General features: G+C 38.2%; 2 protein-coding genes and 3 pseudogenes across 2 annotated transcripts; 1 reads left to right on the top strand and 4 right to left on the bottom strand.

The window, feature by feature from the left end:
• Positions 1–2,113: 2,113 nt before the first annotated feature.
• LOC141343885 (chemokine XC receptor 1-like) lies at positions 2,114–3,190 on the bottom strand (annotated as a pseudogene).
• Positions 3,191–13,800: 10,610 nt separating this feature from the next.
• LOC141343883 (chemokine XC receptor 1-like) lies at positions 13,801–14,366 on the bottom strand (annotated as a pseudogene).
• Positions 14,367–23,011: 8,645 nt separating this feature from the next.
• LOC141343881 (chemokine XC receptor 1-like) lies at positions 23,012–24,088 on the bottom strand (annotated as a pseudogene).
• Positions 24,089–27,045: 2,957 nt separating this feature from the next.
• On the bottom strand, positions 27,046–29,246 carry xcr1b.1 (chemokine (C motif) receptor 1b, duplicate 1). Its single transcript, XM_073849624.1, has 2 exons — positions 29,150–29,246; positions 27,046–28,843 (listed from the first exon to the last, which is right to left on the bottom strand). The coding sequence occupies exon 2, from the start codon at positions 28,822–28,824 to the stop codon at positions 27,742–27,744; it is 1,083 nt and encodes a 360-aa protein (XP_073705725.1). The 5' UTR covers positions 28,825–28,843; positions 29,150–29,246; the 3' UTR covers positions 27,046–27,741.
• Positions 29,247–31,957: 2,711 nt separating this feature from the next.
• fyco1b (FYVE and coiled-coil domain autophagy adaptor 1b) lies at positions 31,958–58,853 on the top strand. Its single transcript, XM_073849239.1, has 18 exons — positions 31,958–32,023; positions 32,501–32,601; positions 33,920–34,026; positions 35,676–35,801; positions 38,129–38,235; positions 39,742–39,885; positions 40,074–40,167; positions 42,360–44,459; positions 44,537–44,629; positions 46,573–46,691; positions 46,824–46,991; positions 47,150–47,293; positions 48,761–48,933; positions 50,136–50,262; positions 50,595–50,690; positions 55,248–55,458; positions 55,942–56,051; positions 56,153–58,853. The coding sequence occupies exons 2-18, from the start codon at positions 32,550–32,552 to the stop codon at positions 56,229–56,231; spliced, it is 4,050 nt and encodes a 1,349-aa protein (XP_073705340.1). The 5' UTR covers positions 31,958–32,023; positions 32,501–32,549; the 3' UTR covers positions 56,232–58,853.
• The last annotated feature ends 13,236 nt before the right edge of the window (positions 58,854–72,089 follow it).

The raw sequence follows: 72,089 nt of genomic DNA, 5'->3' as shown, positions 1-72,089 counted from the left end.
GTCCAAATAAAGAAGGTATGGACTTATCTTTCATGGACAAGCGTTTAGCAAATCCTGTGTTGAACTCACCAAAATTTAGAGAAGCGGCCCTCCGTAGAATAATAAGCACACAACAGGGTTCGAATTGTATTGCTGTGGTATCGTGGAAAAAATACATTTTAAAGGAGTCATTGTCAGTATTTTGGTCTGTTTTGTTCAGTTTTTCCTAGTGTGCTTCCCCCTGTGTTTCCATTTATTTGGTTTGTTCCTTTGTGTCCATCTTTTGTTCAGTGTAAGTTGGTTTAGTCTTGCCCATATTTGTACTTCCCCTTGTTATCCTGTTATGTTGCCACTCCCCCTTTTCAGTATATTTATAGTCCTTTGTCCCTCACTCCCCTTGTCTGATGTTACTTCGTGGTTTTGTGTTCTTGGCTTTTGTTTGTTTGTTTTCAATAAATTACTGTTTTGTTTTACTCCTGGTTTCCTCGCATTTCCCTTGGCTCTTCATCCCTGCACGATTGTGACAGTCATATGATGCGATTTCATGTTTTCCATTGTCTTTGGATCTGTAAAGTTGCAAAGATTAAAGTCTCAAACCGAAAGACATGAGACTTTTATTCTTGCTGTAGTATTGTTGCAGCTGCCGCCATGTTGTGTTTTTCTGTGCGAAAGCGAAAGTACTTTGTTTGGTCTTTCAAATGATGTAAACATACTAACTAGCGAAAGTGTTTGTGGGCAGGTCAGACTGTTCGTATTTCACAGGTAGGTGAGGATTATGCTAATGTGTTACCTGATGTCATATATTGATAACCGGCAGAAGATCTGAAAATATGACGACTTGTTAAGGCTATTCAGAGTCAACTCTTTCTTTATAGAGCGAATATCTTTATTTTTATCATACACTATTTTGATGGACAACTTTGCAGACTGTTTACATTGAAGAATAGCTACTTTACAAACTGCAAAAAAAATTACCTTCTCTTTAATAACTCTCAACTGGAGAAATAATTAAAGACTGCATTGATAATTATTGCACATATTTTTCACATGCGCATTAATATTAAGATCATAACATTCAAATTTCTTATACTATTATACACGAAAATGCAATATTTTACAAAAAATACATTTTTCTGTTTTCTGACTGTTATCACTTACCTTTATGAAATTCTCATGAGAAAATGTTACTGTAATTGTTGATCGCAGACTGAGTGAGTGTTAAATCAAAAACTATGAAACTTTGTAGATAGGTTATAGTTCCTATTAGAGTATCAGTAAAGAGTACAACCCACCAATAAATGATAAGCAGATCCCCCATCCTCAAAAACAAAACCAATAGGCCCATGTTCTATTTTCTGTTCCTGTATAGCATAAATTAATTTGCAAGATCTGGAGAGCCCTTGCTCTTAATGAAAAAGGAATTGAATCATGAAGGTTGAATACAAATCACATTGAGTTGGCCTCTGCAGGTACGACAGTCTTTAAGGTAATTTTGCATTTAATGCCCTAGCTTTTTTTTGTTGTTGTTCATCAGAAACTCTTTATGTTCTTTTTGCTCAGCAGTGGTTTTCGTCTTGGAACTCTGCCATGCAGGCCATTATTGCCCAGTCTCTTTCTTAAGGTGGAGTCATAAACACTGACCTTAACTGAGACAAGAGAGGCCTGCAGTTCTTTAGATGTTGTTTTGGGGTCTTTTGTGACCTCTTGGATGAGTCGTTGCTACGCTCTTGGGGTAATTTTGGTCGGCCGGCCACTCCTGGGAAGGTTCACCACTGTTCCATGTTTTCGCCATTTGTGGATAATGGCTCTCACTGTGGTTCGCTGGAGTCCCAAAGCTTTTCCAGACTGATAGATCTCAGTTACTTTCTTTCTCATTTGTTCCTGAATGTCTTTGGATCTCAACATGATGTGTAGCTTTTGAGGATCTTTTGGTCTACTTCACTTTGTCAGGCAGGTCCTATTTAAGTGATTTCTTGATTGTGAACAGGGCATGTGGGTTTAGATTTTTTTTCCCATCATAAAAAAAAACCCTTCATTTAAAAACTGCAAATGTCTGCAAAAATAAAAATAAAAAAACAGGGAGGGGGCCAACACTTTTTCACACCACTGTATATTGTTCAAACCCTGCAGAGAGCTAATATATAGATATTTCTTAACCGTTGGAGTAAATAAGCCTGTTGTGTCAATTATGAGGCTCTGTGTTTTTCCTACAGAAAGTCTGTAACATTTTCCTCAGATGGTTTCTGAAGTTTTTCCCCATAAAAATATAAAACACAGGATTTAGGCAGCAGTGTGAGAAAGCCACCATCCGAGAGACGTACATGAAATAGTCTATAGATTCACTCAGCTCACAATTACTAAAAGGACCAATTCCCCATGAAATCAGAGAGTCCAGAAATATGGCCACATTGTACGGTCCCCATCCCAAGAGAAGAAACACACCAATGAAGAGAATGAGCTTCACTGCCTTTCTACGGGTGTGAGATGTTGGTCGAAGCAGCCGTCCCAAGATCACACTGTAGCAAAATGCAATGATCACAAAAGCGATAATGAAAAATACATTTTGCATGTATGTACTCATGACTTTCCAATTAATTTCACCATCAAAATCACAGAGCAGGGCTACATTAGTGTCATTGTCTTGGGCATTCATGAATATCTCTACAGAGTTGAATACAACTGAGTTGAACCTGGCTTGTGGGATGGCAGCACAAAGACTGATGATCCAGATGACAATTGATGTTGCGTAGCAGTGCAGGCTCTTCCTAGACACGACCACCGACATGGGATGAACCACGGCCATGTAGCGGTGGACGGTCAAAACCGTCAAGAAGATGATGCTGCTGTAATATCCCGTGTAGAACACAAAATTAACTGCTTTGCAAGCAGGATCTCCAAGAGTCCAGCCATACATGTAGTAGTAACCCCAGAAGGGCAGGCCAAAGGTGAAAATCAGATCAGAGAGAGTCAGATTTAACAGTAATGTGTTGGTGAGGGATTTCAGATTTTCATATTTAACAAGGACCCACAAGACCAATGTGTTTCCCACACAGCTGAACAGAACGACAATGATGAAAAAGACTGGAGTGACGGCATTCCCAAACTGGATAGCGTTTTTCTTGAAACAGATATCTCCAAAATTATAAGTTGTTTGATTATCGTAATCATAATAGTCAGTAGTATCAGGCATTTCATATGAATTTTCAGTCATCTTGCTGCATAAATGTACACTGAAAACAAATTGGAGAGAATTCTCACTTAGAAATTTGTAATAAATTTCACATATGATTACAAAAAAAAACTGGATTAGTGCAAGTAACTTAAATTTATCTGATCTGATCTTAATAACTCAAATATTAAATATGAATCAACTGGATAAATAATTAATGACTGCATTGATAATTATTGCACATATATTATTTTTACTTGCATTTCAGAAATATTGAGAGCGTAACATAAATGCAAATATATATTTTATACTATAATAAACAAAAATGCAATATTTCAGTGGAAGTTATCACTTACCTTTATGAAATTCTCATGAGAAAATGTTACTATATTTGTTGATCGCAGGCTGAGTGTTGAATCTAAAAAGAAATATAGGTTTTTGTCCTAATTAGAGTATCAGTAAAGAGTACAACCCACCAATAAATGATGCACAGATCCCCCATCATCAAAACCAAAACAAATAGGCCCATGTCCTATATTCTCTTCCTTTATAGCTTAAATTAATTTGCAAGATCTGGAGAGGCCTTGCCCTTAGTCAAAAAGGAATTGATTCATGAAAGATGAATACAAATCGCATTGAGTTGGCCTTTATATATTATTAAATATGGATTGGGTTGGGCTGCAGGTACGACACAGTCTTTAAGATCATTTTGCATGTAATGCTTGCGTTTTCTTTGTTCTTCAGGAACTTGTATTGCTTTAATCAGGGAGGCCGGATAGCTTGTCTGAGTAGCTGTAGCCAAGAGTAAGCAAAGACTCATGTGTCTGATATTCCACAGTGGTTCTTTATTATCAGCGTAGTTTGCAAAACCACTCGACTAACAAGTGCATTACTGAGCAGAAATAAACAGACTAAGAGCAACAGAAATATAAACAGGCTTTACACGCATACATGCAATGTTCACAGCTTGCGCTCCTTCTATCAACTCTCCCCTCTTCAATGAGGAAGTAAGAGAGCGTGTTCTTCTTTAAAGGAGCAGTACCTAATTCTACTTGTTACAAACTCCTTTTTTGAAGCGTGCAACTACAGAATTCACTCTTAAATTCACAAAGTTCAGTACATCCTTGCCTTTTGTATCTTCATTGACTTGATTTAAATATTATCTAGCAGTAATAGTGCAGTATTTAGTGCAAATTTGACCATAATTTAATAAGAGTCCAATTATTTGGGGAACGAAAAAAATTCATTATGAATAAATCTAATGTGCGGCTTGGCATTGCAACAACTTCTGAGAAGTTTAAAAACTATTTGGCAAATTGATGTTATATCAATTTGCAGCCGTGGCCTAATGGTTAGAGAGTTGGACTTGTAACCCAGAGTTTGCAGGTTCGAGTCTCAGGTCCGGCAGGGATTGTAGGTGGGGGGAGTGAATGTACAGCACTCTCTCCACCCTCAATACCACGGCTGAGTTGAGTCCCTTGAGCAAGGCACCGATCCCCCAACTGCTCCCCGGGCGCCGCAGCAATGGCTGCCCACTGCTCCGGGTGTGTGTTCACGGTGTGTGTGTGTTCACTACTGTGTGTGTGTGCTCTTGGATGGGTTAAATGCAGAGCATTTCTATATTTATTTTGCTGAATTGTAGCAATGCCAGTATTTAATAATTGTCAACAAATTGGCATTGCTACTTTTTTTTCATTTAAATATTTTTATAATTTAAATAGACATTTTAAACTACTCTTGCAAAAGGTATGAGTACAGACTTTAAATGACTCGTTTGTTCTAAAACTATATACAATACACATAAATGTGAAAATGTATTACATTTATTTAATTATTTAAAAAAAATCTCACTTTTTCACAGACAGGGCTTAGACTAAACTAGAATTAGGCTATAGTTTAAATAGGAAATTCAATTAGTAATTTTTATAAACATTACTGGTGTGCATCTTGAGACAAAAAAGGGCACTGACAAATTTCAGGATCAATCAGTGCAAGTGAAACAGCTCAGACTGACATTTTAGTCTGGGACTAGGCTTAAGCCTTGTCTGTAAAACCGGGGGAATGTGAAATGCATTGATGCCAAAATGTTTTGTTGATTGCATGCAGGAAGAAGCACTCAAAGCAATCTCAATTAACCAGATTTAACAGAGCAAAGATGCAGGCAGTTTTTATTGGATTTATTTATTTGCAAAACAAAACGTATAATATACTGGTATAATTTTAAGATCTAGTTTCTAGTAGGGTCTAGTAGGGTTTTTTATATTAGTCCTCACAAATGGTTAGTTCCCTATCAGTCGGTCTCTACGACGTCTCGTCGAGACCGACGAATTGGGATCTCGCCTAGAGAGACCAATCTACTTCGTGTGTATAAAAACGAGCCAATGAATATTGGCATGCATGATTGCAGCCAGCTGCGGCCGATCACAGCGTGAGCATATAACGCGCAGCAGGTGCATTGCATAGACAAGCTTTCGCTTCGGAGCTGGACCAGTCTACCTTCAAGACAAGTCATCGAAGCTGTTTTCTACAAACGTCTCTTTTCTTTTGTGTTGGTGGCACTGCGCTTCAGCGGCGGTGGTCTTCCGTGTCGAGTGGAGCACACAGCTGGTTTGCACCACCCACCTTCTGTGTTGCTGCGGCCATCTCCCCTGTGCGCTTCAGCACTAAAAGAGCAGATTTCCACTTAAAGAGTGAATTTCTAAAAGAGCTCCACGGGCGAACGTCTTTATAAAGACGAGGCATTTACATCATGCCTTTTTCCTCGTGTGTTTCTGGATGCGGCCGTTACCTGGCGCCGGGCGATGGCCATGATCACTGCCTCACGTGCCTGGGCACTCAACACGCTGAGGCAGCGTTCGTGGATGAGTCATGCCCCCATTGCGGGAGGATGACCATCGCGGAGCTGCGGACCAGACTCCGCTTCCTGCAAAGGGGCGGAGTTCCAGTCCCGCTGCCCAGATCAAACGTTCCTCCCGGCAAACGCCGGGCGGGCGTGACACCTGGAAATGATGGCTATGCTTGCCCGGGCCGCCGAGAGGGTAGGGCTTGAGTTGAATCCCCCATCACGTCCCGAACCCTCCCGGCTGGACGATTGGTATCTCGGGGTGGCTCGCGCTGGTTCTCAGCGTCCCACCCCAGTACCTTTCTTCCCGGAAGTGCATGAGGAACTCACTTCGACGTGGAAGGCACCTTTTACTGCCCGAAACTGTTCAAGTGGGACCTCCTCCCTCACCACCCTTGATGGCGGAGCAGCGCGGGGCTACACGGGGGTCCCGCCAGTGGAGCGTGCGGTCGCGATGCAACTGTGTCCGGGCGCCGCTTCCACTTGGCGGGGCGATAACCCGTCGCTCCCTTCCCGGGCCTGTAGGCACTCATCGGCTCTGATCGGTAGTGCCTATTCGGCCTGTGACGCCGCTGGCTCCACCTTGCACGCTATGGCGTTGCTACAGGTTCATCAGGCTCAGGCACTGAAGGACCTGTACGAGGGTGGTCACGACCCAGAAGTTCTCCGTGAACTTCGTATCGCCACGGACCTCACGCTACGTGCGACGAAGGTGACCGCGCAATCTCTGGGTCGTGCCATGTCCACCATGGTGGTCCAGGAACGCCATCTCTGGCTGTGTCTGGCAGATATGAGGGACTCTGAGAAGACCAGGTTCCTCGACGCTCCGGTGTCCCAGACCGGCCTCTTCGGCGACGCAGTGGAGAGCTTCGCCCAGCAGTTCTCCGCTGCCAAGAAGCAGACTGAGGCCATCAGTCACATCTGCTTCCGCCTCCGCTCCACAGCAGCCACCGCAGCAGCCTTCACAACGGCGCTGTGGAGCCGGTCGTCGAGCCGCCGCCCAGCCCGTCCAGGCCCCCAAAAAGACCACTGGGAAGCGCAAGAGCAAGAGACCCTGAGACGGGCGACCCAGAGATGGAGGAAGCTGCTCTTCGGGAGATGGTGAACGCACCACTCCCTCCCCCGGAGGAGGGCCGGGCGGAGAATCCTTTGTTTGTTTTTTTCCCGCCGCCGACCGAATTTCTCTATCTCTGGGTCCCCACGGGGGCCCACGGGGAGTGCGCGGGTCACCCCAGCGCCTAACCCGTTCCCCCCCTTCGCCAGTGAGCGACGATGGGCGGTTCGAGAGCACGGCAAGACGGACTACTCACGCACCATCGGCTCCTGCGCAGGTAAGCGTCTCGCACACACAACACACAGACGCTGTGACCCCGTCTCGAACCGGCAGCGAGACGCTCGGGCGGGGTCCCTGCACCCCTATCGCTGCTCCCCCGCGGGTACGTCGGTGGTCCCCCTGGTGCCACTTGTTCACTATCTGGGAGCCTGGAAAGAGCTTCCCAGCCCGTCTTGCTGGCTCCTCAGGACCATCAGACTCGGCTACGCGATTCAGTTCGCCCGGCGCCCTCCCAAGTTCAGAGGTGTTCATTTTACCTCAGTCAGGGCCGCAGATGCTCCCATCTTGCGTGCAGAAATCGCAACCTTACTGGCGAAGGAAGCGATTCAGCCGGTCCCTCCAGCCGATATGAGGTCGGGCTTCTACAGCCCCTACTTCATAGTACCCAAGAAAAGTGGCGGGTTACGACCGATCTTGGATCTGCGCGTCTTGAAACGGGCCCTTCACAGGCTACCATTCAAAATGCTCACTCAGAAGCACATCTTCAGATGTGTCCGTCCCCAAGATTGGTTTGCAGCGATCGACCTGAAGGACGCGTACTTTCATGTCTCAATCCTTCCGCGCCACAGACCCTTTCTGCGGTTCGCGTTCGAAGGCAGAGCATATCAGTATACAGTCCTGCCCTTCGGGCTGTCCCTCTCCCCCCGGGTCTTCACGAAAGTCGCGGAGGCAGCCCTCGTTCCCCTCAGAGAACAGGGCGTTCGCATTCTCAACTACCTCGACGACTGGCTCATCCTAGCACAGTCTCGGGACCGACTATGCCAACACAGGGACTTGGTGCTCTCACACCTCAGCCAGTTGGGTCTTCGGGTCAACTGGGAAAAGAGCAAACTCTCTCCAACGCAGAGGATCTCTTTTCTCGGTATGAAACTGGACTCGGTCAGCCAGACAGCACGCTTCACGCAGGAACGTGCTCAGTCAGTGTTGAACTGCCTAGATACGTTCAAGAGCAGGATGGCGGTCCCACTGAAACAATTTCAGAGGCTCCTGGGGCATATGGCAGCAGCAGCGGCAGTTACACCGCTGGGGCTGCTCCATATGAGACCGCTTCAGCACTGGCTTCATGGCCGAGTCCCGAGGAGAGCGTGGCTACGCGGTTCTTACCGGGTTCAGATAACACCGGCTTGCCGCCAGACCTTCATCCCGTGGTCAGACCTTTCATTCCTACGGGCTGGAGTACCCATGGAACAGGTCTCCAGGCATGCTGTGATACACACGGATGCCTCCACCACCGGTTGGGGAGCCACGTACGACGGACAGGCAGTTTCAGGGGTTTGGACGGGCCCCCAGCTAACCTGGCACATCAACTGCCTCGAGTTGCTTGCAGTACGTCTCGCCCTGCTCCGACTCAAGGGGCACCTACGTGGCAAACACGTGCTGGTCCGTACGGACAACATTGCGACCGTTGCGTACATCAACGGGCAAGGTGGTCTACGCTCCCGTCGCATGTCGCAACTCGCCCGTCATCTCCTCCTGTGGAGTCAAAAGCATCTGAGGTCGCTTCGTGCCATTCACATTCCGGGATCGCTCAACCGTGCGGCCGACGAGCTCTCACGAGCTGCGCTTCCCGGAGAGTGGAGACTCCACCCCCAGTCGGTCCAGCTGATTTGGAGACGCTTCGGCGAGGCTCAGGTAGACCTGTTCGCCTCCCAGGAGACGTCCCACTGCCAGCTCTTCTTCTCCCTGACCGAAGGAACACTCGGCACGGACGCGCTGGCTTGCAGCTGGCCGCGGGGCCTTCGCAAATATGCGTTCCCCCCAGTGAGCCTTCTTGCACAGACACTGTGCAAGATCAGGGAGGACGAGGAGCAGGTCCTTCTGGTAGCCCCTTATTGGCCCACTCGGACCTGGTTTCCCGAACTTATGCTCCTCGCGACAGCCCCTCCCTGGCAAATTCCTCTGAGGAAGGATCTTCTGACTCAGAGACGGGGCACCCTATGGCACCCACGTCCAGACCTCTGGAAACTACACGTCTGGTCCCTGGACGGGACGCGGAGGTTCTAAGTGACCTACCCCAAGGGGTAGTTGACACTATTACTTCGGCGCGAGCGCAGTCTACCAGACATGCCTACGCCCTAAAATGGAACCTGTTCGTTGATTGGTGTTCCTCCCATGGAGAGGACCCCCGAAGATGCCCGATCAGAGCCGTGCTTTCCTTCTTGCAGCAAGGGTTGGAGCGTAGGCTGTCCCCCTCAACCCTCAAAGTTTATGTGGCTGCTATTTCCGCTAACCATGACCTCATAGAGGGAAGGTCGGTAGGGAAGCACGACCTGGTCACCAGGTTTCTTAGGGGCGCCAGAAGGTTAAATCCTACTAGGCCCCCCTCTGTACCCTCTTGGGACCTGTCTCTAGTGCTTACAGCACTACAGCAGGCTCCCTTTGAGCCTTTGCAGACAGTAGAGCTGAAGTTTCTTTCAATGAAAACTCTGCTCCTGCTTGCACTGGCCTCCATCAAGAGGGTAGGAGACCTGTACGCATTTTCGGTCGACGAATCGTGCCTAGAGTTTGGCCCGGCGGATTCCCAGGTAACACTGAGGCCCTGGCCTGGTTATGTGCCCAAGGTTCCCACTACTCCCTTCAGGGACCAGGTGGTGAGCCTGCAAGCTCTGCCCTCGGAGGAGGCAGACCCAGCCCTGGCTTTGCTTTGTCCCGTCCGAGCACTAAGATGCTACGTTGACCGGACGCAAAGCTTCAGGACCTCAGACCAGCTCTTTGTGTGTCATGGAGGCAGGCAGAAGGGGAATGCCGTCTCCAAGCAGAGGATGGCCCACTGGATAGTGGATGCCATTACCCTGGCCTATCAGGTTCAGGGTGTGCCCTGCCCCCTCAGGCTGAGAGCACACTCAACTAGAAGTGTTGCATCCTCCTGGGCGTTGGCTCGTGGCGCCTCGCTAAATGACATTTGTAGAGCGGCGGGCTGGGCGACCCCTAACACGTTCACGAGGTTCTATAGACTTCGTGTAGACACAGTCTCCTCCTGTGTTCTCACCTCAAACGGGTAGAGGCGCAGAGAGGCCTCGGGTCGGCTTGCTATACTGCTCCAGAGTAACCCAAGAGTAGCTCTGTTGAGCTCCTCCGCTGAGCTGACAGCCGACGTAGCGGAACGTCAGGCGTCAGGCCCTCATTCGATGAATCCTTTAGAACCGGTAGAGGGCTAGGCTCTACGTAGAGACTTAACTGCATCTCTTACGATTCTCCACATTGCGCCCAAGAGGCTGTGTGTTTCCCCGGTAGATCCTCTACCAGTAAATGAGGGTTCAATCACCTCCAATCTTCCATATATCCTGAATTGAGTTATATGTGTATTGCTCCGAACCTCCTGTCAGAAGGACGTGAGCTCCGCATATTCCCAGTGCTACAGCTTCACTGAAATGGTGGTGCTATGTTATACGGTGACTGGCTCTTCTTGATGCGAGCCCCTGGCCAAAGCCAGTAACAGGACCCAGGAGGCCCTGCTCAGGACACTGGAAGGGACAGCAGCCACGGCGCTTTGTTAGGGATCCCAATTCGTCGGTCTCGACGAGACGTCGAAGAGACCGACTGATAGGGAACGTCTCGGTTACGTATTGTAACCCTCGTTCCCTGAAGGAGGGAACGGAGACCTCTCGTCCCGTCGCCGCGACTCCTGTACCACCGCTGAATGCCGGGCCTGTCCCAGCTCCTCAGCGAGACCTTGTCTATGCAATGCACCTGCTGCGCGTTATATGCTCACGCTGTGATCGGCCGCAGCTGGCTGCAATCATGCATGCCAATATTCATTGGCTCGTTTTTATACACACGAAGTAGATTGGTCTCTCTAGGCGAGATCCCAATTCTTCGGTCTCGACGAGATGTCTCCGTTCCCTCCTTCAGGGAACGAGGGTTACAATACGTAACCGAGACGTTCTCTCCCATGGTGACAGCACCACAACCTGACAGATGTTTCCTACCTGATGGTGGTTGTACATACTGAAAGGTATTTCTCACGCAATGTCCTTTTTTGCATATTTCACTCTACACTCTTGGGTACCAGACTGTCACTGGAGCAGTACTTTTTCAAAAGGTACTAAAATGAACTTACTGATTTAGGTAATGAACATTTAAGGCGAGACAGTGCAGGTGAATAGGGTAAAAAAATAACTAATTAACTAATAGTTATCATCTTACTTAATCAGTTGATTGATTATATTGATAATTGCAAATATTTTATGTGTAACAAGTTTTCTAAAATGTTAGGTTTAAATATGCAAATGAGGCATTATTTAATGAAATATGCGCTAATTTGCATACATTTCTAGTACAAAAATGTAAACACTGGGTCAAAATTCCTGTTTAATTTTTTTGACATATTACAGTCAAATGTTTTTACAGAGAAACTTTTTAGTATCTAATTTCCTCATGCCATTATACAGAAAAAAACTTAGAACATATATTTTTTTACCAATTTAGGTGGAATAAAATGGTGTATAAAATCAAGCAAATAATTTATGAACAAATCCCTATGTAAAAACCTTCAGAATATAGACAGGAATAAAAATGTAAAGTTTGGTGTGTGTAAGTGCTAAGAACAAAATTGCTATTGCTAAAATGCATATTTAACACACTGTTTTAAAGAACTAAGTCTATCATTTTGACAGCATTATGTGCATTATAGAGTCCCATAACAGTACTTTATTGTTCAGTATCACAACGATTGTTATTTTGTTTGCTAATGGCACAGATATACATGTACACACTACACCTTTAAGACATTGCATTATTATATTGCACACAGACAATTGATTAACATACTAAATGAAAGCAGAATTAATATAAGATAATCACCTGAGCAAACTTCACTGTCGTCTTTCCTGGACCTTTTGATGTTGTAGAACCAATAAAACGGAAACACATAAACAAATAGCCAGAAGATATACCAGACGACACACTGAATCAGCCAACCACATAAGACTACTATAGAGGCAAAGCTGTGGTGAACTCAACCATGGAACCAATTTAAGTGTAAGAAACTAGCAGCAAAGATGTAAAATGTTTTTGTTTTTTTTGTGACAGCAACACATGCTTCAGTAAAACAATCAATGCACATGTTTTATAATAACTGAAGTCTATATAATATCATATAATGACATTTTTGATTATTTTTCACTTTTACCAGCACATAGTGTGAATGTTTAGTTGATCAAAGTTGCTTGCAGGAAGTGCTCAAAGCAACCTCAATGAGAGCCTGAGGCCAGAGCAAACATGCATTTTCCATTGCATTTATTTAGTTGCAAAACAGAACCCTGGCATAATTTTAAGATCAGGGTAGAGTTATTAGGTTAGTCCTCACCAAATGGTTACTCCTCTCCCATGGTGATAGCACATCCTGACAGATGTTTCCTACCTCATGTTCCTCATGTAATGCACTACTTTTTCTCATGTAAAGTACTCTTTTTTTTTATATATATATATTTTACTCTACACTCCAAACTGTCACTGGGGTAGTATCCTTTCAAACGGTACTAATATAAACCATCAAGGTAATAGTATGTACTTTTGAAAGTGACAGCATTGCATATTTTTTATGAGAAGTTGGGGGTAGAGGCTTTGAAGGGGGAAGTTGAGACGCCTGACATAGAACAAGAACCACTGTACTGTATTATCAGGAAACTGCCAGCAATGTGGTTGGGTGCATTTTTTTTTAATCATTTGTGACTAAATTACATTAATACAAGAAGAAGAAATTGTATATTGTTTTTTTTTTTTTTTTTATTAAAGCTGTTAATCTAAAATCAATTAATCTAAATGGAAAAGTGCAAAAATGTACAAATATGCATAACAAGTTATTGTGTTGTTAAAATTTGAAGGGAGAGTTCACCCAAAAATGAAAATTGGATGTTTATCTGCTTACCCCAGGTCATCAAAGATGGTGACTTTGATTCTTCAGTAGAACACAAACAAAGATTTTTAACTCAAACTCTTGCATTCTGTCAGTCATATAATGGCAGTCAATGGGATCTACGGCTTTGAGAGTCAAAAAAACATAAACAGACAGAACCAAATAAAACCCTGCGACTTGTGACGATACATTGAGGTCTAAAAACAATCAGTCTGTGCAAGAAACTGAATAGTATTTATATAATTTTTACCACAATGTCCAACTGTTCTGAGTGTGTTCACAACAGCCGGCACATTTTTTACCGTAATGTCCAACTTTCCTGAGCATATTCACAACAGCTGCCGCATGACGAAGAGCAAGCAACCATAACTTTAGTCGATCAAGTTTAAAAGTTGAGAGTCAGTGAAAAGTCAACACTCCCGGATGAGTTTGCGCAAGCAAATGTAATCATTTCGTTTTTATTTTGTGATTGCAACAATCAGGATAAGCACAAGTAATTACCATTTTGAGTAGCCGTCACACCCACAATCCACCCACACTGTAAATAATGAGTGACGTATGCACGACAGATCGCTTCCAGACCACGTCGATGTGTCACGCGCTGGCTGTTGTGAACGCGCTCAGGACAGTTGGTCTATAGATTCACTCATCTTGCAATCATTAAAAGGAGAGATATTCCCCAAAATCAGAGAATCTATAAATATGGCCACGTTGTTCAGCCCCCATCCCAAGAAAAAAAATCCCCCTATGAAGAGAATGAGCTTCATTGTCTTTCTCTGAGTGTGAGATGTTGGTCGAAGCAGCCATCCAAAGATCACAGTGTAGCAAAAGGCAATGATGAAAAAAGTGATAATGAATAAGGAATTTTGCATATGTACTCATGAGTTTCCAATTAATTTCATCAAAATCACAGAGCAGGACCACATTAGTGCCATTTTTTGGGCATTCATGAATACATCAATGGAGTTGGGTACAACTGTTTCAAATCTGGCTTGTGGGATGACAGCACAAAGACTGATGATCCAGATGACAATTGATGCTTTGCAAGCAGGATCTCCAAGAGTGCAGCCATAGTAGGCCCAGAAGGGCATGCCAAAGATAAAAATCACATCAGAGAGAGCTAGCAAGTGTCTACGAACAATTTTCATTTTACAAGGACCCACAAGACCAATGTGTTTCCCACAAGTTATACAACGCAAGCAAATTGTGCCCACAGCTAAAGTTTAGCTGCTAAACTGTGAACACTTCAAATACATTTTGTAAACCAAAATATGTCTACATTATTATTAAACAAAGTAATTAGAACAACGGCAATCTACATTAATTGACACACTCTTAGAAATCAGTGGGTTCTCAGCGAATTATGAGAACTATTTCAGTAAGACAGTAATATAGTGGTTTACCCGGAAACCTAAAGCTGCACTAGGTATCACATATTAGCACAAAAAAACATAATATTTTGAGCACTCGGTTGAAAATGTACACATAATTTATTAATAATATTTACAGGTTGTGGTTCGTAGACACTTGTTGGTCCAAATAAAGAAGGACTTATCTTTCATGGACAAGCGTTTAGCAAATCCTATGTTGAATTCACCAAGATTAGAGAAGCGGTCCTCTGTAGAATAATAAGCACACAACAGGTTTCGAATTGTATTGCTGTGGTATCGTGGAAAAAAATACATTTTAAAGGAGTCATTGTCAGTATTGTGGTCTGTTTTGTTCAGTTTTTCCTAGTGTGTTTCCCCCTGTTTCCAGTTATTTGGTTTGTTCCTTTGTGTCCATCTTTTGTTCAGTGTGAGTTGGTTTAGTCTTGCCCATATTTGTACTTGCCCTTGTTATCCTCCTCTTTTTCAGTATATTTATAGTCCTTTGTCCCTCACTCCCCTTGTCCGATGTTACTTCGTGGTTTTGTGTTCTTGGCTTTTTGTTTGTTTATTTTCAATAAATTACTGTTTTGTTTTACTCCTGGTTTCCTCGCATTTCCCTTGGCTCTTCATCCCTGCACGATTGTGACAGTCATATGATGCGATTTCATGTTCCCTTCCGGAGGGAACTCTACGCTGCGTCCTGGTTCAGGACACTATGGGAACTGCCTTCGGCATGACCGGTTCTGAAACAAGGTATAGAACAACGACAGTGAACTTGACACTGGCCGGCGCCAGCCTGTGACATCATCAACAGGCGCCTGCTAGTATAAAAGCAGGTGCCTGAGAGCACAACACCATCTTTTTGTCTTCAGAGTCCTCTGTTCTAAACGAGTGAGTACAGCGATGCCTAGAGAAAGAAAACTGTTTAGGAAGTGTGCGGATCCGTGTCAGAGAAATCTGACACTTGATGACGCACACGACCTTTGTTTGGTGTGTTTAGGTGTAAGAGCACGCGCGCTCGGCTCTAGAAGAGCGGAGCGCGTTCATTGTGAGAGTTTTACTTTGAAGAAACTCCGTTCTCGTCTGGCCCTTTTCTCGAGGGAATCGGGCCATCCATCTGCCCCACGCTGCTCCGGTCCCGCCACAGCTGAGGCTGCTCGGCGGCTGAGATTGCAGGGCTCACAGGTGGAGCTGGCTGACGAGTTTGAGAGAGCGTTTAATCGCTCGCGCACGTCAGCCGGAGACGAGAATGCGCTGCTAGCGGATGATGTGTTGTCTCTCACATCCTCCGGTTCTGCAGCGAGTGCTCTTTTGGCTTCAAGCCAGGGCGAGCAGGAGGTTGAAATGGAACAAATATGAGCTCGTTTGAGCCCATACAGCCTCTCTGCCCCGCATGTGAGGAGTTGATGTCTGTTATGGACCGCGCGGCTGCCCGCTTGTATCTGCAGTGGAAGCCCGCGAGGGAAGAGGCCGCTCTCGGCAGACTAGACGAGCGGCTTCTTCCGGGCCATGACAAAGCCAACTCCTGTGAGCCTCCCATTCCTTCCTGATCTGCTTAAGAGATCGAGAGGGAATGGGACAGGCCATATTCAGCCCGCATTCACAGGCATCGGCATGTGAATCATGCTGATGTCGAGGGAATGCATGGGCGCGGATATGTGACGATGTCTCTCGCTGACGGTTGCGAACTATCTCTCTGAGCGAGGGACATCGACCCTGAAGGCTCCAAAGGCACATATGCGGCAGTGGCCGGTGCTCCTCTGCACACGATGGCAGTGTTGCAGAGGCGCACCAGGCTGATCTGCTGAAAGATCTGGACCGAGCCCCGGGGGTTTGCATCCCTTGCCGGTCCACGCCTCCACCTAAACACCGGGGGGAAACCAGGCCCGTCCTGGCCCAAGGGCCAGAGACGAGGCCAGGTCGCCAGTGTGGGGCTACCTGCCCCTCCCTTTTCCCCTTGACTCCGGGGCTGGGCCAACGATGAGACTGAGGCTCCATCTGTTGGCCCGGTATGTGAACAGTAAAGACACTTTAATAAAATATTCAAGCGTGTATGTGTATGTTTTCTTTTGTCTACCAGCTCCGCTTGGGTGTTTACTATTGCAGTTTCGAGCTCCTCTTGAGTTCTACTGCCACCAAGTGCCGAGTGTAGCCAGGTCTCCCCTCGTTTTATAAAAGAAAACAGTGTGTAGAGACCTCCACTCGTAGAAACCCCCTCGTGGGTTAAGCGTTGTCAGGTTTTGAAACCTCCGCTAGAGTGAGCTTGGTATAGACATGATCCAACATACATATACATACGAGAATAACCCTCTTGAGCGTTGTCAAGCTGCTTCTGGCGGAGTATCGCTCTGCCGAAGCCTCCGCTCACTCAAACCCTGCTAAGAGTAATACTCTTTTTGCATGAGTGTGGTCAGGTACCTTCCCTGTGTATTTTCATATACACATAAGTGAGACCTCCACTCCTAGGAGTTTGTGTGCTAGGGTGAATAGAGCGTCGCCAAGGCTCCCTCTCTGAGAGAGAGGTGTTTTACTGAAGCCTCCGCTCTCTTTAAAAAAAGCCCCGCTTTGAAGTAGGATTGAGTGTAGCAGGCCTACGAGGCCTCCTCTCTGTGAAATCCTCTGTAAAGAGAGACATACAAAAATAATACTTCTTAGCGCTGAATGTGGCAGGTCATTCTTAGACCTCCATTCATGAAGAGCTTTTTTACTGGGTCGAGTGTTGTTAGGCTTCCTCTATGTGAGGTGTTTCTGTTAAGCCTCCACTTCCCAGAAATACAGGCCGGGAGAACACAAGGTTAAGGCAGCTTGTGAACTCTTTCCGTGGACCTGTCACTACAAGCGTTGAGTGTAAAAGGAAGTAGGCCTCCCTTCCATGAGAGGGCGTGTATTCCAAGGCCTCCACTCGATAGAGCTTCCTCAGTTGAGCGGCGTCAGGCTTGTTATGTTCGAGAGCTTGTAAAGCCTCCCTCACTGAAAGCTCCGCTTCCGGGTTCTGCTATCACCCGGGTTAATACAGGTGTCTAAGTGATAGCACAGTGTAATAGGTCTCCCTCTGTCACAGCCAACAGTACTGAGACCTTCACTCTCACAGTTATAGCAGCTGGCAGGCCCATGAGTGCCTCGCTGACTATTTTTTGGGGGAGTGCAGTCTTCCACTCACCAAAAACTAGTGTTGTAGGCTTCTCTCCTTGGAGATGTAGTCTCGGAGCCTCCACTACACAGAGCTAGATGATAAATGAGATTTTTCATTATTGGCTCTGACTGTGAGTATCTGCCTTTTCTTGAGCGTCGAGTGTAGTCAGGCCTCCCCTCGCCTAGAGCGCTTTACCTGAGGCCTCCACTCTGAAGAGTTTCCCTAGGGAGAGCGTCGTAGGCCTCCTCTCGCTTAGAGAGTCTTTCTGCTGAAGCCTCCCCTCTCCAGAAGCTCCGCTTTCAGGCTCCGCTATCGCCTAGAGACTGCAAATCTGGTGATCCTCGCTATGCTTAGGACACCTACTCAAAACCACATTTGTGGTGTTTGCTCACGCAAGTCTTTGAGCATTCTCTGAAATCCACGTGAGTGGTAAGTGCACTATTCAGGCACTTCACTAAAATCCATACTCATGGTAAGGTCCCTCCCATAAAGGCAGGTTCCTTTCTCCCATGGACCACGCAGGGTTCCTCCGTGTCCACTCTCTGAGCTGGTTTTTCTCAAAAACCTTTTAGTTTTCCAGCTCCAATCCAGATAGCGCTGCTAGCAGGATTGAGTGTCGGGCCTCCTCAGGCCTCACTCTCCAGAAGAGCTCCAAAATGAAGGTATTTCTGTCGCACAGGCTAGTCAGCCTCACGGATGACCTTCAAGGCTAGAGTGTAGCTAGGTCATGAGACCTCCACTCTCAGAGTTCTTCCTTGCTAAGCACGGAGGTGTGTTAGGCTCCCTCTTTAGAAAGCCTCCACTCTCCAGACTCCACTCAGGCAGTACTGTCGTTTAGGCTGTTCAGCTTCGATGAACGCCTGCAGTGTTGAAGTGTAGTAGGTCTTGGGACCTCCACTCTTAGAGTCCTTCTGCTGCTCGCAGAACATTGCCAGCCTTACTCACAAAGTGTTGCCAGGCTTCCTTTCGGCGAAGCCTCCACTCCTCGGGAAATCTCCACTTAGACAGGCCTGCTGCACAGGCTATTCAGCCTCACAGGCCGTCGTCAGTGTCAAGTGTAGTTAGGTCATGAGACCTCCACTCTGTAGATTCCCTCTGAGCAGAAGCTCCACTCGGGTAGTTCGGGTTGCATAGGCTATGCAGCCTCACTGAATACCCCCAGTGTCGAGTATAGGCTTTTTCCTCCGGGCGTGAGTGTAGCCAGGTCTCCCCTCACTGAAGGGCTAGTGAGACCTCCACTCCTAAGAGCTGGTGGACTGAACGTTGTCAGGTTTCCTCTCTTTTTAGAGAGTCTTCTGTGAAGCCTCCGTTCTCCAGAGGCTCCGCCACCAGTACTTCTAGGCGTGAGTGTAGCCAGGTCTCCCCTCACGGCAGGGTTATTTGAGACCTCCACTCCTAAGAGCTAGTGGATGGAATGTTGTCAGGTTTCCTCTCTTTCAGAGAGTCTTTTATGAAGCCTCCATTCTCCAGAAGCTCCGCTTTCAGTACTTTCAAGCGTGAGTGTAGCCAGGTCTCCCCTCACTGGAGGGTTATTTTGAGACCTCCACTCCTAAAGAGCTAGTGGATTGAATGTGGTCAGGTTCCCTCTCTTTTCAGAGAGTCTTTTATGAAGCCTCCATTCTCCAGAGGCTCCGCTTCCAGTACTTTTAAGCGTGAGTGTAGCCAGGTCTCCCCTCACTGCAGGGCTATTTGAGACCTCCACACCTAAGAGCTAGTGGATGGAATGTTGTCAGGTTTCCTCTCTTTCAGAGAGTCTTTTATGAAGCCTCCATTCTCCAGAAGCTCCGCTTTCAGTACTTTCAAGCGTGAGTGTAGCTAGGTCTCCCCTCACTGGAGGGTTATTTGAGACCTCCACTCCTAAGAGCTAGTGGATTGAATGTTGTCAGGCTTCCTCTCTTCTAGAGAGTCTTTTATGAAGCCTCCATTCTCCAGAAGCTCCGCTTCCCCATCTATACCTGTAGCACTGAATGTTGTCAGGTCCTTAGAGCAGGCGTTCGCCCTGCCGAGACCTCCATTCCCTAAACTCCGCCCCTTATGGTCAGGGCGTTTATGAGCTCCTTCACTTAGAGAGCTAAGTGTAGTAGGCTTCCTCTAGGCCTCCACGCTGGAGAGTTGTGTGCACAGGTAGCCGGGCTAGCCGTGGCAGGTCACTGGGCCCCAGCGACTCTCGCTGATGCAGGGGTGATTTCCTTCTTGACTCCTCATTCAGTCAGTTTGATCACCTATCCCTCGGCATGGCGGCGTTGGTATAAGCGTTCCCATAGTGTCCTGAACCAGGACGCAGCGTAGAGTTCCCTCCGGAAGGGAACGTCTCAGGTTACGTAGGTAACCCTAGTTCCCTGAGGACAGGGAACGAGACGCTGCGTCTCAGGGCCATGCCTCGGGCCCTGCACAGACCTCCGTCCGACAAAAAGATGGTGTTGTGCTCTCAGGCACCTGCTTTTATACTAGCAGGCGCCTGTTGATGATGTCACAGGCTGGCGCCGGCCAGTGTCAAGTTCACTATCGTTGTTCTATACCTTGTTTCAGAACCGGTCATGCCGAAGGCAGTTCCCATAGTGTCCTGAACCAGGACGCAGCGTCTCGTTCCCTGTCCTCAGGGAACTAGGGTTACCTATGTAACCTGAGACGTTTTCCATTGTCTTTGGATCTGTAAAGTTGCAAAGATTAAAGTCTCAAACCGAAAGAGATGAGACTTTTATTCTTGCTGTAGTATTGTTGCAGCTGCCGCCATGTTGTGTTTTTCTGTGCGAAAGCGAAAGTACTTTGTTTGGTCTTTCAAATGATGTAAACATACTAACTAGCGAAAGTGTTTGTGGGCAGGTCAGACTGTTCGTATTTCACAGGTAGGTGAGGATTATGCTAATGTGTTACCTGATGTCATATATTGATAACCGGCAGAAGATCCAAAAATATGACGACTTGTTAAGGCTATTCAGAGTCAACTCTTTCTTTATAGAGCGAATATCTTTATTTTTATCATACACTATTTTGATGGACAACTTTGCAGACTGTTTACATTGAAGAATAGCTACTTTACAAACTGCAAAAAAAATTACCTTCTCTTTAATAACTCTCAACTGGAGAAATAATTAAAGACTGCATTGATAATTATTGCACATATTTTTCACATGGGCATTAATATTAAGATCATAACATTCAAATTTCTTATACTATAATACACAAAAATGCAATAAATACATTTTTCTGTTTTCTGACTGTTATCACTTACCTTTATGAAATTCTCGTGAGAAAATGTTACTGTAATTGTTGATTGCAGACTGAGTGAGTGTTAAATCAAAAACTATGAAACTTTGTAGATGGGTTATAGTTCCTATTAGAGTATCAGTAAAGAGTACAACCCATCAATAAATGATAATCAGATCCCCCATCCTCAGAAACTAAATCAATAGGCCCATGTCCTATTTTCTGTTTCTTTATAGACCTTTTTCCTGAACACGGAAGTAAGTCCGACTCTTAACTGAAAGAATGCTTTGCATTTCCGGTCTGCATTGTTTCTAGGCAAATTAGGGTATATTCCGAGCTAATAAACTAATGTTAAACCTATTAAAATGTTTTTAAAAAGCACATGGCTCCATAGCGCCATCACTTGGCAATGTCGCAATGACCGTCATTTGTCAGTGCCTCACTTTAATGAGTGTGTAGATGACACGCAGCCGACGTTAGCTACATTAAAAACAGATGGGCGCTATTTGAACGGGTTCCTATGGAGACCGGAACAGAAAAGCATTCAATCTGACGTTAGAATTCGTAATGGCGGCGCTCATCGTTTACTCAGGAAAAAGGTCTATAGCATAAATTAATTAGCAAGATCTGGAGAGCCCTTGCTCTTAATGAAAAAGGAATTGAATCATGAAAGTTGAATACAAATCACATTGAGTTGGCCTCTGCAGGTACAACAGTCTTTAAGGTAATTTTGCATTTAATGCCCTAGCTTTTTTTGTTGTTGTTGTTGTTGTTCATCAGAAACTCTTTATGTTCTTTTTGCTCAGCAGCGGTTTTCGTCTTGGAACTCTGCCATGCAGGCCATTTTTGCCCAGTCTCTTTCTTATGGTGGAGTCATGAACACTGACCTTAACTGAGGCAAGAGAGGCCTGCAGTTCTTTAGATGTTGTTGTGGGGTCTTTTGTGACCTCTTGGATGAGTCGTCGCTAGGGTTGCCACCCGTCCCTTAAAATACGGAATCGTCCCGTATTTGAGAATGAAATTGCGCGTCCCGTTTTGAATCAATACGGGACGGGTTTTGTCCCGTATTTTTATAATTTTTTTTAAAGCAGTGTCTCATGCAAATACTCACTGCGGTAAAGCCAGCCGCGGTTCAGAAAAACACGGTCAAGCCAGCCGCGATTGATTTTAAGTATGCGCGCATATTACAGTGATTATGGTAGTTTCAGAAACAACGAGGAAACAGAGAGAACGCGCTTGCAGAGCGCTTTTCATTTAGACGCCCAGGACTGAGAGATAATACTACAAAATGCTCGTGAATTTTTACTTACTTATTTATTTGCATTTCTGCTTTAATATCCGTTTTATTTATTGGTGTACTTGACGGTTCTTTTCCGAGAAATGGGACATTATTAGACTTTAGAGTCTAATAAGTAGAAAAAAAACAATGATCAGTTCTTATTCAGGACGGCCCATATTATATGCAAAACTCATATGAAACCTTTTTACTGTAGCATTTTTGAGATATGGGACATTATTACATTTTAACGGGGTATATAGACCCCATTTCTAAAAAGTAGAAAAAAAAACAATGATCAGTTCTTATTCAGGACGTCCCATATTATATGCACAACTCATACGAACCCCCCCCCCCCAACCCCCCCGAATGCGTCCCTTATTTTTGGGTATTAAAAGTGGTAACCCTAGTCGTCGCTACGCTCTTGGGGTAATTTTGGTCGGCCGGCCACTCCTGGGAAGGTTCACCACTGTTCCATGTTTTCGCTATTTGTGGATAATGGCTCTCACTGTGGTTCGCTGGAGTCCCAAAGCCTTAGAAATGGCTTTATAACCTTTTCCAGACTGATAGATCTCAATTACTTTCTTTCTCATTTGTTCCTGAATGTCTTTGGATCTCAACATGATGTGTAGCTTTGAGGATCTTTTGGTCTACTTCACTTTGTCAGGCAGGTCCTATTTAAGTGATTTCTTGATTGCGAACAGGGCATGTGGGTTTAGATTTTTTTTTCCCTTCATAAAAAAACCCCTTCATTTAAAAACGGCAAATGTCTGCAAAAAAAAACAAAAAACACTGGTGGCAACACTTTTTCACACTACTGTATATTGTTCAAACCCTGCAGAGAGCTAATACATAGATATTTCTTAACCGTTGGAGTAAATAAGCCTGTTGTGTCAATTATGAGGCTCTGTGTTTTTCCTACAGAAAGTCTGTAACATTTTCCTCAGATGGTTTCTGAAGTTTTTCCCCATAAAAATATAAAACACAGGATTTAGGCAGCAGTGTGAGAAAGCCACCATCCGAGAGACGTACATGAAATAGTCTATAGATTCACTCAGCTTACAATTACTATAAGGACCAATTCCCCATGAAATCAGAGAGTCCAGAAATATGGCCACGTTGTACGGCCCCCATCCCAAGAAAAGAAACACACCAATGAAGAGAACGAGCTTCACTGCCTTTCTACGGGTGTGAGATGTCGGTCGAAGCAGCCGTCCCAAGATCACACTGTAGCAAAATGCAATGATCACAAAAGCGATAATGAAAAATACATTTTGCATGTATGTACTCATGAGTTTCCAATTAATTTCACCATCAAAATCACAGAGCAGGGCTACATTAGTATCAATGTTTTGGGCATTCATGAATATCTCAACAGAGTTGGATACAACTGAGTTGAACCTGGCTTGTGGGATGGCAGCACAAAGACTGATGATCCAGATGACAATTGATGTTGCGTAGCAGTGCAGGCTCTTCCTAGACATGACCACCGACATGGGATGAACCACGGCCATGTAGTGGTGGACGGTCAAAACCGTCAAGAAGATGATGCTGCTGTAATATCCCGTGTAGAACACAAAATTAACAGCTTTGCAAGCAGGATCTCCAAGAGTCCAGCCATACATGTAGTAGTAACCCCAGAAGGGCAGGCCAAAGGTGAAAATCAGATCAGAGAGAGTCAGATTTAACAGTAATGTGTTGGTGAGGGATTTCAGATTTTCATATTTAACAAGGACCCACAAGACCAATGTGTTTCCCACACAGCTGAACAGAACGACAATGATGAAAAAGACTGGAGTGACGGCATTCCCAAACTGGATAGCGTTTTTCTTGAAACAGATATCTCCAAAATTATCAGTTGTTTGATTATCGTAATCATAATAGTCAGTAGTATCAGGCATTTCATATGAATTTTCAGTCATCTTGCTGCATAAATGTACACTGAAAACAAATTGGAGAGAATTTTCACTTAGAAATTTGTAATAAATTTCACATATGATTACAAAAAAAAAAAACTGTATTAGTGCAAGTAACTTAAATTTATCTGATCTGATCTTAATAACTCAAATATTAAATATGAATCAACTGGATAAATATTTAATGACTGCATTGATAATTATTGCACATATATTATTTTTACTTGCATTTCAGAAATATTGAGAGCGTAACAAATATATATATATTTTATACTATAATAAACAAAAATGTAATATTTCAGTGGAAGTTATCACTTACCTTTATGAAATTCTCATGAGAAAATGTTACTATATTTGTTGATCGCAGGCTGAGTGTTGAATCTAAAAAGAGATATAGGTTTTTGTCCTAATTAGAGTATCAGTAAAGAGTACAACCCACCAATAAATGATGCACAGATCCCCCATCATCAAAACCAAAACCAATAGGCCCATGTCCTATTTTCTCTTCCTTTATAGCTTAAATTAATTTGCAAGATCTGGAGAGGCCTTGCCCTTAGTCAAAAAGTAATTGATTCATGAAAGATGAATACAAATCGCATTGAGTTGGCCTTTATATATTATTAAATATGGATTGGGTTGGGCTGCAGGTACGACACAGTCTTTAAGATCATTTTGCATGTAATGCTTGCGTTTTCTTTGTTCTTCAGGAACTTGTATTGCTTTAATCAGGGAGGCCGGATAGCTTGTCTGAGTAGCTGTAGCCAAGAGTAAGCAAAGACTCACGTGTCTGATATTCCACAGTGGTTCTTTATTATCAGCGTAGTTTGCATTACTGAGCAGAAATAAACAGACTAAGAGCAACAGAAATATAAACAGGCTTTACACGCATACATGCAATGTTCACAGCTTGCGCTCCTTCTATCAACTCTCCCCTCTTCAATGAGGAAGTAAGAGAGCGTGTTCTTCAAAGGAGCAGTACCTAATTCTACTTGTTACAAACTCCTTTTTTGAAGCGTGAAATCTGCAACTACCGAATTCACTCTTAAATTCACAAAGTTCAGTACATCCTTGCCTTTTGTATCTTCACTGACTTGATTTAAATATTATCTAGCAGTAATAGTGCAGTATTTAGTGCAAATTTGACCATAATTTAATAAGAGTCCAAAATTCACTATGAATAAATCTAATGTGTGGCTTGGCATTGCAACAACTTCTGAGAAGTTTAAAAACTATTTGGCAAATTGATGTTATATTTACATTTCTATATTTATTTTGCTGAATTGTAGCAATGCCAGTTCCTTAATAATTGTCAACAAAACGGCATTGCTACTTTTTTTTCATTTAAATATTTTTATAATTTAAATAGACATTTTAAACTACTCTTGCAAAAGGTATGAGTACAGACTTTAAATGACTTTTGGTTTGTTCTAAAACTACATACAATACACATAAATGTGAAAATGTATTACATTTATTTAATTATAAAAAAAAATCTCACTTTTTCACAGACAGGGCTTAGACTAAACTAGGATTAGGCCATAGTTTAAATAGGAAATTCAATTAGTAATTTTTATAAACATTACTGGTGTGCATCTTGAGACAAAAAAGGGCACTGACAAATTTCAGGATCAATCAGTGCAAGTCAAACAGCTCAGACTGACATTTTAGTCTGGGACTAGGCTTAAGCCTTGCCTGTAAAACCGGGGGAATGTGAAATGCATTGATGCCAAAACGTTTTGTTGATTGCAGGAAGAAGCACTCAAAGCAACCTCAATGAGCCAGATTTAACAGAGCAAAGATGCAGGCAGTTTTTATTGGATTTATTTATTTGCAAAACAAAACGTATAATATACTGGTATAATTTTAAGATCTAGTTAGGGTTTTTTATATTAGTCCTCACAAATGGTTAGTTCTCTCCCATGGTGACAGCACCACAACCTGACAGATGTTTCCTACCTGATGGTGGTTGTACATACTGAAAGGTATTTCTCACGCAATGTCCTTTTTTGCATATTTCACTCTACACTCTTAGGTATGGGTACCATACTGTCACTGGGGCAGTACCTTTTCAAAAGGTACTAAAATGAACTTACTGATTTAGGTAATAATTTGTACATTTAAGACGAGACAGTGCAGGTGAATAGGGTAAAAAAAATAACTAATTAACTAATAGTTATCATCTTACTTAATCAGTTGATTGATTATATTGATAATTGCAAACATTTTATGTGTTACAAGTTTTCTAAAATGTTAGGTTTAAATATGCAAATGAGGCATTATTTAATGAAATATGCGCTAATTTGCATACATTTCTAGTACAAAAATGTAAACACTGGGTCAAAACTCCTGTTAAATTTTTTTGACATATTAGAGTCAAATGTTTTTACAGAGAGAATTTTTAGTATCTAATTTCGTCATGTCATTATACAGAAAAAAACTTAGAACATATATTTTTTTCCAATTTTGGGGGAATAAAATTGTGTATAAAATCAAGCAAATAATTTATGAACAAATCCCTCTGTAAAAACCTTCAGAATATAGACAGGAATAAAAATGTAAAGTTTGGTGTGTGTGTAAGTGCCACTGAAGTGGAGATTTATGGCTCAGTGTAGGAGAAAAAACTCATTTTGATAAAATGGCCTTTAAAAATATGGATTGTAATTGAAATCTATTGGCACAAATAGATAAAGTGCTATGAAAGAAACACTTAACAGTGTTTTTTGGATGTTTTCTTTCCACTTTCCATTAGAAAAAACACTTTATAAAAAAACAAAAAGCCCAACTTGACAGGTGCATGAAAAAACAGCACTTTGCATGCAGTGTCTCCCCTTAAAAGTGACAGTGTTGTATCTTTTTTTCTGAGAGTAAACAAAGTTGGAGAAAAATGCTGAGAAAGGAGAAGTTGAGACCCCTTACCACTGTATATCAGAAAAACCAGAAGCAATGTGGTTGGGTGCAATTTATTTTTATTGTTTGTGACTCATAAATGACATTAATGACAGAAGTAAGGTCTAGTTTTGCAGTGAAACAGACAATGCACATCTTTAAAAAAAAACAATAAATCAGAAGTACATTAAAGGGTAAATGAAAACGATTAAATCAGTTTAAGTTTGTAGGAGTTCTAAGTCTAAATGTATTTTCAGAAACATTAGAAAACATTTTTTAGAAATAATTTTCACCCATGAATTGGTAGTAAATGTTACATGTCATACATATACACATATATACAGTATAGTTAAACACTCCAAAAATATTAGTTTTATTTACACATTTTTCTTAATTTTCTATTTACTTTACACAATTTCTGGTTTACATTTTTATATACTTTTTTGTGTGTTATTAAAGCTGTTAATCTTAAATCAATCTAATTAGAAAAGTGCAAAAATGTGCATAAGTCATTATTTTGTCTAAGGTTAACGAATGCAGTAAAGACGTTCATTACTGTATATACACTAATTTATTTGGTAATCATTTTTAGCATCTATTATGGATGAATAAAAGAAAGAAAATATATAATGCAAATGAATTTTGCTCATTAAATGTATGTAACAACTTCCTGTATGATTGCATCACAGATTTTTAGAGCATTTGCATACAATTTGTTGAAGAAAATCAGTATGTGCAATGTTCAAACCCAGTTGTTTTAAGCATAATAAGTGCTAATACATAGATATTTCTTCACCGTTGGAGTAAATAAGTCTGCTGTGTCGATTGTGAGGCTCTATGTTCTTCCTGCAGAAAGTCTGTAACATTTTCTTCAAGTGGTTTCTGAATTTTATCCCCATAAAAACATAAAATACAGGATTCAGGCAGCAGTGTGAGAAAGCCACCATCCGAGAGACGTACATCAAATAGTCTATAGATTCACTCAGCTCACAATTACTAAAAGGACCGATTCCCCATGAAATCAGAGAGTCCAGAAATATGGCCACATTGTAAGGTCCCCATCCCAAGAAAAAAAACACCACTATGAAGAGGATGAGCTGCACCGTTTTTTTACGGGTGTGAGATGTTGGTCGAAGCAGCCGTCCCAAGATCACACTGTAGCAAAAAGCAATGATCACAAAAGCGATAATGAAAAAGGAATTTTGCATGTATGTACTCATGAGTTTCCAATTAATTTCACCATCAAAATCACAGAGCAGGGCTACATTAGTATCACTGTTTTGGGCATTCATGAATATCTCAACAGAGTTGGATACAACTGAGTTGAACCTGGCTTGTGGGATGGCAGCACAAAGACTGATGATCCAGATGACAATTGATGTTGCGTAGCAGTGCAGGCTCTTCCTAGACATGACCACCGACATGGGATGAACCACGGCCATGTAGCGGTGGACGGTCAAAACTGTCAAGAAGATGATGCTGCTGTAATATCCCGTGTAGAACACAAAGTTAACTGCTTTGCAAGCAGGATCTCCAAGAGTCCAGCCATACATGTAGTAGTAGGCCCAGAAGGGCAGGCCAAAGGTAAAAATCAGATCAGAGAGAGCCAGATTTAACAGGAATGTGTTGGTGAGGGATTTCAGATTTTCATATTTAACAAGGACCCACAAGACCAATGAGTTTCCCACACAGCTGAACAGAACGACGATGATGAAAATGACTGGGGTGACGGCTTTCCCAAACTGGATAACGTTTTTCTTCAAACAGATATCTCCAAAATTATCAGTTTGATTATCGTAATCATAATAGTCAGTAGTATCAGGCAGAGTTTCATTGGTCATTGGTTGGACTGTCATCTTGATGCATGAATGTATACTGAAAACAAATTTGAGACAAATTGCATTCAGAAATTCCTAATAATTTCACAAAAACATTAAGTAACATACTCTAGTATCTATCTATCCATCTATCTATTTATTCTTAATAACTCAAATACTATATAATAATCAACTAGATGAATAACCAATGATTGCATTGATATTTCTCACACGCACTTCAGAGACATATTGAGAGAATAACAATAATGCAAATATAACATTTCTTTCTCTATATTATACCATAATATAATATCTAAGTGGATTTCAATGTTTTGTATTTTCTTTCTGGTGAGTTATTGCTTACCTTTATGAAATTCTCCAGAGAAAATTGTTGATCGTAGACTAAGAATGTTAAAACCTAATAATAATGAAACTTTCTTGGGTTATCGTTCCTATAAGTCTTTCAGAGTACAACCCAACATTAATGATGCTCAGATCCCCCAATCCTTTAAAACCAAAACCAGTGGGCCCATGTCCTATTTTCGGTTCCTTAATTTCATATACATCATTTCATTTGCAATGGAGAGGCCTTCACTGCAAACAAGCCTTAATTGGCCCTTTACGGGCCAACTCAGGGCTAGCCTAAGGACCTCTTGCAACATTTGCTCATTGGCAAAATGTTGGCCCCTTAGCACTGACTCTTCATGGGCAGCCCTCACTTAGCCCCCAGGATGCCCTCACTAGGCCCACACAGAGCCCGCACTATTAATCTACAACAATAAATCTGTTTAACTATACTTTTCAGCCACTATATTTTTATAACTATAACTAGTAACTAGTCTTTGGGGAAAACAGTTATTATACATCTGAAATGGATGCAATCGTCACATAACTATTGTCTGTATTCTCAATAATGTACAGGGGATTTCAAATAAATGGATTCATTAAATAGAAAATAGAAAACATTCAATTCAGGTTAATACAGTATACATCTAGGCAAAAAATGTGATGCGATCTGGGAAAACCTGTCAGATGTCGCACTGTGACATTTTAAGGAAATTCGAAAAACAGGTTGAATGTCACACCTTTTGAGATCCAAAGAAATTCAGGAACAAATGAGAAAGAAAGTAATTGAGATCTATCAGTCTGGATAAGGTTATAAAGCCATTTCTAAAGCTTTGGGACTCCAGCGAACCACAGTGAGAGCCATTATTCACAAATAGCAAAAACATGGAACAGTGGTGAACCTTCCCAGGAGTGACCGGCCGGCCGACCAAAATTACCCCAAGAGCACAGTGACGACTCATCCAAGAGGTCACAAAAGACCCCACAACAACATCCAAAGAACTTCAGGCCTCTCTTGCCCCAGTTAAGGTCAGTGTTCATGACTCCACCATAAGAAAGAGACTGGGCAATAATGGCCTGCATGGCAGAGTTCCGACAAAAAGACGAAAGCCACTGCTGAGCAAAAAGAACATAAAGGCTCGTCTCAGTTTTGCCAGAAATCATCTTGATGATCCCACATCTTGAAGGGTGGGTCAAACGTTTTCACACAGGGCCATGTGGGTTTGGATTTTGTTTTCTTCAAAATAAAAAAAACTTCATTCAAACCTGCATGTTTTGTTTACTTGTGTTATCTTTGATTAATATTTAAATTTGTTTGATGATCTGAAACATTAAAGTGTGACAAACATGCAAAAAAAATTCAATCAGGAAGGGGGCCAACACTTTTTCACACCACTGTATATTCAAGATGTAGCTATTATTGTTCTCATTTTGACATTTAAGCAAGACAAAACAATAACACATGGTCCTAATGTAATGCTTTTTAATTTTTTTCTAATATAAATGTATACTATGTGCAAACAAATTACAATAAGATGGTTGCTTTGCAACAAGTTGGAGGTAAAAAAGTGACAGGTACAAGAAAAGTGTCAAATGTAAACATACACATGAGAGACAGAGAGATGTCAGGGACAATTAATAAGACTAAAAAGGTTAACCTTTAATTATTTAGTGGATTTAAAGATTTAAACTTTTTTTATTTGATGATTTTGATTGCCATAGGAAAAAATATTTTTGTCCGTGGTTTCAAAATGTGTTGTGGGTGTATGTGAGATTTCCCAGCATGAAATTTTGTCCCAGTCCACCCCTGATAACATCTTGTCTGTCATCTCTGAAAATATATTTGCGCACATTCATTTGTTTAGTGCAAAAAAAATGGCAATTTATTGCAGCAAGCTCAAGTTGTGTCTTTTTCTTATGCTAATATAAGAACAACACGTTATGAAAAATAAATAAATATGATAAATAAAATGTTATAATAGACAATTTCACATCTGGAGATGAAGGATCGGTTGATAAAATTACTGAAGAAGGATTCTGATGACAGACATTTCGCTGCCAGCACAGGCCCTGCAAGGACATGTTTGCAGGGGTGGCTCTTGATCCGCTGATTCCGGCTTAAGTCCACTCCTTGTGAAGTTCTCCCAAGTTCTTGAATTGGCCTTCCTGACAATCTTCCCAAGGCTGTGGTCATCCTTGTTTGTTCTGCACCTTTTCCTAACACACTTTTCCCCCCAATCAGCTATCTATGGATATATTTTGAAACAGCACTCTGTGAACAGCCAGGAGTTTCAGTAATGACCTTCTGTGGCTTACCGGTGTCGATGATCATCTTCTGGATGACTGTCAAGTCAGTAGTCTTCCCCATAATTGTGGTTGCATGTTCTAAATTAGTCCAGGACATACTTAGTATGTATACTCAAACTAATCAAGCTCAAAATGTTTTCAAAATTTTTTGAGATAATTATTTTTTTTATTTTCCTAAGCTGTATGTTGTAGCCATCAGAATTAAAACAAAAAAACGTTTTATTATAAATATTTAGCGTGTGTAATGAATCTAAAATATAAGAACGTTTTTTTGAGTTGAATTACAAAAAAAGAGCTTTTCTATGATATTCCAATTTTTTGAGATCCACCTACATATGTTAACACCTTGTGTTTTGCTACTGGTGATACACTCATTACTGGATCATCACATGACACTTCTTGTTTATTTACTGCGGTTTTTTAATCGCGCAACCAACCTTGGTGCGCTACGAAGGAATCTGCTATTTCGTTTTCGCCTCTGATTGGATTAGCGTGCTGTCAGTCAACCTAAGTACCGCCCCCGCAATGGAAGCTGAGTTGTGTGTACAGTAAATAATCGATGAGGAAGATCATCTTTCTTTATGAAGTATGTCTTTATTTACTTCTTTTTATCATCGTTTACATGTTTATCAAATAGACATGTATTTGTTATGACGATAGGCTGACGGTTATGCTAGAAATGTGAGTGGAAGCTAAACGCTAAAGTTGTAAAGTTCAGCAGGTGCGTTTGTTTACCTAGTCTCATTATAATATTTAACTATTGCAAATATGGATTATAATTTTACTTTGTAATCATGGTAATCATAATCATACGGAATTGTGAATTTTCGGCTGTACGTTTAAAAACAAAAGTAAAACTCTCATTAAACTGATCACTACACAAGATTACACCAGGACATAATTCAGTTTGTTTATTTTATGGTACAAATAAGTTAAGAATAAAAATGGTAAAAATATGGGATGTTTGTTTTTAAACTCATTGTTATACCATCATAAACTGTTTTGAGTTTTACTGTTTTATTGTTGTCTTTTTAGTACCACCCTTTTCTCTTTGCTTTTACAGGCATAATGTTGACTTTATGAGCCATCAACACTAACATATTCAGCCTACCATGAGTACAGTGGGAGAAAATCAGCTGCAGAGAATAATCAGAGATCTGCGTGGTAAAAATCACACACTCAGTGTGATGTTTTGCATGTGTGAACAATCATGTGAACTGAGTCTTTTGACACTGTGATTGGCCAATAACTTTTTTTAGTTTATTCTAGAGGCACTGCAAAATTTCCCTACATACTCTGTATTCTCTGATATCACAGCACATAATAAATAGTCATAGTTGCACTACCAGTCAAAAGTTTTTGATTTTTTATGTTTTTTAAAAAGGTCTCTTCTGCTCACCAAACCTGCATTTATTTGATCCAAAGTACAGCAAAAAAAGAGTAAAATTCTGAAGTATTTTTATTATTTAAAATAACTGTTTTCTATTCAAAAATATTTTAAATTGTAATTTATTTCTGTGATGCAAAGCTGAATTTTCAGCATCATTACTCCAGTCTTCAGTGTCACATCAATATTTAAAACGGTTGAATAATTTTTTTTCAGGATTATTTGATAAATAGATAAATAGATCAGCATTAATCTGAAATAAAAAGCTTTTGTAACATTATACACTATATCATTCGAAGGCTTGTAGTCAGTATAATTTTTTGGGGGTGGAGAGAAGAATACTTTTATTTTGCAAGCATGCTTTAAATTGTTTGGAAGTGATGATAAAGAAATGTATAATGTTACAAAAGATTTTTATTTCAGATAAATGCTGTTCTTCTGGACTTTCTATTCACCAAAGGAACCTGAAAAAATTCTACTAATAAATGATAAATGTTTTTTGAGCAGCAAATCAGAATATTAGAATGATTTCTGAAGGATCATGTAACTGGAGTAATGATGCTAAAAATTCAGCTGGAAAAAAATCACAGGAATAAATTACATTTTAAAATATATTCAAATATAAAATAGTTATTTTAAATAGTTAAAATATATAAAAAAAATTTTTACTGTTTTTGCTGTATTTTGGATCAAATAAATGCAGGCTTGGTGAGCAGAAGAGACTTCTTTAAAGTCTTTTGACTTGTAGTCTAATTATTCATCAAGCATGTTCTTACTGTGTACAGTGTGACTTGTAATCATTATTGATGAAGTTTGATCAATTCGTGATATGATCTACAACATACTATTTTCACAACTGTCATTTGTAATTAATTGCACAAGGTCCTACTGTCAGGGAAAACTTAAATTTTAAAAGTCATTCAAATCTTTAGATGTTATTGACATTTAGAGAATTGTTATGCTTTGCTTTAAAATATTAATGCAGCCTCTTATCAAATGAACAAGGCTGGTTGTTTAAAAGGAGATTTAACAAATAACTTCACATTTTTAAATCTATACTCTGACAAAAATTCAGAATATCAACTGTTTTCGCAGATGCAGTTTCTGAGTTGAGCAAAGAACATTGTGATACTGGTGAGCCTATCACCGATGACAGCTCCAGCCTTCACAAGTTCTGCTATAAACTGGAGTACCTACTGCAGGTATGGCACAGTTTTTAAAGTAGCTCACTTCCAGAACAAAAATTTACAAATAATTTACTCACCCACTTGTCATCCATGATGTTCATGTCTTTCTTTCTTCAGTCGATAAGAAATTATGTTTCTTGAGGAAAACATTTCAGGAATTATCTCCATATAGTGGACTTCAATCATCCTACATCACTGGTTTACCTTTTTTGTTAAGGGTGTTTGATCTACTTTGAATGTTCACTTTGTAAACACTGGGTCGATACTTCTGCAGCGATGTAGGACGATTTTAAAGTTGTGGAAGAAAACGAGATGGGAGTTTTTTTGACATACCCTAACTGTATTGACCAAATTGAACTGAAAAAAAAAACAAGCAGAGTTCAAGCAGACTGAGACAAGACGAATACAAAAATTGTCAATTTGTTTCGAAAATAACAGATCGCTTTGCCAGACAAGACCCTTTTTCATCAACTGGGATCGTTTAGAGCCATTTGAAGCTGCGTTTAAACTGCATTTTGGAAGTTCAAACTTGGGGGGCCCGTTGAAGTCCACTATATGAAGATAATTCCTCGAGAAACATTATTTGTTATCAACAGAAGAAAGAAATTCACGAAGATCTTGGATGACAAGGGCATGTGTAAATTACCTGTACTTTTTTGTTCTGGAAGTGAAAATTCTCCTTTAAGGTGATTTAATGCTCGAGTTTTCTTAGTTTTCTTCATTCATCAGAAACTCTTTATTGAAGTTACTGTATATCTAGGCCAGCTTGAAGTCTGCAACTAAAGAATTTGGCAGAAATTTCAGAATTCAAATGGATGTCATTCACAAAGTTCTACACATCCCTGCCTTTTGTATCTTTACTGATTTGATTAAACTATTATCTATCAATAATAGTGCATATTTGTAACCCTGGGCCACAAAACCAGTCATAAGTGTAAATTCTTCGAAATTGAGATTTATACATCACCTGAAAGCTGAATAAATAAGCTTTTGCATTGATGTATGATGTATAGGACAATATTAGGCAGAGATACAACTATTTGAAAATCTGGAATCTGAAGGTGCAAAAAAATCCAAATATTAAGAAAAGTTTTTAGCAATGACATTGCTAATCAAAAATTAAGTTTTGATATATTTACGGTCGGACATTTACAAAATATCTTCATGGAACATGATCTTTACTTAATATCCTAATGATTTTTGCCATAAAAGGAAAATCGATAATTTTAACCCATGCAATGTATTTCTGGCTATTGCTACAAATATACCCATGCTACTTATGACTGATTTTGTTGTCCAGGGTCTCATTTATTTCTATATATATATATATATATATATATATGTATGTTTTTTTTTTCATCTTTATTTTAGTTTCCAAAAATAGTTATATTACAACTGCAATATATTTCAATTCTGCAGTTTGCCCACAATCAGTGAAAAAAAAAAAAAATGCTAAAAAAGTTTCTGATGCAAAAAAAAAAAAAAAAAAAAAAAAAAGTTGAATATCCTGTAAAATTCGGTTGTTACCACTGAACTACTTTCTTGTTCTTTTAATCTAAAATTGATGGTGACCTGGATGGCTTGTGATCTCCGCACTCATATTTAACCAAACATCATGTTTAAAGTGATTGCTTTGAGATTAACCTGTTGACCGTTGTGTCCAGTTTGACCAGAAGGAGAGGACCACATTTCTGGGCAGCAGGAAGGACTACTGGGACTATTTCTGCGACTGCTTGGCCAAGATTAAAGGAGCTAATGACGGCATTCGCTTTGTCAAATCAATCCTCGAGGTAATCCACTGCACGAGCCCAAACCTCTGCATCTCTTATTTCCTCTGCATCAGACATGCATGTTTGCCTCCAGCCTGCATTCTCATTTCTCTTTCGCACTTTCATGTTGCTGGTTTTCTGACGTTTTTTACATCCGTTTTTTTATCTGCACCTCTCTGGAGGGTTTGAAGCAGGAAGCAGTGACACTCAGCTACAGGTTGGTCATGTGTTACAGGCATTCAACTAGCAGTACTCTCACAAAGATTATTGTACCATTCACAGACCACAGAATTGTACATTATACAGACAGGCATGTTATTCCTTTATCAAGGCAAGTGATTTGTAGTACATAAGTATTACTATTGCTCATATATTAGAAGACAAAACTCTAAGCTCTAAGTATTAAACTTTTTTTAAGCTTATGTGTCCAAAAAATCTACTAAGCTTTAAGTATCAAATTTTAGTGTGCCTCTCATCCCACATCGTTTGTGCTACTGACCTTGTATTTTAAATTGTGTAGCTTATCAAAGATAGATGTGTGCTATACATTGACTACAAGTGACTAAACATGATTTTTTCACATAGACTGACATTGAAAGAGGGACCTGAGCCTTATTTTAGTACCTGAATATTATAGAGGAGAGCTGTTTTGACTCAATTTTGGATCTTAGTCAGTAAGAAACCACCTGGAACACCCTAAAAAACACCTAGCAGTCACCCACAACATGCTGATTTTCTTTAGACACACTTACACTACAAGTCAAAAGTTTGTAAGACTTTTAATGTTTTTTTTTAAAGAATTCTCTTCTGCTCACCAAGCCTGCATTTATTTGATCCAACGTACGGCAAAAGCAGTAATATTGTGAAAAATATTACGGACATATATATGTTACACGATCCTTCAGAAATCATTCTAAAATGCTGAGGAAACATTCATTATTATGAATATTCAAAACAGTTGAGTACATTTTTATTAATTTAAAAAGCATTACAAATCTTACTGTTCAAAAAACTGTCCATCTGACTGGTAGTGTATGTAGATAAAAGGTGATCATTCTCTTTGTGTACTGTTTCAGACATAATCACTGTAAGACATTAACTTTTGTTACTCACAGATTAAAGTTTAATTAATTATAAGGGAATCCTATTTTTCCTTATTTAAAGAACAACTTTTAATGCATTCATTTGCCACTGAAATGCAGCTTTTTGTGTGTCTCGAATCCAGAACAAATCCAGAAATCCAGCGTCAGCAGTAGTGTAACGTTTCCATCTGGTGTCCTTATGCTCTTTGGTCACCCACTGTAATCCTCCATCTGCTGTCCCACTGACAGACATTGTTTGTGTTTAGATTGGCATATTACCATACTACTCATACAGTGTTTTTCAGCATGCACTGTGCACCACACTAGGTACAGTTTACAGAATTTACCTGTTATTGCATTTGCCAAAATGTGTAACCTAAAACCAGAGCACACTATACTAAAAACTGTATCCCATGATGCATTGCACTCAACTTGACCTTTCATTATCAATGTGCCAAAGCAACAGAACAGAATCAGAATCTTTTTTCTTAAATCATTATTCGATTAAACTGCCAAAGGTTTGAAGTTTTTAACTTATACTGTTTTCTTTCAAAGCTCAAAAATTAGTTTTGTTATGCTATTTACATGTGCGTTGTTATTGTTTTTCAACATGTCATCTCATTCCATTACCACAGGGTTTATCGGATGTGATCAACAAAATGAGAAGCTGTTGTGTTGTGGCTAGACAGAAACTTGTGTAATTTATACAGAGTTAACCAGAACAAATGTAATAGTTCTCATTTCAAAGCATGCATATATATATATATATATGTATGTGACTCTGGACCACAAAACCAGTCTTAAGTCGCTGGTGTATATTTGTAGCAATAGCCAAAAATACTTTGTATGGGTCAAAATTATTGATTTTTCTTTTATGCCAAAAATCATTAGGAAATTAAGTAAACATCATGTTCCATGAAGATGTTTTGTAAAATTCCTACTATAAATATATCAAAATGTAATTTTTGATTAGTAATATGCATTGTTAAGAACTTAATTTGGAGAACTTTAAAGGTGATTTTCTCAGTATTTCGATTATTTTGCACCCTCGGATTCCAGATTTTCAAATAGTTGTATCTCGACCAAATATTGTCCTATCCTAACAAACCATACATCAATAGAAAGCTTATTTATTGAGCCTTCATATGATGTATACATCTCAGTTTTGTAAAATTTAACCTTATGACTGGTTTTGTGGTCCAGGGTCACATATATAATTTTTTTAAATTTTTTTTTTATTAAATGCAAGGACTCTGTGTTTTTTAGCTGAAGACGTCATTAGGGAAAGGACGGGCTTTCATCCGCTACTGTCTGGTGCACCAAAGGCTGGCAGACACTCTTCAGCAATGTCTTATAAACTACAAAACCACATGGTAATGTATTCAGCAAAAATGTAAACATCTTAGTGGGAACTTGTACAGGATGCTTGATGCATTGCACCAAATGCATAGCTTTGCTAAAGTACAAAAATCATTCCAGTAAATGTCTAGTAAAATGTGCATGATTCGACATGAACTAAAAAAAGCCAAGTGATGCAGGTTTTTATAGGGTATTATAGGCTTACAATGTTATTAACCCTCTGGTATTGTTCAGTCAAAAAAACTATTGAATTTTTAAAAATCGCTACTTCATCGGAATGGTACGAAACTTGATGACATTCGTGGCAGTCACATGTGACCACAAAAAAAATTGTTGACTTGATTTAAAAAAGCTAAATGATTGTAAAGAATTTGTCAGACTTGTGTTGTTCCCGGTCAAAAATGACCACTATTGGAAATGAATAAGAAATACGAAAAAAATACAGAGAGTGCTTTGTGTGTACAATCCACAGATCATTCATGATGCAGAAAAAGAGGGCACAGTAATGAAGGGGTGACACTCTAAAATATCAAAAGTGCAAAATAGACACATTCCACTATTATGGAACAAAAATATATTACATTGATTTTACTGAAAATGAAAAAGTTACATTTCAGGCAGTCGCTTTTGACCACGAACAACAAATGTGACTCCCAAATGAACAATACAAGAGGGTTAACTAAAACTAAAACCAAAACCATGAACCGCTTTAGTTATTTGCAATGAACTTTAACTGAATTTTAAAAATTAAATTTTATTATCATTTAGTTTTACTTGATGTTTCACAATAACTAAAACTAAAACTGAAAAAAGAATAAAAACTATTTTAAAAGCCCCCCAAAAAGTGACTTAAATGTTACCTAATACAAAACAAAAAACTAATTAAAAATATGAATAAAAAACTATGATAGTGTCTCTATTATAGTGAAATAAAACTGATATAATGCACGTACGCCTCAGACTTGCACGCACAATCAGACATGTAAACAACATTTTTGGTGGAAATTGCAACCACATTTGGCTTTAAAGTGTGATCCGGATTTCACACGAAAACAGCGTATGCATGATGATGCATGATGCATGCTCTGCTAGCCACCTTTTGTAAGTTTTAGGTTTCAGCAAATTAGTCTGCAATAAATTGCAAATAATTCATTTTAATTAGCAGTATTTATTTATTTTTTTTGCACATGACTCAACATAGTCATTTGAATAGAGAATGTTAATGCATGAGTGCAAAGCTGCTTTAACAGACCTGAAAGTGTTGAATCAGAACCGACTCATCCGCACATTAATTTCTCTTCCTCCACCAGCTTTCACTTCTCTGAAACAAGAAACTTCTTGTCTTAAAGTAGCATACATACATGTAATGTCAGCGGTTTTTATTATAGTACCTACAATGCAGTTGGTGTTTTTTTTATGTTACTGAAGCAAAGCTAAATTTGTAAAAAGGGGTAAAGCAAGCATTCTGAGAACACTAGTGTTTTTGTGAGCAGTCATGATTTTATGTTTGTCATTCACAGTGAGTGGTATTATGAACGCAGTCCCTTTGTGAAATCCCATCTGAACATCGATATCATCAATCATCTCTATGAACTCAATGAGATCCAGTTTGATGTAGCATCCCGAGGTCACGACCTTGACTCCGACTGGCCCACTTTTGCAAGGTAATTCATGAGAATTCAACCCATGCATGTCACAACAGTGAATTCCCCATTGCGACACATTTAGACACTTAACCAACATAGCATGCAAAAAAAAATTTCAGTATTTTTTAACAAAGTAGCTGCATGCAATGTGAATAAAATAATGTTAGCAAAACAAATTATATATAGTTTTTATGTGACACATACAGAAAGACTCTGGGATCAGCTGTCTCATCCGCCCATGTGTGGAAACCACCCAGTCGCTGCTCAAGTGTTAACAGTTTGGTCAGCAGCTACTCACAGGTTTGTTAACACGTTAGAAACGCCTTTGACTTTAGAAACATCATTAAAATGATAACTTCTGTGCATATCCTCACAATCTCTGGTTCTGCACCAAATATGTAATGTATTGTACATAATTTTTTTTTTATATATCTGACCCTGGACCACAAAACCTTAAAGTCTTAAGTAGCATGAGTATATTTCTAGCAACAGCAAAAAATACATTGTAAAAGTCAACCTAATAGATTTTTCTTTTATGCCAAAAATTATAAGGATATTAAGATGACATGTTCCATTAAGATATTTTGTAAATTTCATACTGTAAATATATCAAAACTTAATATTTAATTAGTAATATGCATTGCTAAGAACTTCATTTTGACATCCAAAGGGGATTTTCTCAGTATTTATATTTATTTATTTATTTATTTTTTACAGCCTGAGATTCCAGATTTTCAAATAGTTGTATCTCGGCCAAATATTATCCTAACAAACCATTCATCAATGGAAACCTTATTTATTCAGCTTTCAGATGACGTATAAATCTCAATTTAAAAAAATGTACCCTTATGACTGGTTTTGTGGTCCAGGGTTTAATTTTTATGTATAAATTATATATTTTATTTATCATTTAATAATTATTTTATAATTTAATGAATATATTTATAATTAAAATTTTCAATATTCATTTTATATTGCTTTACTGATTTTTGTTATGTGCTTGTTTAAATCATTCTATTTAGCTTTAAATTATTTACATTTCAGTTTTTGGAATTGTAGATTATAGTACTTAAAGGTGCCATAGAATGCATTTATACAATATTTTAAATTGTTCTCTGATATCTACATAGAAGGTATATGGCATAGGAAAGGGCAAAAAATCTCCAGAAATGGTTTTACAGGTCCATTTACAACCCTAGGATTTGTCCCTAGAATGAAATGCTCTGTTATTGCCTTATTTGGAAGGTTCATGAATATTAATGAGCTCTGCTCTGATTGGCTGTTTCACAGAGCTGCTCATCTCTATAGCTTGCAAGTGGATAAAAATATATATTTAATTACGGAGCTCTAACCGCTTTTAATATGCGGTTTGTTGAATCTGCCGTTTTGAATCGCCAACATTTCTCTCTCATTACTGTGATCGCATGTGGTCTGTGTAAAGTTATAATGCAGAGGGAGTGCTTACTTACCACACAAGTTCAGATGCTTGTCAGTGATACTCGGGATCTGTAAATTATTTGCCATCATCATCAGCGCAGTCATTTCTCCATCATTCACCATCATCAGTGCAGTCATCTCTCTGTTTATGTGGTAAATGAAATCGTACTGCAATGTAACAGGCTAGCGCTAGCATTAAGCTAACCGTGTCCCTTCAGTGGCTTGCCTTATTTTACTGTTGTGCTGACGTTACTGATGATTGGGCGATGCAAATGTTGGAGGCATAACTATTAACGATCCCGGGGTTATTGCGTAATAGTCGGTGTTATGTTGGAATTGACCTATTTTTCAGTGGTCTTTTGCAAACACCAGATTTATATAAGAAGGAGGAAACGATGGTGTTTCAGACTCATGGTATGTCATGTCCATGTACTGAACTGTTATTATTTAACTATGCCAAGGTAAACACAGTTTTCCATTCTATGGCACCTTTAAACCTATTTATTTCGTTTAGCTTACAAGGCAACATTTTAGTTTTTTGGCTTAGTTTATTTTGACTACTATAGATGACAACAATATGGAAAAGGAAAAGATTTTTTTTTATTTGTGTCTGTTGTCCTTTATTTATATTTGCCACCATCTTTGTCTTTTTTTTTTTTACATTTTTTCTTAAATATATCCAAACTTTACAACACATATAAAAAAACACATATTCACTTACAAATAATTTTCCAACAAACAGCAAACTAACCATAACACACACACACACACACACACACACACACACACACACACACACACACACACACACACACACACACAACAATTCATTAATGAATTTAATTAAAATAAATATGGAAGTAAACAAAAGTAGACCTTCTGTGTTCAAAGTAGTTTCCAGATTTAATACCACAATACCAGGATTTTTATGTAAAAATTGACCAATAGACCAATGTAAGTGAATGCATTTTTTTTTGGTTCTGTTGTTGTTGATCTAATGCAACACAGTCACATAGTCACTGTTGATTCATTTCAATCTCTTTTCCCTCGTGCAGCAAGCTCAGGAGTTTCTTCCAGGCCCAGATTTTGGCTCTAGTCTTCTAGGTGATCTCGGGGAATTAGGCGAGTTGTCCTGTAGTGCTTCTGAGGACCTGCGCATTGAACTTGACCAGTCAGAATTGAGACAAAAAGAGCTCCAAGACAAGATCCAGCAGCTTACCAGTGAAGCAGCTGATCTAAAGGCCGTGGTCAAAGACCTAAAAGAACAACTCTTGGCTAATCAAGGTCCTAATCAAGAGAAAGAAGAAGGGCAGGAGGTGGTGAAAGCTGTTAGAGAGTGCACCGATCGCCTCCATACCACCACAGAAGGCCTGGAGGCTCTACGGACATCCGAACGCAATCTAGAAGCCAAACTGAGCGTTGCGGAGAACAGGAACATGGAGTTGCTGGCAAAGCTCGACGGAGCTCTGAGCGACAAAGGACAGCAGGCCGCCAACTACTGCGACTCGGCCTGGACGATCCAAGAGCTCCTGACCAAGCTAAAGGAGGCTGAGGAAGAGAGGATTGAGTGTAAACGAGAAAGCGAAGACCGGGCAAGACTGGCTGAGCGACTTGCTCAAGAGCTGAAGCTTCAGGAGGAGAAACTTAAGGAAATGGAAGGCAAACTGGACACTTGTAAAGTGTCTGCCGATAAAGAACGAACAACCGCAATGCAGCAAGCTGATGAGCTGCAGATGACCATCAACCGTCTTCAGGGAGCACTTTCTTTGAAGGAGAGGGAAACAGGGAACCTACGGACTCAGCTGCAAGATGTTCAAAGAGCTCTGGAGGCCAAGGAAGGTCAATTAGAGAAGCACAAGAAAAAAATAGAAGAGGAGCTACAACGTAAAAGTATACTTGAAGAACAACTAAATGCTAAAGGAACGGAGTTGTCCACCGTTAGCCAGAAGGTCCGGCAATTGGAGAATCTCAACCAGAGGTTGACTGCGGAGAGTCAGAGCTTCCAAGCACAAGCCAAGAAACTGGAAGAATACAAGAACCAGTGCACAAGTTTAATGGAGATCAATGCCAAGTTGATCCAGACGGTTAAGAGAAATGAGGATAGCAGCAAGGAGCTGGTGCAAACCAAGAATGCTCTGGAGAAGGAACTGATTACCACACAGGTGTCTGAGAAGCAACTGAGAACAAAATTGGAGTCAGCTGGACTGACAGTGGAGAACCAAAATCTTGAGAATGGCCAAATGAACCGTGAGGAAACAGAAATCGAACAACTTGGGGAGAATTGTATAACAAGGGACGAGAGTGCTGCAGTCCCACAGGAAAACAAGACAACAACTTCTAGACACCTTCGGGAGGCTAATGAATCCCCAAGAACTGATAATGGAGAATCCACTTCTAGATTGGCTCTGGCTGAGGCTCAACTTGATCTTAACATGAAGGAGGTTTCCAGACTCCAGGAGGAGGTCATGGAGCTTCGGGCGCAGCTATTGGTGAGCTCAGAGGAGAGAATGAAGATCCAGGCTCTGCAGGAAGTGACGGAAGCCTCCAGAGAAGATCTCCAGGCTCAGACAGAGCAACTAAAATCCCAGGTGGAAGAGCTAAACCGTAGGCATGTGGAGGAACTGCTGCATTGCCGGGAAAGAGAGGACGCTCTAGTGAAGGAGAGGGATATGGAGTCTAAAGTGCGGGTGGAAGTCCAAACAAACCTGACTGAAATGAAGAAAGAGCTTCACGAGTTGAAAAAGCAGAACGGCACGCTTGTGCTTGAGAACGGAGAGGCTCAAGAGGCTTTACATAGGGCTAACACTGAGACAGCCGAGCTTGGGGTTCACGTTTGCATGCTGACGGGACAAAACGAAGAGGCTCAGCTGAGATGGGAAGAGCTTTCTACCAAACTGCAGGAGCTGCAGATGGAGGCACAGAAGGAAGTGGAAACTCTGAGTGATACGATGGAGGCCTTGAGAAAAGATAATGCAAGACTGCAAGAGCAGCTAAAACTGACTGAGGGACTCCCAGAAGCCACGCAGAAGTTGCAAGAGAGATTTGAACAGGTGGAGGAAGAAGCCAAAAGCGTCCAAGAGAGCCGACAGAGAGAAGTGGATACGCTGAGGTCCCAGTTGAGCGATGAAGCGGCGCACCATCAAACTCAAGTGCAGGTAATTGAAGTAAAAATTCTCAGGGGTGTTGGTTTTGTTCTGCTTTGTTCAAGCTGTTTATAAATGTCTTTATGAAGGGTCTGAATGAGGAACTGGATGCGTTGAGGAAGAGGCTGGACAACGAAGTCGAGAAAGTTTCAAGTCTGGAGTCCAAAGTTTTGGAGCTTGAGGTAACACCTAGGATAAACAATAAACACAAACCTGTGAATGAATCAAATCTATCCCATCCATCTTTTTCTTCCTATAGAGTGGGTAAGAGTAGATTTTTATTTGTAAATAAACCTACTTTTAGGGGGTGACAATTCTTTTGCATTCCACTGCACTGCTTTTAAATAGTTTTTCTATGTAAATATGCTCTGGATGGATTTCTTTGAGACATTCAGACACATCACTCTGCTTTTTTAGCATCTCAAAGCATAATGATATTGACATGTTTTACAGTGCCTTGCGAAATTATTCATACCCCTTCATTTTTTTCACATTTTGTTATGTTGCAACCTTATGTTAAACTACTTTAAATTACTTTTTTCCCACATCAGTCTACACTCCCTACTCCATAATGGCAAAGCAAAAAACAGGTTTTTGACATTTGTGCAAATTTATTAAAAATAAAAAACTGAAAAGATCCGTTGCATAAGTATTCATACCCTTTTCTGGGACACTTGAAATTTAGCTCAGGAGCATTCATATTGCTTCTAGATGTTACTACACTTCGAGTGGAGTTAAACTGTGGCAAATTCATTTGAATGAGTATGATTTAGAAAGGCACACACTTCTCAGAAAAGGTCTAAAAGCTGAAAATGCATATCAGAGCAAAAACCAAGTCCAGAGGTCAAGATAACTGCCTGTAGAGCTCAGTGACAGACTTGCGTTAAGGCAATGATCTAGGGAAGAGTTCGGAAAAAAATCTGCTGCATTGAAGGTTCACAGAAGCATTATTGATAATGGAAGACGATTGGAACAACTAGTACTCTAGAAAATGTCTGCCAGCCCCCATCCAAGCTGACAGAGCTTGAGGGGTGAAAAGGTGAGGCAAAGAATGGCAGATAATTGCCAAATGCAGATGTGCAAAGCTTGTCACATCATACCCAAAAAGACTTGAGGCTGTAAAGGTGCTTCAACTATGTACTGAGTTAAGGGTATGAATACTTATGCAATGTACTTATTTCAGTGTTTTAATTTTAATAAATTTGTAAAATTTGCAAATGCTTTGTCATTATTATGGTGTATGGAGTGTAAATTGATGTGGGGAAAACTAATTTAAAGTAGTTTAACAAAATGCTACAACAAAACAAAATGTGAAAAAAAATGAAGGGGTATGAATACTTTTGCAAGGCACTGTATATCAAGTAGGGATGTGCTCAAATAATGAATTCATAATTTAAAAGGCACAGAAAACAAATAATGTGTTTTTACGGAGCCACTACAGGGACATGATTAACTGCTTGCAAGTACATAAAATTTCACTTACCCAGGGCTTTTTTTAAAAAGGATTCTTATGCTCATGAAGGCTGCTTTTATTTGATCAAAAATGCAGAAAAAATGTAGTATTGTGAAATATTTTTACACTGTTTTACTATTTTAATATACACTAAAATCTAATTTATTTCTGTGATCAATACTCCAGTATTCAGTGTCACATGATCTTTTAGAAAATATTCTGGTATGCTAATATAATGATTTATGGAAACAGTTGTGCTGCTTAATATTTTTTCGCAACATGTGATACTTTTTCAGGATTTTTTGATGAATAAAAAGTTAAAAAGAACAGCATTTCTTTGAAATATAAATATTTTCGACCAGTATACACTAGTACAGTAACAGTACGTGTGATCGCAAATCTCCAGATTTTAACATTTAAAAAGCGATGCCCTGCATATTAATAGTGGCTCCCTGATGCCTCTATTATTACTCATATAGTATAATTACCTAACAATATAATTGTGAGAGAATGCATTTTTTCCTCCCATCTCGTATTTATTCCTTTTAGGGGTTCCGTGATACAAATGTTGAGGTGACTAAATACTCCCAACCCTAATTATTTAGATCAAAAGTCTTTTAAATGCATGAAAATCAATAAGTTTCTGCATCCATGTCTTTTTCTGTTTAAAAGTCTGCCAACAGCGATTACAGTCAGATGATCAAAAAGAAAAATGCCCTCATTGGTGATTCTGAAACTACAATTAATCAGAAAGAGGAACAGATCAAAGACCTCAGAGTGGACCTAACAAGGTAAGAGATCTCTGTATGGCTTTCGAGCTAGTCCATACATAAAAAATGTAAACAAAGAAAAAAAATAATCCAATTTTCACTTTCTACTAGTTGTTTTGAATGTTTGCTGACCTGATTCTTGTTTTTTGTCAGAGCTGAGGAGGAACTGGCTCTTGCTCAGCAGTCCTGTAATGAACTGGGTGTGAACTTAAGCAGAAGTGTGATGGAGAAGCAAGCCATTGAACTGAAGATGTCTGCTGAGTTAGATGACCTTTATCGTACCAAAAAGAATCTGGAGGAGAGGCTCATCGAGCTCATAAGGTGACTTACTGTATATACAGTGGTTATCTACCATCTTTGCGTAACACATCAGGAAACGTGTTCCCTATAACCCAAAAAAATGCATTTGAGAAATTCCTTTACTGTATCTGCCCAATTGTTGCAAGCTATTCTTCATAGAACTCTGGCGCCCCCTATAGGGACAAAGATGCTTTATGGCAGAAGTCGGATGCATTGGAGTTTGAACAGAAACAGAGGGCTGAGGAACAGACAGACAAAGACGTCACATACTGTCTCAGCTGCCGCAACCACTTCACCTGGATGCTGCGCAAACATAACTGCAGGTCAGTGGTGATGGCATTTTGAGGAAATTACATTCTTTTGGCTTTCAGTAGCTAGATGCAATGGAATAAAATCTTTTTTCCCCTAAAAACTGTTAATCATATATAAAGAATTCTCTTCTGCTTACCGAGCCTGCATTTATTTGATCCAAAATACAGCAAAAGCAGTGATATTGGTTGTGTTTTTTAAATAACTGTTTTCTATCTACATATATTTTGAAATGTAATTTATTCCTGTGATCAAAGCTAAATTTTCAGCATCATTACTCCAGTGTTGTACTCCAGTCACACGATCCTTCAGAAATCATTCTAATAGCTAATATTTATTATTATTATCATCAATATTTAATATCCATAGATCAGCATTTGTCTAAAATAAAACATTGTAACATTATACACTATATTATTCCAAATTTTGCAGTCAGTATAATTTATTTTTTGAAAGAAATTATAGGAACTAACACTTTTATTTAGCAAGTATGCTTTAAATTTATCAAATTGATGATAAAGACATTTATGATGTTACAAAAGATTTATATTTCAGATAATTTGTTGTTCTTTGTATTCATCAAGAAACCTGAAAAAATTCTACTCTGCTGTTTTCAACATATTAATAATACATGGCTTTTGAGCAGCAAATCAGAATATTAGAATGATTTCTAAAGGATCATGTGACTGGAGTAATGATGCAAAAAATTCAGCTTTGAGATCATAGAATTAAATTACATTTTAAAATATATTCAAATAGAAAACATTTATATTAAATGTTTAAATTTTTCAAGATTTCACTCTTTTTGCTGTACTTTGGATCAAATAAATGCAGGCTTGGTGAGCCGAAGAGGCTTCTTTAAAAAAAAAAAAACATTCAAAATCTTACTGTTCGATAACTTCTGACTTGTGTATACTTAAGATTTCCGTAAGATTTCTGCTCATCAAGGCTGCCTTTATTTAATAAAAAATACAGGAAAAAAACAGTAGTATTGTATAATATTAAAAAATGATTTATGTAATGCAAAGCTGAATTTTCTTCAAGCCTTCAGTGTCACACAATCTTTTAGAATTTTTTCTAATATGCTGATTTATTATCAGTGCAAGAAACGGTTGTGCCTGTGAACCTGTGATACTTTTTCAGGAATTTTTTGATGAATAAAAAGTTAAGAACAGCATTTATTCAAAATACAAATCTTTTATTACATATATGTAAAATAACTATTTTCTATTAAAAAAAAAATACTATGTAATTTATTTGTGTTGCAAAGCTGAATTTCCAGTATGATTACTCCAGTCTTCAGTGTCACATGATCCTTCAGAAATCGTTCAGAAATATGCTGATTTGCTGTCTAAGAAACATTTCTTATTATTATTCTTATTAATGTGTTAGTGAAAACTGTGCTACATTTTCCTTTTTAGGATTCATTGATGAATAGAAAGTTCAAAATATTAACTTTTGTATTTTCTGTGTTTTCACAGGTTCTGTGAACGCCCATTCTGTTACTACTGCCTCACTCACGATGCAAACGTCCAGCGCTGCTGTAAGGACTGCTTTAGTAAGCGTTCTGGACATGGAGATCTGGGTAGTCCTGTACGTTCAGCCCACAGCCCAATATTAAGCCCTACGCGAACCAGCACACCTGGTGTCCCATGTAAGATGTTATAGAAGGCAAAACAAACATGCTTTGCAACCCTTAACGGTTTTTAAAGTTGAGATTCAAAACATTACATCCCCCTTTCAAAATCCACTAAATGATTATTTTTTTACCAAAATAAGAGGGATCATAGAAAATGCATGTTATTGTTTATTTAGTACTGACCTGAATGAGATATTTCACATAAAGATGTTTACATATAGTCCACAAAGGAAACTGCCCGTTGTTCTTCAGAAAAATCCTTCAGGTCGAAATTCTGTGGTTTTCCAGCATTTTTATGTATTTCAACCCTTTCCAACAATGACTGTATGATTTTGAGATCCATCTTTTCACACTGAGGACAACTGAGGGACTCATATGCAACCATTACTTAAGGTTCAAACTCTCACTGATGCTTCAGAAGGAAAAACAATGCATTAAGATCTGGGGGTGGAAACTTTTGCATCTGAAGATCAGTGTAAATTTAACTTATTTTATATTCTGGGAAACATGTAACTATCTTCTGTAGCCTCTGAAGAGCAGTACTAAGTGAAATATGATTTTTAGGTAGAATAATAAAAATGTAAATGTATCTTCATTCTGTTCAAAAGTTTTCACCCCTGGCTCTTATTGCATTGTGTTTCCCTCTGGAGCATCAGTGAGCATTTGAACCTTCTATAATAGCTGCATATCAGTCCCTCAGTTGTCCTCAATGTGAAAAGATGGATCTCAAAATCATACAGTCATTGTTGGAAAGGGTTCAAACACACAAAACTGTTCAGGACAAACAAGGGACTCGTGAACAACTATCACTAACTGAAAAACCCCAGCTGTGGATCATTCAGGTAATAACACAGCATTAAGAATCAAGGGGATGTAAACTTTTGAACAGGGTCATTTTTATAAATTCAACTATTGTTTTCTCTTGTGGACTATGTAAACATCTTTTATGTGAAATACCTTATTCAGGTCAGTACTAAATAAACAATAACATGCATTTTCTATGATCATCTTATTTTGGTAAAATTATTAACATTTTGTAGATTCTGAAAGGGGGGTATAAACTTTTGACCTCAACTGTATGTGATTTAATATGGACTGTGAATTGATTAAGAAAATCTCAAATGTAAAATCCGAATGCATACTGGTTTAATGCAATCTGATCTTTCTTCAGAAAAGGGTTTGTAATCCTGTGTGTAATGTGAATGTTGTCCTCACAGGGGCACTGAAGTCCCCTCGGCCAGATGACACAGCATATGACATCATCACAGAAGAGGAAGTGAACTGTGTCCATGACAGCGACTCGTTATACACCACCGCTGTGGAGCCCTCAGAGACACAACAGCTGTGAGACACATGCAAACACACACACACCTGTCTTGTTAGCACAGATTCTCTGCTCTGAATTTGTGCTGAAGTAACAAACAAAATTAAATTTGCTCCTGCTGAGCTGAACTCAGGTTCATTATTGGATTTATTTTCATTCGTCAGAGCAAATTTGACATGCACACATGGTACCTGCCAGTGGATCTTAATGTACTGCTAAGTAAACATAATATCGAAACTTGCTGGCTTTGTTACAGTTTCATTTTTGTCACCTATGAGGTGCGTTGCTCTTTACTCTGTGGTTAAATACGTGTATGACAGGAAATGACATGTAAGTGCATATATGTCTGCAGAAGCAGCAGTGACGTCACCAGCACAGAAGATTCAGACGAGCTGATCGGCTCCGTTCAGGACGCTGAAATCCACCTGCTCAAATCTGGAGAGATGACGTGAGTCATTCATAAAATACTCATATTGGGTCCTGATTTTCTTATGATTTTTTAACAATTATTGTTATCATTTATTATAATTAGAATGAATATTATTATTATTATTATTGGTGCAAAATAAATAAATAAATAAATCTAGTGTTTTCATTCCCATGACAGTTAGTGAGAGACATCACGTTCATGATTGATTCCGATACCTTTATGATTTTAGCAAAATAATAAGAACAATTAGTATTAGTATTATTATTATGAAATCAAATCTAGTGTTGCATAAAATAAATCTAGTATTGCAATATTTTATTATTTCCATAAACATAAGACACACAACGTTCATGATGGGTCCTGATGTCTTTATGTTGTGTCAAAAAAAAAACTAGTAAATATTATATGCAATATTTTATCATTCCCATGACCATGAGTGTAACACACAACACTCTTGATGGATTTGATGGGCTTATGTTATTAAATTAATTAATATAAATTATGTAAATAAATTAGGGCCGGGACTTTAACGCGTTAATTTAGATTAATTAATTACACAAAAATAACGCGTTAAAATTTTTTAACGCATTTTAATCGCACTTAGTTTTGCACCGCGGAACGTTTCTCACTGGATGAGATTCCGCGGACTGATAATACTGGAGCACCAAATAGCGTTCAGACAAGATGCGTCCGTCCTAAATAGTATTGTATGTCCCAAATCGTAGTATGTTTAAAAAGGTAGGGCTGGGCAATTTGGCTTAGAATCAAAATCTCGATTAATTGAACATTTTAACCCGATTACGATTAATGAACGATTATTTTATTTATTAATGAAATTATATTTAATTATATTTATATAATAATTATTTTTTTGCCCTCATAGTTCACTGACAAGTTTTGTACAGTAAATATGTTCACATATTACAAGCGAGAGATTTTTGGATGAAGGGTGCATTACTTGATTTTAAAATAATTGAAGGAAACACACTATCTACTAGGGATGTTAACCGATGACCGTTTGACCGGTGGTTGACCGTATCAACGTTAACCGGTCAAAGTTGTCGGTAGTCGGTTAAAAAAAAAAAGTGCCGGTGCGTCTTTTACGCATTCTGAAGGTGCCTGTTTTATCCATTGGTTTTATCATGTTGCAGTCTATTAGGCAACATTCCGCATAAGATGGGCTTAGATTTGGAAATACATTACATCTACATTTCAGTGGTAACCGATAAGGTGATGATGATCATCATCTTTCTTTATTATGGTTAGCACTAACGTTACCTCAACTAAAGCGGCGTCTCTTCGGAGCTGTCATTTTCTTAAATGAGCCGTGGCAATGTTTCAAATGAGCTTCTAACCTAGACAAACGCCTTTATTTTCAAACCGATCACCTTGTACCCAAACCATTTGAAACTAAGGAGCCATTTGTCCTACGATTACATACAACAAGCTCTTCGGCGCTGCGTTTGCGGGACTCATGTTTCGCGCCGTAGGGGATTTTAAAAAAGTGACGTGAGTGGCGGTGTGTGTGTGTGTGTGTGTGTGTGTGTGTGTGTGTGTGTGTGCGGGAGGCAGAGCGGCAGATAGAGGCCGCGATCACACCGAACGCGTTTTTGCAGTTGGAGGCGCCTCTTTTGAATGGTTTTCTGTTGGCAGTGAGCGTTCTACGCGCTGCTTATGCGCCCAGGCGCCTCGCGTTTTCACCGCCTGCTGCGCCTCGCGTTTATGCAGGAGCGCTCTGAGCGCGTGAAGTTGAAAAAAAAAAAAATCAACTCTGAGCGGAAAAACGCCCAACGTCATTCGCGTTCTTTTCCATTGTCCAATCGAATGAATGGAGAGGCGGGCCTTCTGTTGTGGTGACGGAATTTTACGGTTGCTTTGGTGTCTATCGTGGGTAACCCGGAGCTGTATTATTTAGGGTTTCTGCTAATATGACAGTTTACTTAACAGCATAAAACTAAGATTTTAGAGTGCTCGCGCTATAATCCTTTGATTTGACTGACAGGACAGCTGTTTTGGTCGTTGCTTATCAACATTAAAAAAACGCAGCACGCTCTTTTATTAAAAGTCACCAAAAAAAAAGGCAGTGCTGTGCGCCTCGCGTTTTTAGAACTAAAAGACGCGTTCGGTGTGATCGCGGCCAGATGCGACAGAGTTGCGAAATTGCAGGCGCGGCTCGAAATGGCTGTTATTTCAAATAGCGTACCATATTTTAAACTAATCGGTTAACCGGTTTCAACCGGCTAATGAGGCTCGGTGGTCGGTCAAGAAATTTTTTAGTTTTCGCCATCCCTACTATCTACGATCTATGATTATTAATTGAACATCAGTGTTGAACAACTGAAATTAAAGCAAGCATTGCTTAAAACGAAAAGTCAAATTTTTCTTAAATTAGTGAAAATAAATAACTTGCACTATTGGAAACAAAATAAATAATTTTCAATGTTTTTCATATTAAAAGTAGAAAATAAGCAGTATCTCCTCTAAATAAAATTACCCTTGTATATCCTGTAAATACTTTTTACTGTATAAATACTGTTTAAGCTCTCCATCGACATGTCGGCGGAATAACGTAACGGAGCGCTTGTGTTTTTTAAAGGGAAAGTAATTGAAATAATCTTCCTGGAAAAATTTTAACGATTATAGGTTCTGAATGTCGATTTCGATTATTTTTCGATTAATCGCCCAGCCCTATAAAAAGGTATTCCAAAGATTCCCGGATGGTCTACTACTTAACGATCAATGCACACTCTTAACGGCTAATATTGCCCGCAACACACTGCGCCGTGAACGAGGATTCGATTAGAACTACAAACACGCATACAAAGTGTTAAAAAACTACAAACATGGAGGATATGCCCGACCAACGGACAGGTAGAGAAAGGGGTTTGAGTGATAAATAATCAGTGTGTAACCTGATAAAAAATATTTTTTAAATGTTATCCGCGTTATATTCCATGTGCAGCAACATTTATAATGATAGGTTTGGTCATTAACGTTTAAATGCATAATTAAGCAATCACAAGAGCAGAGTTCTCGGCATGAAAGACTCGTTAAAGAACGTACCTCTTGCTACACTTAATGGCAATATTTCACTGGTCTGTTGGACTTGGTTGAACAAAAATAAACAATATTTTGTTGCTTAAGCTTATGTATTCAGTCATTATTCAATGGTATACTAAAAATCCATGTAAAAATCTTACTTCTCACTGTTCTCAGGTCAAATATTTATATGCGATTAAAATGCGATTAATTTCGATTAATTAATTACAAAGCCTCTAATTAATTAGATTAAATTTTTTAATCGAGTCCCGGCCCTAAAATAAATACAAATATTGTTATTATTTATAATCATAAATGTTAGTATTATTATTTTTGTTGCAAGAATAAATTAAAATAAATCCAGTATTGCAGTATTTATTAATTCCAATGAACAGTAGTGAGACACACACATAATAATAATAATAATAATAATAATTTATTAATACATTTATTATTATTAATATTATTAATTATTATTAATAATAAGTAAAATAAATCTAGTATTGCAATATTTATGGATGATGGCGCCCTTATGATTTTTTAAAATAATATTTGTTATTGTTATTGTTTTTATTGTAGTTAATGTTGTTGTTGTGGCAAAAAAATGTAACATTGCAATATTTTATTATTCCCATGACCATGAGTAAGACACACGACACTCTTAATGGATCCTGATTTGCTTATTATTTTTGCAAAATTATTGTTATTGTACATTATAATCATAAGTATTAGTATTATTGTTGCAAAAATTGATTACAATAAATCCATTATTGCAATAATTATTCATTCTCATGAACATTAGTAAGACACACAACATTTTTCATGGATCCTGATATGCTTATGATTTTTGCTAAATTATTGTTATTATTTATTAGAATCATAAGTATTTGTTTTGTTATTATTGTTTCAAAAATAAATGTAAATAAATCCAGTATTGCAATATTTTATCACTCCCATTACCATTAGTGAAACACACAGTGCTCTTGATGGATCCTGATGTGCTTGAGTTTAGCAAAATTATTGTTATTGTTTATTATAATCATAAGTAATAGCATTAGTATTATTGTTTCAAAACTAAATTTAAATAAATCCAGTATTGCAATATTTTGAATTCCCATGAACATTAGAGAGACACAACACTCTTAATGGATCCTAAAGTGCTTATGATTTTTGCTGAATTATTGTTATTATTTATTATAATCTTAAGTATTAGTATTAGTTATTATTGTTGCAAAAATCCAGTATTGCAATATTCACATGAGCATTAGTGAGACACACAATGCTCTTGATGGATCCTGATGGCCTTATGATTTTTGCAAAATAATAATTATAATTATTATTATTAAATATAGTATTGCAATATTTCATTATTTCTGCGAACATAAGACACACAATACTCATGATGGATCCTGATGACCTTATATTATTTATAATAATAATAATAATTATTATCATCATTGTAGGAATAAAATAAAATGCATCTAGAATGGCAATATTTATTCATTCTCATGACCAGCATTGTGTTTTATTTCTTAGGCTGTCTGTGCCGTTCAGCGTGGAGGACGTGACTCAGTTTGGTGATAAGTCCAAGGAGCTCTTCATCAGGTCCAGCTGTTACAGTATGATTCTCATCTCTGCTGCACATCCAGGTCCTACGATCAGCTGGGTCTTCTCCTCTGAAACTAAGAGCATCTGCTTCAGCGTGGTGTACAGAGAGAATCTAGATACGCCTCTAGAACAGGCCAAGGTAACATACGCATGACATATGGCCATAAATTCATCAGCATTTCTCAGTTTATTGGTCCATGTGCCAACTGAACCCTGCTATCAAAATGCTTGGAAATGAACTCTGCCAAAGTACCAGCTTATGTCATACTACTGCTGTCCAGCCAGTTTATATCCGCTTGGACACAAAATTCATTCTGTTGTTTCTTGAGCGGCAAATCAGCATATTAGAATGATTTCTGAAGAATCATGTGACACTGAAGACTGAAGTTATGATGCTAAAAATTATGCATTGATCACAGGAATAAATGACATTTTAAAGTATATTGAAATACAGTAGAAAACACTTATTTTAAATTGTAACAGTATTTCATATTTTAATCAAATATTGCAAATACAACCTTGGGTATATAACCTGTCAAAGTGTTGATCAGAAGATTGTGATAATGTCTGGAATCAATGTGTAATAATATATGGATCCTCAAACCTGGTTCTCCTCTTTCAGGTTCTGATCCCTCTGACGAGATGTAACTCTCATAAGGAAACAATTCAGGGTCAGCTGAAGGTCAGAAACCCTGGAGAATATGCTCTCATATTTGATAACTCCTTCTCCAGGTTTGTATTGAGAGCAGTTATTTCCTCCAGCAGATCTGCTGTCGTTTTATCTCTTTAAACTCTGTTCATGTTTTATGTTTTGTTGTTCTTCCTGTTTGCAGGTTCCTCTCGAAGAAAGTCCAGTACAAACTGAGTATAGAGAAGCCAGAGGTCTGCAACGGAAGTGATAGTTCTTCATAGAAAACGAATCACGCACACTTCTGTCTGTGCCAGGTCATGGGACTGCTTGTCCAGGGATAGGGCTGTTTATCAAGCCAAACTTATAATGCTGCTTTCAATGAATTGTGTGGTGAATCTCACAAAATCCCACAATCAAATGAAATAAATGAGAAATTTACTTCAAAATAAAATAAAGCACATTTTAGGGCACTTTATTTTCCCCTTAAATTCTTGTCCTACTACAGTAATGCAAAAATCGAATTGTTGTTACTTAAATGTAAAAATATAAATAAATAGTAATTATGTACAATTTTATTATACATTTGAGGTCAAAAGTTTATATCCCCCTTTCAGAATCTGCAAAAACAGAGGGATCATACAAAATGCATGTTATTTTATATTTAGTACTGATCTGAATAAAATATTTCACATAAAATATAGTCCATATAGTACATATAGTCCACAAGAGAAAATAATAGTTGAATTTATAAAAATGACCATTCCCTTGATTTTTAATACTTTGTTGTTACCTAAATGATCCATAGCTGTGTTTTTTTTAGTGATGGTTGTTCATGAGTTCCTTATTTCTCCTGAACAGTTCAACTGCCTGCTGTTCTTCAGAATAATCCTTCAGGTTCCATGAATTCTTTGGTTTTTCAACATTTTTGTGTATTTGAACCCTTTCCAACAATAACTGTATGATTTTGAGATCCATCTTTTCACACTGAGGACAACTGAGAGACTCATATGTAACTATTACAGAAGGATCAAACACTCACTGATGCTCCAGAAGGAAAAACAACTTTTGAACCGAATGTAGATGTGTACATTATTCTTATTTTGCCTAAATGTCATATATATATATATATATATATATATATATATATATATATATATATATATATATTTATATTTATATTTATATTTATATTTGATTTAGTACTTTCCTTCAGAGGCTACAGAAAATAGTTACATGTTCTCCAGATGACAAAATAAATTTACCCTGATCTTCAAATTAAAAAAGTTTTCACCCGATGCTTTTAATGCATCGTTTTTTTCTTTCTAAAGCATCAGTGAGTGTTTGAACCTTCTGTAATAGTTGCATATGAGTCTCTCAGTTGTCCTCAGTGTGAAAAGATGGATCTTAAAATAATAAAGTCATTGTTGAAAAGTGTTCAAATACACAAAAATGCTGGAGAACCAAAGAATTATCTAAAGAACAGCAGGCAGTGTAACATTTCAAGACAAACAATGGACTCATAAACAACTATCACTATAAAAAAAAAAAAAAAAAACACAGCTGTGGATCATTCAGGTAACAACACAGTATTAAAAATCAAGTGTATGTAAACTTTTGAAAAGGGTCATTTTTTACGAATTCAACTATTATTTTCTCTTGTGGACTTTATGTAAACATCTTTTATGTAAAATATCTTAATCAGGTCAGTACTAAATGAAAAATAACATGCATTTTGTATGATCCCTCTTATTTTGGTCAAACAATTAACATTTTGCAGATTTCGAAAACATCCAGATGCATTAAATTCATGGGAATTTGAGGGAGAAATGTATGTATTTGTAATGAAAATTAATAATTTATATATATATACATATTTTTACATATATAATAATTTCTTATTTTTGTTCATTTGATTTTGGGTTGAAATATGACTTGGCCATATTGTGAGATTCACCCTCTGTGTCATTTAAAAGCCACATTTCTCTTATCATATCTAATCATAACTTTTATGAATGATTTTAACACACTCTTGGCAAACTCTAATAGCAGAATGGTACGATATCTCTTACATATTTATTAAGGGAATGGGCAATAAAAAACAAAACAAAGCAAAACAAAAAAATCAATGAAGGAAAACCCCCTGATATTTGGTGTGGTCAGTAGTAGGTTTTTATAACAGATTATGCACTACAGAAGAGCTTTATTACGGTGTTTTTTTAAATGAAATTAGTGATATAGATTTAAAGGAAATGCTTATACTATATACAGGGACATCAGACGGTTTCTTTAACGTTTTCTCATTCTCTCTAATATCCATTTAAGTCTAACTGATATAAATTGATAAGAGTAAATAATCAAATAATCACAAGATAGGAAGCTAATCTATTTTCGTATGAGGTTGCATAGTGTATTTCTCATAATATGGGTATCGTATGTCTTTTTCCAAAGCTTTAGAAGTCAACTATGACTTTTATGCAGACATATAATCTGTATTCTGAAGGGATGAGGGCACAGTAATAAGAGGAAACTCCATTTCCTGGCCGTCTTGTTTATTTTCAACCAAAAAATGCATTTTCATTCGGCTGACGCCAGGGAAATATTCATAAGCAATAACTCAGTGACTGTGTTTTTTGCATAAATAAGATTGGCGATGCAATAACGGATAACTCCAGCCAGAAGAAGGTGGACACTTTAGTAATGGCTACATTTTAATAATAAGCATTGATTCTTCACTGTTGCACTTTCTGAATGTGTTTCAGAAGCTGATGACGGCACTCGATCAGAGAACTGTAGCAGTCATTTTTTATGTGCGGTTACTGTAAGAATCTGTGATATGACAGTAATGTTATATTACAGCTAGTTTGAAATGGAGCTGAATTAAACTACTTGGTGGCATGACTCTACTTTGGGCCCAGTGTACTGTATATCCATTGTTGTTTTTTTTGTTTTGGTTTTTTTTTACGTTTGAAATGCAATTCAACTTCCTGTATCTGAGGCATTCAGTGACCGCAGAAACTAGGCTTAGCGGTGTCTTTCAGTTGACAAAAAAATACTTTTTACAGTAATGCACATACAGTGGAAGGTTTGTATACCCTGATTTGTGGTATAACTAGTGTTATTTTAATAATATGTATATATTATTATTATTATTATTATTATTCATTAAATTAGCTTTTATGTTTATATTTTTAGTTTTCTTTTTCTTTAGTAATTTGCAAGCAGTGTTATTGTATCATTAAGCTACAATTTTTATATATATATATATATATATATATATATATATATATATTATATATATATATATATTATTTTATTTATTTTTTTGAGTTAGTTTTTTATTTTAAAGTCGTCTGTTTTCGTTTTAATTTAAATTAATGTCTTAGTGAATTTGTTTGTATTTTTTTTAAATTAATATTGTTTTATTTATTTGTATTTTTACTTTTAATTTTTTGTCAAATTAATTCATTAATTTGTTAGCATTTTTCTAATTTTAATTTTAGTTATTTTAATATATCAAGTCAAACACATACACACACACACACACACACACACACACACATATACAGTATATATTATAGAAACACACATAATAGATGTGCGCACACATATTATATACACATATATATTTTTGAGCTTTATTTTAATTAATAAAAATTTCATTAAACTTTTATTTTTAGTAAATTTAGTATTTTAACTAATTATTTTATTTAGTTAGCAAGCAGTGTTATTGTAGTATCATTGAGCTACAGTTAATGTTTTTCTTAATATTTTGAGTTAGGTTTTTATTTTAATATTTTGTTTTTTTGAGTTAACATCTTAGTAAATTTGTGTTTGTATTTTTATAACTTGTTTAATATCGTTTTTATTCTTTTTTATTATTACTTTGAATTTTTGGTCAGTTTAATTGAATTATGTATTTATTAACATTTTTCATGTTTAAAGTTTTAATTGTAGTTATTTTAACACATCAAGTCAAAAACACACATATGTGTTTATATTATACACATGTCATGCACATATTATACATACACACATGTATCATATATTATACACACATTTATTATACACACTCACACACACATATATTTCTAATAATAAATATTTCTTTATGGTTTTAGTTAACTGGTTTTAACTTTTTTTAAGTGTTAAATCTAATATTTGCAATTTCTTTAATTAAGCTTTATTTTAATTAACAAAAACAATTGTAATTTTAGTTCATTACCAATGCTTGTTATTTTATTTAACTTTTATTTTTAGTCAATTTAGTATTTAAACTAATTATTTTATGTATCTGGCAAGCAGTGTTATTGTAGTATCATTGAGCTACAATTGTTTTTATTAATATTTTGAGTTTTAGTATAGTTTTGTCATTTTGAGTTAATGTCTTGGTAAATTTGTATTTTTTTAAACCTTTTTAAATGTCTTTAAAAAAACTTTTTTATTTTTTAAATTTAAAAAAATATTTTTTTGTCAAATTTATTTATTTAATAAATTTTATTTATTAACATTTTTAAAGTTTTCATTTTAGTTATGTTATTACATCAAGTCACACACACACACACACACACACACACACACACACACACACACACACACACACACACACACACACACACACACACATATTATTTTAAAGTTTTTAATATAGTTTTTATTCATTTTAATTTATTTGTTTTAATTTAAGTTGTTTATTTAACATTTTTAAAGTTTGTAGTTATTTTACTAAATCAAGTCAAACACACACACACACACACACACACACACACACACACATATTATACACACATATGTATTATATACACGTTATACTGTATACACACACACACACACACACACACACACACACAAGTACATTATATACACACACACATACATTTTATATGTACACACATATATTATTATTGTTATTAACGTTTTAATATAGTTTTATTCATTTTAATGTATTTATGTTTTTCAATTTAATGTATTTATTAACATTAACAAGTTTTAAAGTTTTAATTTATTTTAATACATCAGGGCAAACCGACACACACACACACACACACACACACACACACACACACACACACACACACACACTTATATAATAAAATACACACATATTATATACATACACATATATTTTATACACACACACACATGTACACTCTTATTTATATATATTCTAGTAACATTTTTTTTTATGGTTGTACTTAAATATTGATTTTTGTTTTAAGTTTTTAAGTGTTTCATCTAATAGGCCTATTTGCATTTTATTTTCTTTGAGCTTTATTTTGTTAAACAACATTATTTTAACAGTTGCAATTTTAGTTCACATATACAATGCTCATTATGTGTAATACTCCTTGTAGAACAAAACACTTAAGTCACAGACCAGCAGCACTCTTTAACCATAGTAAAACACAATAACACGCTCTCGTGGCATTGCCATCTGCTCCAGGAATATGTGTATGTTCTCCACTGTGATGAGCTCAGTCTCTATGCATGTGTCCACTCAGGATATTGATTATTCCCTGCCAGGGCTGCATCCAGTCATGCTCAGATGCCGGTTGCCCGTGGTTACGCTGCGCTGCAGAGGGCGAACGCCGCTGAGCTCGCCGTGAAGTCCATCTGAACACAGCGTGTTTGTGCTGCAGAGTCCAGACCGTTTCCCAAGGTTAATGAACCCATTGTAAATCAGATCACATCCTGTGACCGGCCTGCAATGATCAGAGATTTACACACATACAGGGAGAGCGAGAGAGAGAGAGAGAGAGCTGGGGGAGGAGGTGTAGAAAAATGTGAGTTGAATATCAAGTCCTAGCTCACATATATACACACCAGCCTGCAATTACATATTCAGAGTTCAGCGAAACAGATGTGATTATTTAAGAAATGACCTTTATAAAAAGCATATTGGTTTTAGTCATCTTAGTCACTATTTCTGTAGCATTTAGTATCTATACTGCATATCCCAGCTGGCATTTTAACATTTATTCATGGTTAAATCACTCTGGAACTTTGTTTCAATTTTGCAAATTGTTTCAACGTTGATGTTACAATGCTGTTATATGTGGACCACAAAACCAGTCTTAAGTAGCACGGGTATAGGCTATTTGTAGCAACAGCCAACAATACATTGTATGGCTCAAAATGATTGATTTTTCTTTTAATGCCAAAAATCATGTTCCATGAAGATATTTTGTAAATTTACTACCATTAAGATATCAAAACCTTTTTTTTAATAATATGCATTGCTAAGAACTTCATTTGGACAACTTTAAAGGTGATTTTCTTAATATGTTTTGCACCCTCAGATTCTAGATTTTCAAATAGTTGTATCTCAACCAAATATTGTCCTATTCTAACAAACCATACATAAATGGAAAGGTGTTTATTCAGCTTTTAGATGGCGTATAATTTTTTTTTTTTTTAAATTTAAAAAAAAAAAATTGACCCTTATGAATCGTTATGTGATCCAGGGTCACATTTGTTGTGTCCAGGGCTATGTTGAAAAAAAAAACACAGTTTCACAGTTTTCGTGTTGGATTATAATTTTGATAAAGCCAGATTGATTCCTAAATCCCAAAAATCAATCATTTACTCTGCTGTTTTCAGTTGATGCATGAACAAAACTGCACCAAATATTATATGCGTTGTAGTTACTTTTGATATTAAACAAATATTGTAATTTTTTTTTTACAAAATTCAACCAATTTTGCCACTCTTTAATTATTTAGGAGTTGGACCATTGTTTGCTGCATTGTCAAATTGAATCAAGATCTGAATCGAATTACAAACTTATGAATCAAAATAAATGTAACCATGTTAATCCATGTTTTTTTTTTATAATAATCTTGTTCAAATTTCCTGTTGATTTTTAAGTCTTCTGTTAACTTTTATACAAGCATTTTAGCTTTTTAACAAATACGGACTATACTTCAAACTACATTTTAAAATCTGCAAAAAGCATTAAAATTTTCAGTATGCATGCATAGACAACTAGATGACTTTTGCTAAAATGTGCATTTGCGAAAAATGAGCACACTACTCTAAGTACTGTTTCCCACAATGCAATGCATATAATTAATTCATAATGGTTCCTGAATGATCGCTGTTGTTTTGGACACATCTTGTGTACTTTAAAGATCTTTGCACACGGAGTTCGAAATTCTCATCCAAAATTTTTACACATTAAAAAATAAATACGACCTCATGTTGTGTCAATCAAGTTAAAAAAATCGGATCAGGTTCGATTTTCTGCTTTTTCATATCCACAGAAAGCATTTTAATAGGAAAGGATGAATATAAAAAACAAAAACAAAAAAAAAAAACGAAAATGCATACGAAAATTTCAGAATCAGTGTGCAGTGTCCACAGTGTGAAGTCCTATCCATCCAGTGTTTCCTGAAATACTTAGTGGAAGACTTGCATATTGTGCATTATAGCCCTCTATTACTCTAGTGTTATTAACTTTATTTATTTATTCATTTTTTAAACGTGGAACATTATTAAAGAAGTAGTTCACTTTCATAACAAAAATTTACAGATAATGTACTCACCCCCTTGTCATCCAAGATGTTCATGTCTTTCTTTCTTCAGTCGTAAGGAAATTGTGTTTTTTGAGGAAAACATTTCAGAATTTCGGGGGCACCATAGAAGTCCATTATATGGAGAGAAATCCTGAAATGTTTTCATAACAGGTTTTTCGAAACAATTTCCTTACGACTGAAGAAAGAAAGACATGAACATCTTGGATGACAAGGGGGTGAGTACATTATCTCTATACTTTTTTACTTACTTTAACCTTATTTTTCCGTAAGAGTGGGCGTGGCCATTTGTACATTTTATGGGTCTGGCTTCCCATCTTAATGGAGTCTTATTTTTAGCAGTACAAAGCAGATTGTTTTGCTGCTTGATATTGCAAACTGGTGTGTCTTATCATTATTTTAATGTTTTATCTTAATTATGAACACTGTTTAAACAGTTTTACCATTTACTGCACGTTGTTCTTCTTGATATTTCCGTAAGCTTACTACTTGTACGTTGAAAAGGTGAAAATAGACAAACATTTCAGTATTACGCTATGTTGATGCCAATGTGCTGCATTATAATATATATAGCTAATGTGCATTTTTATTTTAATTTTGACTAAAATACATCTTTTGGCAGTCCAGTCAAATAATGAGTCAAGAAATATTTACAGCAGAGCAGAATGCATTGTAGTATTCCATGCAGTGTGTTCTTGTTCTATTCTGTAGAAATCGAAAGACTACAGTGTGATAGTATAGTTAGCTAATGTATTTCCAGCCAATATCCATGCTACATTCAGTGTAACAGCCTCTTATGAAGTGGACGAGATTCCTGAGCACTCGATGGCTGATTGAAGTGGTGTCCATTTCATATCAGGCTCAGTTAAGGGTGCTATAAATCTTTTCTCACTCTCCTCACGTGTGTCTACAATGGCTCTAAACTTAATTAACACCTATATCTCACATGTGAACAATGTATCATTTGTTGTTTAAGCTATTTTGGGGTTTAGCTCTAGCAAAACCCATGTACGTTTTATAACTGCATGGAACGAATTGTTTTGAAAGCGGAATGTTTCTCGTTTCTCGTGTGACGCATGAACATGACGCAGAATGCTAAATATGTTTGATGTGTTATGTGGTTTTGGCGAAGGACATTCTCTGAGTCTAAACCCAAACGTTTTATTAGTCTGTCAGTCAGTCATTGATGTGCTGTAGGTGTGGTTATGAGCACTAGGTGGCAGTCTCAGACTCACACATTACAACCATTACTGTTAGAAATCACAGCCATGAACGGCACTGATTTGATTTATTATATCAGATTCTTAAAACTGCATTCATTAAAAGTCAAACGCTGCCGAAGCATGACTTAAAGGAGAATACATTACCAGTTTAGGTCTGAAAGCTGACTTGTAAGTATGCAAACAGCCTGTAATTATCTAGATAGCAGATATTCTCCCTGCTGAAAAACCAGCCTGTGCTTGTTAGGTATGTTTTGGTGCTGGGATGCAGGTTTTAGCTGGTTTATGCTTGTCCTTTGTTGGTTAATGCTGGTCCTTCGCTGGTTTATGCTGGTCCATAGCTGGTTAATGCTGGTCCTTTGCTGGTCTATGCTGGTCTTGTTGTTGGTCAAGGACCAGCATAAACCAGCAAAGGACCAGCATAAACTAGCAAAGGACCAGCAACATGACCAGCATAGACCAGCAAAAAGCTAGTGTCATGCGTCACAATTTACTTCAGACGTCTCTAACAATGTTCTTAATAACCTCTGCAACAGGACAGGTGATGAGCAACAGGCATTATTCATAATATGCAAATAAGGGCCACAGTGACACGTGGCCTCTGGAATCTGTTTACGTTCCAGTGTGTGAATTTTATTAGCATAATGAACAACCGCAGAACGCTTTTATTCTCCTGAGCACTGAGAGTACACTTATTCAAATTCTCTCCTGCTAATATGCCAGTGTTGCTAATCAATATCAAAGTGTATTTGTGTGTGTGTGTGTGAGAGAGAGCTGAAGACAGATGCATGTGTGTCCCTTTTCTCCTAGTATCTGTTGGTGTCAAGCACAATTTTATCAGAGCGGTTGCTTTAGTCGTCCTCAGAGGCTGTTCATCACGAACTTCCGCCTGTCAGGTAGCAACCCAGACCTCCTTATTCTTTTCAGCTCTCTGCGTCTAGTCTAATTTTACTTCTCTCTGTCTTGCTTTCTGTTTTCTTCACTACAGCTACCTATCTTTTAACTCTTACTTTGCCAGTTCTTGGATATTATTTAAAATAATAATAAAAAAGTTGTTGCTGGTGTGTTGCTGTGTGGTTGCTGAAGTCATTTTAGCAGGTTGCCAAGGGTCTTTCTGGTCCAAATCTAAAGCATCACCTTTGATATTCTGCTCACATTTATTGACTTAAAAACTGCACAACACCCTGGAAACCAGAAATACCCTAGCAACGGCATTAAAATGTGTTAAAACCCACTCTGAACAACCTAGCAACCACATAACAACACCTGGCAACCAGAAACACCCTTGCAACAGTATAGCAGTGTTAAAATTCATTTAGATGACCTTAGCAACTACATGACAACACCCTGGCAACCGGAACACCCAACTAATGACATAGCAACACTGTACATAAGTCTTTAAGACATTTTATCTGTTTTCTCCACCTAGCAACTGCATAACAACAACCTAGAAATGAGAAGTACTCTCACAACAGCATTGCAAAACTCAGATTATCTTAGCAACCACATGACAACACCCAGCCAACCACAACACCAGACTAAACACACAACACTGTAAGTTGGTAAGATATTTTTAGCTGTTTTATTGACATAGCACCTGCATAACAACAACCTGGAAACCAGAAATACTCTCGTAACAGCATAGCAATGTGTTAAAACCCACTCAGATGACCTTAGCAACCACATAACAACAACCTGGCAGCCAAATACAACCTTTCAACATCATAGCAATGCGTTAAAACACACTCAGATCATCTTAGCAACCACATGACAATACCCAGGCAACTAGAACACACGACTAACCATATAGCAACACTGTAAGTACGTCTGTAAGATATTTTTAGCTGTTTTATTGACTTAGCAATTGCATAACTACAACCTGGAAACCAGAAATACTCTCGTAACAGCATAGCAATGCGCTAAAACACACTCAGATCATCTTAGCAACCACATGACAACACCCTGGCAACCAGAACACCCGACTAACTACATACTGTAGCAACACTGTACATAAGTCTGTTAGATATTCTAACTGTTTTCTTCACTTAGCAACTGCATAACAACACCTAGAAATGAGAAGTACTCTCGCAACAGCAATGCAAAACTCAGATCATCTTAGCAACCACATGACAACACCCTGGCAACCAGAACACCAGACGAAACACATAACACTGTAAGTAAGTCGGTAAGATATTTTTAGCTGTTTTATTGACTTAGCAGCAGCATAACAACTCCCTGGAAACCAGAAACACTCTCGCAACAGCATCACAATGTGTTTAGCACACTCAGATCACCTTAGCAACCACATAACAACACCCTGGCAACTAGAACGCCCGACTAACCACCCAGCAACACTGTACATAAATCTGTAAGATAGGTTTGATTGCTAGGGTAGCTGTTTTCTTGACTTAGTACTTGCATCACAACAACCTAGAAATGAGAAGTACTCTCACAACAGCATTGAAATGTGTTAAAACACACTCAGATCACCTTAGCAACCACATGACAACACCCTGGCAACCAGAACCCCCTACTAATTGCATGAAAACACTATGAGCCATAATGTTTTTTAGCTGTTTTATTGACTGTCAGATGAAAATAGCATGTGTGATCACCTCTCCTCAGTTAACCCTATAGGAAATAGTGATGTTTGTCCTTAGCTAGCAGCACTAGAATGGTTTCACAATGATTTTGCGGTCATGTTTTTTGTCAAGTCTTGTTCCTGTGATCCATCATGTTTACTCCAGAGACTTCCAGATTTTGAATGGTTGTCTCTGAGTTGTCATGTCATATTTTTGCTCTAATAATGGATCAATGGTTTTCACTTTCACACTAAGAAATCTTCATGGTGATTTGAAGGACTTAGATGTCCAAACACATCCTAGTTAAATAAGATTTGTATTTGATTGTCTCCTGTTAAAATTTTAGAAAGTGTTCATTCATTCATTGATTGATTCACTTTTTTCTCGTCTCTTTTACTTTTTTTCATTCCTGGCTCATTTAGCTTTCCAATTGATAGCCTTTTTATCTGTTGTTTCCATGACAACGTGCTGTAGCTCAAAACCTCTCAATAAAATGTCTAAATATGAGCAGTGTTTGAGAGACAGCCCTGTCAGTCCATCTGTGTTGCGGTAGCAGGCAGCCAACAGCATGAATAAGAAAATATTAATAGTGAAATAATATTTATAATAATAACAGTTAGAGGTGCTTGCTTTGAATAAACCCATACTCAGCCATAAGCATTAAACGTTTGTGTGCATCTCATCATGCAGCTTGCTGAAGAGAGGTATGCTGTTCTTATGCTGAGTGTTCAGAATTACACATTAAAGATGTAAAAACGTGTGCTTTTTACTTTACTACAATATTTTACTTTACTAGGAACCATATGAAAACACACTGGAAGCCACAACACCCCAGCAATTGCAAAGCAACAATCTAAAACACCCTGGGAACCAGAAATACCTATTCCACAGCATAGCAAAATTTTAAAACCCTCTCAGAACACCTTAGTAATCCTATGACAACACCCTGGCATCCAGAACACCCTAGTAACTGCATGCCAATGTGTTTAAACCCTCTCAGAACACATTAGCAATTGCATAGCAACACTCTGAAAACCCTAGCAACAGCATAGCAATGTGTTAAACACACTCAAAACAACAACACCCTGGGAGCCAGAATTACTCTTGCAACAGCATAGAAACATTTAGAAATGCAATCAGAACCTTTTAGCAACCACATAACAACACCCTGGCAACCAGGACACCCTAGCAGCTGCATAGCAATGTGTTAAAACCCTTTTAGAAGACCTTAGCAACCACATGACAACACCCTGACAACCACAGCACCCTAGCAGCTGCATAGCTATACTCTAAAAAACCCTGAGGAAATATATAACCTTGGCAACCGGAACACTCTTGCAACCGCATATGTGTAAAAAAAAATATCAGAAACCTTAACAACCACATAACCACACCCCTGCAACCACAATACCCTACCAACTGCATAGCAAAAAAAAAAAAAAAAAAAGGCACTTGGCAACCAGAAACAACTTCACAACTGTATTAATACCCACTGAGATCACTTTAGCAACCACATGACAACACCTAAAAACATGAACACCTTTCTAACCACATAGCAACATTCTAACCCCCCAGGAAACATATCAACACTCTGGCAACCAGAAACACCCTTGCAACAGGTTAGAAACCTTTCAAAACCAACTCAGAACACCCTAGCAACCACATGACAAGACCCTGGCACCCAGAAAACCTTACTAACCACATAGCAACCCTCTAAAAAACCCTCAGGGAACACATAACAACACCTTGGCAACCAAAAACAACTTTTCAACAGCCTAAATACATTTTAAAATTTACTCAGAAATTACTTAGCAACCACATGGCAACACCCCAACAACTACAAAACCCTACAAATTGCATAGCTACTCTCTAAAACCCCCTGAGAGCACACATAACAACACCCTGGCAACCAGTAACACAATTTTAACAGCCCAGAAACATTTTAAAAACCCACTCCGATCACCTTATCAACCGCATGCCAATATCCTGGAAACAAGAACACTTTACTAACCACATTGCAACACCCTAAACTCCCTCAGAAAACACATGACAACACCCTGGCAACCACAAACACCCTCACAACAGTACAACAATGTGTTAAAACCCACTCAGATCACCTTGGCAACCACATGACAATACCCTGAAAACAGAACATTCTACTAACCACATAGCAACACTCTAAAAACTCCTCAGGAAACACATAACAACACCCTGGCAACCAAAACACCCTCACAACAGCATAGCAATGTGTTAAAACCCACTCAGAACACCTTAGCAACGGCATGACAACACCCTAACAACCACACAGCAGCACTTTAAAAACCCCTCAGAAAACACATAATAACACCCTTTCAACTAAACAACCTTACAAGAGTATAGCAATCTGTTAAAATCCACTCAGGACACCTTAGCAACCACATGCAACACCCTGGAAACCAGAACACCCTAACAGCCACACAGAAACACTCTAAAAATCCCTCAGGAAACACATAACAAGACCCTGACAACCATAAACACCCTCACAACAGCATAACAAAATTTGAAAACACACTCAGAACTTCTTAGCAACCACATGACAACACCCTGGAAACCAGAACATCTTACTAACCACATAGCAATACTCTAAAATCTTCTCAGGATAAATAACAACATCCTGGCAACCATTAACACCCTTTCAACAACATACAATTTTTTTAAACCCACTCAGAACACCTTAGAACACCCTCACAACCAGAACACAGTAGAAAGCGCAGTTGCAACCACATAGCATCACTCCTCCAGAACACCCTAGGAATTGTTCATTAAAATCTCTTTATATTATATTGTTGCAATTGACTATTAGTATCAATCAATATAATTTTTTGGGTTACATTTGAGGTTCGACACATAAAATATCACAGGAAGAGACTGTGAGTGTTCGTAGCCAAAGACAAAGCGATAAATTAGATTTGCTTACACGCAGAGGTTGCGGCCCACCACATGTACTGCCATGTAGCGGGTTATTGTGACACATCCACATGACGGTACGCATGATATCATGTGTCACTTCACAGTCGAGATGTTCTCACAGGCCAGAAGGACTTGATTTAGTTGGAATTTTAATCAGGTCATGCGTGGGCTGCCGTACTTACATGCGGATCCTTCAGACGGCTGTGATTACGACCATCACTGAGGGCTTTTTTTTCCCAAGCGCAGAATAAATGGCTCTGTAATTACAATATATCGCTGCAGGCACTGGGACGGACATGCTCTCCAGCGCAGGTTTCCATGGATACTCCGTCTGTTCTGGAACCTTTCTAATGCGAGTCATTGACTTCCATTAGACAGCCGAGCGTCAGCCAGTGAGAGCATGCTTCAGCAGAGCTGCTGCTGCGCCCCGGTGTACCTGTCCGCATCCTCGTTATGTACAGAACCGGACATCCAAAATATACATCACTAGCTTTAATTTAGTGGCAGTCATAAAGCTATTAGTGAGCAACAGCCTAATTGAATGCCGTTTTAAAAAGAAAGTAGATCGTAGATCTTTGAACACTTGATTAGAAGAACATCACAAAGTTCATTGCTTGATATAACTCATGATTGACAAGTTAGCACAAGCTGTATTATTTTCTAAAACACTGTCTTGTTTATCTCTGCATTGCTTGCATTAGTGTGTGTCTGTGTGGGCATGTTCAGAATAACAATATACTGTACTACATGTACTATTTCTGCAGTACGTATACTGTGGGCAGTATGCAGACTTTCTGTAGCCTGCTAGTGTTTTAAAATGTGCATTATTCCTGATTGCATATTGCACGTTTTAAAAAAAATGTTTAACAGGCCTCGTTTGGGATAATTACTGCATCCCAAAAAGCATTGCTTTGTTTTTCAATTTGAAGAATGCACCAGAAGACGAACAGTCTCATTAAGTGTGTTTACATACACATAAAGATACAGATGAATTTCAAAAACTGTAATTGCTTAAAAAAGGCAGATAATGCAAGAAAACCTTACATTTTATAAATAAAGGATTATTAATTGTTTTTTCTCTTTACATGCAAAGAAATAGTACCGCAAAAACATAATTTAAAAAATATATATTTTACTATTCAAAATAACTGTTTTCTATTTGAATATACTTTGAAATGTAATTTATTCCTGTGATGTCAAAGCTTGCTATTTTTTATAATGGTTTTTATTTTTTCTATTATTATAATGTTGAAAACAGCTGAGTAGATTTATTTTGAGGTTTCTTTGCTGAATATAAAGTTCAGAAGAACAGCATTTATCTGAAATAGAAATCTTTTGTAACATTATAAATGTCTTTATCATCACTTTTGATCAATTTAGAGCATCCTTGCTAAATAAAAGTATTCATTTCTATATTTTTTTTACCAAAAAAATAAAATAAATAACTGACTCCAATCTTTTGAATTGTATAGTGTTTGTTACAAAAGCTTTTTATTTCAGATAAATGCTGATCTTTGGATCTTTCTATTCATCAAAGAATCCTAAAAAATGTATTCAACTGTTTTAAATATTGATAATGTTGATTGACTCGTGTAATGATGCTGAAAATGTAACTTTGATCACAGGAATAAATTACATTTTAAAATCTATTCAGATAGAAAGCAATTATTTTAAATCGTAAGAATAGTTCACAATATTACCACTTTTGCTGTATTTTGGATCAAATAAATGCAGACTTGGTGTTCAAAAACTTTTGACTGGTAGTGTATGTTCAAACAGAAAACAGTTATTTTAAATCATAATAATATTTCACAATATTACTGTTCTTACAGTATTTTTGATCAAATAAATGCAGCCTT

This window comes from Garra rufa, chromosome 10 (assembly GCF_049309525.1).
Source record: "Garra rufa chromosome 10, GarRuf1.0, whole genome shotgun sequence".
Lineage (NCBI taxonomy): Eukaryota > Metazoa > Chordata > Actinopteri > Cypriniformes > Cyprinidae > Garra > Garra rufa.
This window is presented reverse-complemented; position numbering and strand designations above follow the sequence as displayed.

Excerpts from the sequence above, each read along its gene's own strand:
- xcr1b.1 (XM_073849624.1), bottom strand. The coding sequence starts at position 28,824 with ATGACAGTCCAACCAATGACCAATGAAACTCTGCCTGATACTACTGAC.
- fyco1b (XM_073849239.1), top strand. The coding sequence starts at position 32,550 with ATGAGTACAGTGGGAGAAAATCAGCTGCAGAGAATAATCAGAGATCTG. Across the intron at positions 46,992-47,149 it reads AGGCTCATCGAGCTCATAAG|GGACAAAGATGCTTTATGGC; the intron begins GTGACTTACTGT and ends CGCCCCCTATAG. Across the intron at positions 56,052-56,152 it reads TTTGATAACTCCTTCTCCAG|GTTCCTCTCGAAGAAAGTCC; the intron begins GTTTGTATTGAG and ends TCCTGTTTGCAG.